Source organism: Xyrauchen texanus, chromosome 2 (assembly GCF_025860055.1).
Source record: "Xyrauchen texanus isolate HMW12.3.18 chromosome 2, RBS_HiC_50CHRs, whole genome shotgun sequence".
NCBI lineage: Eukaryota > Metazoa > Chordata > Actinopteri > Cypriniformes > Catostomidae > Xyrauchen > Xyrauchen texanus.
The window spans coordinates 48,153,328-48,225,416 of NC_068277.1; the positions used below are offsets into that span (position 1 = coordinate 48,153,328).

Consider the following 72,089-nt stretch of genomic DNA (forward strand, 5'->3'; position numbering starts at 1 on the left):
TTTCAGTCCTTTCCAAATCCCTTTTAAAATATAAAGAGTTTAATTTGATTGCTTTTATGGATAAATCATTTTAAATACCCTTTCTAAGTGCCAACTTTAGCATGTGTAGTGGTTAAACAGAGAACTCAAGGCCATGTGACATTATCCATTTTTCAATCAATGCCAAACATGAATGGACACTACAAGTTAGCCGAAGATCAACGGTGGAACTCAAGAACTGTAACTGTAATAATGTTGCCAAGCTCATAAATAACAATTCATATCACCGGTTTAATTAGCTTTTAATCCACAGAATAAACACTATTGTAATTATTTGTGATATGGTACACCTTTTCTGTGTTCTCAATACTGTTTCTAAATGTTCACAGGTGTTTAGGTTCTCAATGCTTAGCCTGAAATCTGACCATAGTTGTTGATATAACTACGAAGAAGTCACCTGTAATTGGCAGATTCTGTGGGGACGAAAGCCCTTCACCAGTAAGACGCTCTGGGAACTCTCTGCATATATTTGTTTTATGTCAAATGGCTACAATAACTAAGTTGGATTTTTTTTCTACATTCCAGGAAGTCTCGAGTACAAAATCTAGCAGTGGTCGGCTGAAAATTATACATACTGTGGTGTTAAAGAAACAGCACACAATCGAGACTGCCGTTGTTTTGAAATTCAAACTGTTAACACGAGACCGCATCAAATCTGTGCTGATATTCAGGGCAGCTGATCCACAGCACGTCTGCCAGTGTGATATTGCTTTTATACAACAAATCAATAATGAAGTAAATAATAATGAGGTTTCAGGAAAAAATGGCTAATTAGTTTCCTTCATTTCTGCTCTGCCAGCAAAAAAGTTCCAGAAGAAGCATCAAGTAGGACTCCACTCTCTGGTTCTGTGTTGGGAAGACGTAATCTGGCAGAGTTTGGATTGCTCAGACACACTTCTTTTGAACGGCTGATTTCAGTGGTGGATAAGGGAAGCACTGCAGTTTTAAAAATCTTTTAAGCATTATTTAAAGTAAAGTTAGTTGATGATAATAACATTTATTATAAAGGGATTTCTATAGTTTACAGTGAAGAAATTGCGTAGGTTCTTTCTGAATTATCATTAAAAATAGTCCTGTATGACTACAATCTGGAAGGACATTTAAAGAAGCCAAAATCTCCAATAGTCTGTAGAAAACTGGGTGTTTCAACCCCCATCTTTTGGGCATTTCAGCTTAATTGCAAAGCACCCATTGAATGCAGAACATTTTTGGGGCTGCCAATAGAACCCGGAAGTAACAGTAACTTCATCTGTGATTAGCAACCTCAAAATAGTTCAGAATTGTAACTATTTCTTATTGATTTTATGTTATAGCGTGAAGCATACAGTATGTTCCCTCAGAAAACCTTTCTGGATCTGGTTAAGAATTTGTATTATTTTTGCTGGGTGACCTTCATGTGCTCACTCTTTGAGAGAGATTACTTTAGACTCCACCTCAGGATAATTGTCATGGTTTAATGCTTAATGCTTACATATTACATTATAATATTGTACTGCTTTGCACAAGGACAAAGCAGACATCATCAGCTCAGTGCAGTACCTTTGCTATAAACCTTACTAGCTCAAGAGAGCATCTCAGTAGGCATGGCACTTGGAGTGTAACTGCTCCTTTATGCATAAAGGGTGCACTGACTCTGTCCCATAACTTTGTACTGTAATGACAATTGCTTTTGACATAACACTCTTTCATACTGAACCTTTCATCAGGTGTGTCACACTTCTTTGAACTTGAGATCACAGAATGTCAGCTATTTGTATGGCCATCCAGCACTTTTAATGTATGCAAAATGTACATATGTTAAATGTATGCAATACTCTAAAAACATCTGACCCGATTTGTTAGTGCCTATTCTATACTACAGTATTGCCAGTTGAGACTCTGTTTTGGATACTCCATAGAGGTCGCGACTCTGATGGCAAAATCAAACATGTGAATTTTTTTCTGCAACAATACTTCTAATGGATATTCTTAGTGGGGATTCCAAAAGAACATGCCAGAAGAATGGGACCTGGAGTTTAATCAGCCCCTGTGTGTCCCTTCCTCACAAACAAGTTATAAACTCAGTATAAAATACTATTTACTATCACACTGGTAACAACACTTTTACAGCCTGTAGAGAGCCTAAACTTTAAAAACTGGTGAGGCAGATTTTAAAATAAAAAATCCACTTTGTTTTTGTCAAGAAAAGCCTGGTCCACAAGATATACTCTGCATTCAGACAGGGTGGGACGGAAGCAGACTCGCTCGAGAAAGTTTTACCTGTTTTGACACCAACCTTTCACCATCTGTATACCAGCATAGAATATGAGTGTGTGTTAATGCTTTACAAGCATTCTGGCAGTGTAGGTCGCACATGTCTGAAGACTGGCAAATGGAGTGTTAGTCATTTTTCTTGTTGACCAGGTGAGGGCAGCACTAACATATTTATGGCTCAGCATGAGGAACACATTCTCCTATTCACTAACATTTTTGAAATACAAACGATAACTGCAACAGCTGCAGATGGACAAACCTGAATCCTTAAACGCATACCTCTGGTCTTAAGGTACCTCATTCTACCCCCTGTACCTCATCCATTTTTTGGAGTTGTGACCAAACCTCCTCCTCTCTATTATAAATAGTTTAACTCACACAAACAAAACAACAACAACCGCCATTCACCAGTAAGTGGTGGTGACGTCACCACGATGCTTGTGCCAGGCTATGTGCACGTTTAGGCCATGTGAAGTGTCGTATGCCCGCTGACAGGAGGTCACGGGACAGATCCAACAGGTGACATGGGTCGACTAACTGAGATGACTGGCTGATGCACCACCTGTGCCCCCTACTGTGCCAACTTGCTGTGCTTTATCCACCCGGCGCTCTGCTCGTTGTTGTGTGTGTCGCTACTCTGCCCTCCTTTGTTGTTGGAAGGTGACTGCCTCCAACTGGCCAGTAGCGTCCTTCACAAGCCTCCTCCAAAGAGGCCGATCTTGACACCGCTGGTACCAGTCATCGGCAAGTCCACTCAGCTCCACATCCTCCAGTACCACATCGCTCCATCTCTTCTCCAGCCCATGCCGTGCCCGCTTAGCCCCCTCTATCCGGCCAAACAAAAGCTGTTTAGGCATGCGGTGGTCGGGCATGCGGGCTACATGACCCAGCCAACGCAACCTTGCCTGCCGGAGGAGCTTAATAATGGGACTTTGTCCACATCATTCGAGGATTTGTGAGCTCCTCACACAATCCAGCCTGGTTAACCCAGGATAGCCAATATAGACTGTTCCCTCCCCGCTTTTGTTTTGTCATGGCGCTTTGTAGCCACCACAGCGGCCAAATGGGGGCTCTGGATGGGTGCGAGGGGCTGGTAACCCCTTCACCTTCAACTGATTATCACTAAACCAACACACACACACAAACAAACCAAATTTGCACGATGTACACTGGTGGCCAAAAGTTTGGAATAATGTACAGATTTAGCTGTTTCGGAAGGAAATTGGTACTTTCATTCACCAAAGTGGCATTCAACTGATCAAAGTATAGTCAGGACATTACTGATGTAAAAAAACAGCACCATCACTATTTAAAAAAAATAAATACATTTTGATCAAATCTAGACATGCCCCATTTCCAGCAGCCAACACCTTATCCTTGAGTAATCATGCTAAATGTATAATTTGGTACTAGAAAATCACTTGCCATTATATTAAACACAGCTGAAAGCTATTTGGTTTGTTAAATGAAGCTTATCATTGTCTTTGTGTTTGTTTTTGAGTTGCGACAGTATGCAATAGACTGGCAAGTCTTAAGGTCAATATTAGGTCACAAATGGCAAAAAAAGAAACAGCTTTCTCTAGAAACTCATCAGTCAATCATTGTTTTGAAGAATGAAGGATATACAATGCTTGAAACTTCCAAAAAATAAATAAATTAAGATTTCATACAAAGGTGTGCACTACAGTCTTCAAAGACAAAGGACAACTGGCTCTAACAAGGACAGGAAGAGATGTGGAAGGCCAGATGTACAACTAAACAAGAGGATAAGTAGCAAAGCATGTGAGCGGAGCAGTGATAATTCCACCTGAGCGGAGAGCAGCTTTTTGAAGATTCCGCTCTGTCAGGCCTCTCAGTGTCGCTCCCTCAACCCAGAATGCGCTTCGTGATATGCTAAATAAGCAATAAGACTGAGGCTATGGAGCTCAAACATTGGTTTAGTAAAGTTAGTCTAAATAAATTCAAAGTATAAATCAAAGTTAAGAACGAGGAAATCGAAAGTGCGAGGAGAGACCGTGAGAATTAGCGAATATTACTTTTGGAATCGTATGCATCAAAATGCTAGAGAGCACGAGTATGTGCTGCAAACATGGTAGTGCAGCAGAAGGTGAGCTAGTAGGCTACACTACTATTCGATAATAAAATAATAGAGAAGTAGATAGTAATGTATCTTGTAGTTTTGTAATCATGTCAGTGCAGCTGCCAGCTAGATGCAGGCCCGGTTCTGCAGGGTTGCGAACGTTAGAGCACCCTCAATTGAATATGTAAGCTTAATAAAACTGTGTATTGGCAAAGCATATTTCCTTGAATCCCGGCGAACGTGCAAAGAAAATCCCTGCATCAAATCCAGTAAACATGTATGAACTTGCAGATCAGTGTGTCCTAATTTGCAGGTGCAGCATGCTGCTTTCATACCTCCATTGTACAATTGAGCATTTGATTAGTAAAGATTTCCACTCTCGTAAAGAGAATTTCATAGCAGAATTATCTCACTCAATCGACCACCTGTTGCTTTCGATTTCTGTTTTGGGATAAAGTTGCACATAACTGCTGGTCAATTTCCCAAAGCCAAATCCACACCTTAACGATAAGTGAAACGTAAAACAAAACTGACTAGATTAGTGGTTGCGGATAACATCTTCCGACATCGCTTGCTGCATTCTTGCGCAGAGAAAAAAGCTATAAATGATTGTACATTACAAAAAAAAACTTTTCTTAATTGAAGGCTGTGTAATTTGTGAATTAAATGATTTGTATTTGTTTTGGGATCATTAAACATGATTTTATCATAATATATATATATATTGGACAAAATCTCAATTTCTGCAGGACAAATATGTTTTATTTGTTATATCCATGGTTAAAACTTGGTGTACATATAAAGAGTGCATGCACAAGACACATACATTACAGATTCACTTTATAATGCTTTAAAAATATCAAAGAAATACAAAGGGGGCACATGGTATCTACTTATATAATAATAAATAAATAACCACAGTCCTGTAGACTGGAAATGATTCGTTCATATAAAATTGTAAGGAATATTAATAAAGCAACAATACTGAAAAGGAGAATAACATTAACTGCTCTTTTTTTGAATATTTTAATACACCCTTTGAAACTGAACACAAAATTAGGATGAGAAATTGCTCATTTTAATTTACAGACCTAAAGTCTGATAGCAATATATCAGATACATATTTATGCATAAAATGTATAGTATAACCATTCATGGAGACAACTGAAAAACAATTATGATTTTTACTTTTACCTGTCTTCAAGGTAATGACTCAAATAAACCTTAAAGTTGAAAAGTTGTTGTATCACATGTGCTCAGCTGACAGCTTCATTGAATTCTACCCGCTCAACACCAGTTTCATGTACAACAGTAAAGAGAAGACTCAGGGGTGCAGGCCTTATTGGAAGAATTGTAAAGAAAAAGCCACTTTTGAAACAGAAAAACAAAAAGAAAAGGTTAGAATGGGCAAAGAAACACAGACATTGGACAACAAATATTTGGAAAAGAGTGTTGTGTATCAGTTACACTGTGTGGTGTGTGACAAGACAGCCACATCTATGGCAAGTGCTACAGGATGAGTGGGGTGAAATGAACAGCTAGAATGTCAAGGATTTTTTGATGAGAACTCTTTGAAGCAGTTTGAAGTTCTGATTTTTTTTTTTCAAATTGTAAAAGTAATTTTTCATTCTATTAAAGTCCTGATTATACATTGCGATCAGTTGAATGCCACTTTGGTGAATAAAAGTAAAAATGTATTACCAAAAATTTGTAATTTATTCCAAACTTTTGGCCGCCTGTGTGTGTGTGTGTGTATAAATATATATATATATATATATATATATATATATATATACAGTATATACAACTGTTAGTTCCAGTCCTCGAATCTGATTGTACAAGAGATATTACATGACCACTGATGGTCAGACACCATCAGCACTCGGACGCTTCACTGTGTTTGTATCACTCCGCTTGTGTTCGTGCCGTTCTAAACTACAAGTGTAAGAGCAGTGCAGATGTGTTAAGAGCTTCAGTTTTTCTTTTTTTTTTTTTTTTTACATTACATATGTTAGCCAGCAGGTGGTGGCAAAAGATAATTTTTGTGTGTAATATGAGCCAGTTAGGTGATGTGAAGTGAATCCACATCAGCTAGTGTTTACATAAAACAGTTCACTTAAAAATACAACGTTGCTTGTACTAGGAAAACTAGGAAATAGCTTTAAACTGCTCATCACAGCTGAGAGACACTGATTAATTACACAATGGGTGCAGTTTAAAATGGCGGGGGACATTGCGGTTTCTACAGTGATTGACCCTTGCATACCGGCTACTGCAAAATAGGGAGAAATATCCCCGCTTGGGCACTAATTTTCCACTGACAAATCTGATCTTCAGAAAGCTGACAGCATCTCTGCTTGGGAGTGGCAACAGGTGATCACACATGGTCTATCTCTCTCTCTCTCACACACACACACATACATCCTTGTTTATCCGATAACTTGGTAGAAACAGCACAAGCTGTTATGATATTATTTCTGAATTGACATTTTTGAATTACTAATGAAAGCTTGGATGCATCATTTGATTTAAAAACAGCAATGTCAGATTCTGATCTGTCATGTAAGAAAGCAGTTCTATGCACATAGAATTTATGACCGTACTCAGTTTTTCCTATTTTTTTTTTTTTTATTTACTTGTTCAATATCACACTCGCAATTGTGCTATATGACTCTAAATCAGCACTGCTATGATTACCTACGGCACTTGGCCTGCGGCCAAATCACAGCAGTGCTGATGTAGGGCCATATCACACTCTTGCTTGTATGATATTGCTTATATATATATATATATAATAAGTACAAAAATTATAGGGTAATTAGAGACCCTAGGTATGTAAGTGTTTTTTATTCTCACTTCTAATTATTTGTTTATTACAAGACAATTGAGTACTATATTCATAAAAATTTATACTTATCAACTGTGGTAAATTATCATTATTCTATATGAATGTACATATTAAACATATTACTTCTTAATCAGTGTGGCTTTGTTGTTTCAGTGATTGGCTTGGTTTACATTTGACATTGCTATTTGATGAAGAAACAACATGGAAGGAAACTATAGCAAGTACAACACATGAACAGTATGATATGACTAATTGTCATTTGGGTGTACTACTGAAATGATGTAAAGTGTGCATCTATTTAGACTAAACAATTATATTAGAAAATACTTATGTGTAACGTATGTGTAGCTTATGTGTATCATATCTGTTATGTGTAGTTCATTATGTTTTTGACAGCCAGTTGTGTCATGAAATTTCAGTGTGAATATAATAAATACTGTTCTAGATTTGTCCTGATTTGTTGCATAATCTGTTTGATATATGAAAAAGAAAACATCAAAATATATATTTTTATTCTATTATATTCTAATTGTCTTGATTATATTTAGAAAATTTGACACTATCTGGGCATTTTGTAGATCCATTTGTGATAGATATATGTGCCAGGTCTCTAAAGACACTAATACTGTATGTAAGATTTTTGGGGGAAATTCCCATGCATATAAGGGTTAAAAATAGATTATTAAAATAGATTTAATAAATTTTACCAAAGCTGGCTAAAAATTGGATATAACTCAGAAATCATTCAGAAATCTCACTCTGGAAATCACTGTCGCTGTTCCAGTATGCGGTAAGCTACCACCAGCCATTCCCCAAATCTTAACAGAAACGGGCCATGGCATGCTGCCATATAAACCCATCTCCACAACATTAGACCTCTTATGGGAAGGACGAAAGATGGGGGGACTCATTTGCCACAGATGAAGATAAGAAGAAGGAGAAGGAGGAGGAGGAATGGATAAAGGAGGACCAGAGATGGCAGCTTGTCTGGGGCTTTGGTGAAACAGCTCTGGGTCGTGGTGGCTGTACATTGTGTAGCGGCGCCTGGAGGGTCTGAACCTCTCAGTGGAGATGATCTGAATGTAGTGATGAGAAAATATTACCTCATTGACCTCAGAGAGGACAAGAGATGCATGTACAGGTAAGAGCTTTCAGATTACACTCTCATCCTGGCTGAAAAAGCACTCAGGCTTGTAATTCCTGTAGAAGCACTAACAGTGTCAGACAAGTACGTTCAATGACTAATGCAATTCAAGCATTGACACATGTTGTTTTTGTTAATTTATCTGTTCATTTGAGGTTTGCAAGTAATTATCTTTGCATTTTAATGAAGGCAGATGCTACTTGCACTCACTGCAAAAACAGATAGATACTATTTACACCCTGGTTCAAAATAGTGACAGATAATATTGGCACACCTAATTCAATACTAAAAAACAGTATAGTTTCTCCCCACAGACACCATACACAGTATAGGGGAGTCCCACACAGGGCCATCCTTTGGGTGGACGGCGAGGCGTTAGACCTCGCTATGGGCCCCGCACTTTGCTTGGGATGGCCCTGGTCCCACAGACACCCTATGCTAACCCCTACCCCTAAGCATACCCTAAACTTTTCTCACAAAAATGAACCATGATTTAACTACAGTAACCATAGTATCGTAGTATAATGGTTACTATGTTAACATCATATTACTGTAATAACGCAATTGTTAATTGCATTAAACTATGTTTTCCACCAAAACAATTCATGATTCATACAATATTTCTATAGGAAAACCATGGTTAATTTTCATACTGGTTAATCTCCTGAGACTTTCGCAAAAGGAGCGATACAATCTACACTCAACCGATGCAGGGCTGCGGGACAGAGCCATCGCCCCTCTCACATGGACGATGAAGGACTCGTGCAATCGACAAACCCCGTCTCCTTGCCGAATCAACCATTCTCTTAACACCCTGACCTTCACCATGACTAAATCACTTCTATGAAATAAACCTTTATATAAATTTTTTCATTATTATTTTTATTAGTAGTAAAGAAAATATTAAGAGTGGAGACAGGAAACAGGATGGGAAAAAAAGACATTCAAACCCAGGTCGAAAAAACACCTTCTCACTGCCATAACACCCCGCACCACTGCAGCTACAGTTTATCTATAAGCTATGATTAGGCTTTGCCATGACTTGGTTTTGCCTGTAGGATTATTTACTTATTAAAGGTGCAGTAAGTTTTTGGCCGTTCTAACTTCCACAAGACTGAGCCGTTGATTTAGCCACACCCCCTGTTTCCAAAACAGTGCACCGATAAGGTTGAAAATGTCACAAAGCCTGTTCCCACAGTTATCAAACACATCAGTATCAAAATAGAGTCCTCAACTGACAAATAATAAATCAGAATATGGCATTAAACCTTCATTCACTGCAACGACAACACCCGATGAGAAACCGCAAAATTATTGACAGGCAGAAAGCACCATTGTCTTTGGTCCGCGAACGCATTTTTGTTTGCTGTTTACAAAGTCTAGCGTTGTCACAGAGACTGGTGAGATATCTCATAACTCTTATTTCAGTGATATCATTCAGGGAGTAGGAACATTTTTTGCATACCTTTCCATGAAAAAATCCCTTACAGCAACTTTAACTCACCAAACATTTTCAGTTCTGGTCTTTTACCTACTGTGTCTGTATTTTACCTGTTTCCACACATATCTCTCAGATCTTGATCCATCCACACCATTATCCACACCTCTTGGACTCTGACCTTGCCTTACTGAAGTTGGTGGCCAAAGCTTGAATCAGTGAATATGTGTCCCCTGTTTGCCTGACACTTGTGCAGGGTGGGGAGATCACTGCAAAGCAGGCCCTCCTCACTGGCTGGCCCATAATAGACCAACACAGAGGAATTAGATGCTGTGGTAAAGTGTGAAATGCAATACAGCATACAAGTGGTCCCAATCTGTATGACTGATAAGATGCTATGTGGATGGCAACATCCACTCAGCCCATCCATTCGTCCTTGCACCCTCCACTGACTGTAGGGCTGCAGCCTTTTTATCCCACAGTAGTGGAAAACCATGATTCTCAACATGCTTGGGAACTGCTGGGGCTGGTGAGCTTCGGCTATGATCCCCAGGCCTGTAATACAAATTTCTACACCATTTACTCATGAGTAGCACTTTAAAAACTGTATTGAAAAGAACATTACATAGAGCTCTATATTGAATAGAGATTTTCTGTACATATTGTTTCATTTATTTAGGTCATGAAGAGTAGACATGATACATGTTGCATTTTACTTTTGATATTTCTTATTCCTTTGACAGGACTGTTTTATGATTTGGCAATACGAGGCAAAAATTATTTTAATCAAAATACAGTGATGACAGATAGTGTGTAACTGTGATTTCACAACTAGATTATGCCATTGTGTGTGCGTGAAGATTTGTTTGTGCATGGTAAAATGCAGTGGAAACATCCCACTTGAATTCCGTCACTGGGCTTGCAGGTCTTAACTTGTCATTGGTCTCATATCAAGCCTGCTTTTCACAACCCAGTGCTCATACTGTTTACACAATCAATATACTTATAGGATTATAGTGTAGCCCTTGCCAACTAAAACTGGAATAATGTATTTATCAAAACAATGTTTTGAAACAGTGTTTTAATTTGTTTCTTTTTGTCATTTTAGAAAATGCTTCTCTTTTTTTGTTTTTTATTGCAAGTGTTTTACAACCACAGTTTTAGCATGATAGCATGGGAAGTTGGAATGTTGGGTCTGAATGTTCCAGTACTCTGACATTAGCCCCATTATGCAAAGTTACTGAGAAGCGGCATCTCCCATCAGACATTTATGCGTGCTGCCATCGGAAGCGCTTTGATACTGCTGCGTGGGAGACCTGGGGTGTGTCTCATCTTGTCCTAGTTCCCTATGTCAAGAATCAGTATATCTTGAACACGAATGGTTTTACAACCATGATATTTGCATGATAGCACGGGAAGTCGGAATGTTGGTTCTGAATGTTCCAGTACTCTGACATCAGCCCCATTATGCAAAGTTACTGAGGAGCGGCATCTCCCATCAGACATTTGTACGTGCTGCCATCTCAAGCACTTTGCATTTGCTGCATGGGAGACCTGGGGTGTGTCTCATCTTGTCCTAGCTCCCTATGTCAAGAATCAGTATATCTTGGCAAACATGTTGATCCGCTGAGCATTGGGACACTCATGACTCAATTACCTGCAACAACATTGTAAGGTTCCGCTTTTAAAAGCAGCTGCAGCATCAGCAACATCGCTGTATAAATGAAACTTGTGTGTTTTCATTGTAGATTTTAAAACATACATTGTTATAATGAAAGATCAATGACATAAATGAAGAAATAAACATACAAGCGAGTGTATTTTTCATCTCTTTCTATAAACTTGTATATTAAAAAGATTGTTTCCCTTTCATGAAAATTATGGATGAAAGATTCTCTTTTAAAGAGAAAATAAGGTTTTGACCTCTTATATTTACACTGGTGCTCGTCCTCTTTGACTTAGACTTCAGAAGAAATAATGATGTTTTCGCCAAGGGAATATAGAGAGCAATGATGCACCCTGGTTTTTATGGTGCATTATGGGAATTTTTAGGAAGCAAACGTTTCAGTGCACTGGAATGATTTTGCAATTGAGACAGCCCTAGAAATGTCAGACTCACTGATCGGTGGCCTGAATACAAAACTAGAGAGCTGATTGAGATGCACTCTCAGGTTCTCGTCCCACGTTGAAACCAAGAAGTAATCGCTTACAAATAATCTGTGACAAGCACAATTCGGGGGTTCCATTTTCCCTCTAAGGATACATTTTTACTCCACTGAGGGTTAGGTTCAGGGTTGGGATGGGGTTTAGGGGGTAGATTTAATAAAATATGTATTCCTCTTCACTGTAATACATCCTTTAAAGCTAAAAACAACTAGCTTTACAACCTGCTTTGGCGCCTCCTTGGCAGGCACTTCACCCAGAAACTGGAGCTCACATGTGCCCTTACAATCAAAAACACTTCATGCTTCGGCCACTTGGAGCAATGCTTCAAATTTCTGTAATTACAGACTAAGTGTAGCATAGGGGTGTCCGATTTAGAGTTTTTTGGAGTCGACTCCGATTCCCTACTCCAGCCGTTGAAGTCTCTACTCCATATATTTTTAAGCAGGATTGTGTCAAAATTGAGGGCCGTAACAAGGGGGTGGCCATTAGCGGGCAGTACCTTCCCAAGTGACATATTTTCACCAATGGACACCTGCAGGATTTCTTCTGAGGGTACTCACAGAAATCTGCCCAATACAACCTTATTTCTGGGGGGTCCAGGGGCATGCTCCCCTGTCAGATTTGTTTTGCAAAAACAACACCAAAGCATTCAATTCTGGTGACTTTGAGAGAAGCATTTTATTTCTCTCAAGTATGAATAGCATTCATGTAAATATTGGCTAAAAGCCTTTCTTCCAGTAACTGTTCAGAACAAATGTGTTCTCGCTCCAAAAAAAGCAAAACACACAACAGCAAATAGAGAAGAACGCAGGTGTCTCAAGACGCTCCTTCTGTTTCCCAGGTCAGTCAGAGTGCTCATGTTAAGCACAGTGTGTACGGCTGTACAGCTGCAGGCACCACAGTTTTCACCCACCAAAATGGCTTTTCAAGCATGAGAGGAAAATAAATGTAATTATAAAAATCATATTCACTCGTATAGCTCATTCAATCAATCTACTGCTTACTGCGGCTGATTGGTGCTCCGTGATTTGAAGTTTTTGTGTAACACCTGGTTGGTTTCTTCTACCCAAATCATAACCCTACCTGAAGTGGGATGGGAGAAGCTGACTCTACATGGCTTCCATGCTGATGGAAAAACAAATTGTGCATATATTCTTGTTCAATTCACTTCAATAATTATCAATAAGCATAGTATGGAGACATCATCAAATAAGAAAATAATTAATTTGGATAGTTGTTTTTAATGAAACATATGGCATGTGAAATAGCTTTTTATGGAATGTGGTAAAAATTTAAAAACAGCTTTTTAAATGGATTAAATAACAGTGGGTTTAATTAAGATATTATGGTGTGGTCATTGCTTTGAAAAATATCACTAGCTTACCCATACATTTAAGATAATAGTGTTTCCTATTACATATGTTCTGGCAATGGCCTTGTGAAGATTGCAGTCTTTATCGCACACTAAATGTAGTTTTTATTTTCTCATATGAGCTTTTTAAAATGTGTGACATGAAGACAAACTCCTGCTATTCTAACAGCGCACTTAGTACTGTTCAAATTAGTCCAATTTAAAGACATTGCGTAACTTTACCTTAAAATGATCGGTAATAATGTCATTCCTTATTGCTACTCACATCCAATATTAAGAAGGAAAATAAATAAAAACAGGCTGGGTGGGAAATAAGTTATTTCATTGTCAAATAGAAACTAGACAAATTGGAAGAATTCCCTTCTTCAACCACTGCCCCATGCATTGATGTAATAATACACAGAACCAAAAGTTAGAAAATCTGTCACTCACCCTCTCTCTTATCTAGGGCAAGAACTAGATAAGATGCATGGAGTGACGGTCTTAGACTTAGAGGCAACTGAGGTTCGTCCTCCGCCAGGCCGGATTGAGGCAAGTCACTAGGCCACAATGAGGATCTAGAGTGCATTGGCAATGGGCATTCGAATTTGGGTAGAAAAAGGGAAGAAACAAATCTAACTTAATAAGTACTCAAATGCTATTAAGGGGGTCTTTTACCTTGACACGAGGAATAAAAATGTCCTTGATCTTTTGACATATACAAAGTGATTGCACTATAAATACATACTGTAAGTTTCAGAACTCAAAACTTCCTCCTCACAGCAAAAAGAGCATTTGTTGAAACCAAGCTGCCAAAACAACTCCCTCTTTACTTCCTCCACATTGTGATGTCACACTGTGGTAGACATTTGCATCTGACCGCTTCCACAACTATATATCAGTGCATACTTTACTGTTAATTATTTCCGTAACCTTCCCAGTTAGTGGTGAGCAGTGAGATGGCATGGAGAGAGAAAGTCAGTCAAGAGCAGGGAGCCAATCATAGCAGTGGGCGTTTACTGCCAAGTCTTAAAGGAGAAGCAGCACCAAAACCATGTTTTACAAATATAGGACTGTTTTATGTGCAAAAACTTTACTATTATTATGAGTGATCATTAAGGAACATTTTAAAATAAACATTTTAAGACATGTCATGACCCCTTTAAGAAAAGTCAGCCTAATGTTTCTCAATTTACTGTAAGATTATTGACAGTTTTACAGGTAACATACTGTAACAAACCATTTTGTGGTTTGTGTGTTTCTTCAAAGAGTTTTAAAGGGTATCAGTCCAGTGTTCTTGGGAGGTGGGTCATGTGAAAGTTGCTCTCTTTTCTTCCTGGGACTGGGTGAGTGGGTGAGTTCACACAGTTTGTCTGGGCACAGATTCTTTTGTGGACACATCGTTCCCGAGAATTGTATGCCATGGGCATCTGCCTTAAAGTTGCCTAAATAATAAACTTTTAAAACGTTCCTGAGACTCTTGTGTGCTTCTGTCAGGATCCTGACATTTCAGGTCACTACAATATTTATAGTTCTTTTGTGACACCCATGTCTTGTCTCCTTGTGTTATTTCAACACATGACTTCTGTATTAGTTCTCTGGCCATGTGCTCTCCAGCCAGTTTGTTTTTTTTTTTTTTAAATGAATCCCTGCCCCCTCGTTTGTCTTGTTATCAGTTCAGCATTGCCACCGGTCTCTCCTGTTACATCCTCATTTCGCCCTCTATTTAACCTCCCTGTGTGCTCTGTCATGTGCCAGTTTGTTTCCCTGTCTATGTGTCCTGTCAGTCAGTTATTGTTTCTGAACCTCATATGGCCCAGCCAGCCAGCCAGTCTGCTCGTCTCCCTTTTCTGGCACTGAGTTTTCTTGTCCTTCATGGGAACTTTGAGTTTGTTGTTTTTGCTTTATAAAGAAACCTTTGTTGATCTCTGTGATTGAACCCTTACCCATTCTCTAATACAGATAGCTTCTTTGAAATGCTACATACAAACACACGTGGACCAACACCCTGTGAACACAGATTTTTTTGCTGTTGTAATCTAGGCTTTTATTATAATTGTGCATTTACATTCATACAAAATCCCTTTAATGGGATAGTTCACTCCCAGATGTATATGACTTTCTTTCTTCTGCTGAACTCAAACAAAGATTTTTAGAATAATATTTCAGCTCTGTAGTCCATCCAATGCCAATGGTTACCAAAATGTTGAAGCTCCAAAATGACCTGACAGGTATGGGTGAGAAACGGATAATTATTTAAGTCCTTTTTTACTATAAATCTTTACTTTCACTTTCACATACTTCATTATTTGTTTTTGGCAATTCACATTCTTTGTGCATATTGCCTCCTATTGGGCAGAGAATTTTATAGTAAAGAGAAGAGAATTTATAGTAAAAAATTACTTAAATATTGATCTGTTTCTCACCCACACCGATCATATCACTTCTGAAGACATAGATTAAACCACTGAAGTTGTGTGGATTGCCTTTAAGCTGCTTTTATATACTTTTTGGACCTCAACTTTTTGGAGTCAATTCTGACAAAATTTTTAGCCACTATGCCACACCAAGGGCAAACTGGCACCTGGTGTTTTCCTGGTGGGCCGCTGGGTAATTTTGGCCAGCCCGCTGCTACGCAAGTACCGGCCCGTCCTACAGGCGATATAGGTGGCCAGCATGGGCTCCAACATGCCCACACGAAATCCATAACAAAGCGAAAATTCAATGAACTCTGCAAGGTAAAGCCAAGACAATGGCTTTTATTATGAAATATTGTAATGGTTTTTATTTTGAAATTATTTACATATTTTTTACACATTTACAAGCACACATCCATAAGAGTGCTAGGAATGGGCGGATCGATCCTAAAAGTATGGATACTTCCGATACTGATGTTGTATCAAAAATATCGATCCTCACACAAAAATATAGATTCTAATTTATTTATTTTTTAACCAGGGATATTATTCAAAGTCAAATAAAAAGGATTAGGCTATATTAGCAAATACTTATGCAGGATATATATATATATATATATATATATATATATATATATATATATATATATATATATATATATAAGCCCTCCTGAAATATGTGATGATACGTGTGGCCGCCAGAACACCGAGCTTTTGACCCGGAACTTGTTCAGTTTAATAACGCAATGCCACAGCACCGTTGAGTGAAATGTGTTTTATTATTATTATTTTTTTTAAATGTACAGAGATTCTCTCTAAACGCGCTCGGAGATGTACTGACTGGGGAGCACTGGCAAGACAGACTGAGCTTATCTACCAATCAGAACGTTCATTTCAGACTCGATTTGGATATTTTCCATATGTTTCGTTTCAGTAAGGGGCGGGATATTTCCAGCGTCTGACACAAGCTTCCCTGGAGAAACTAAAATTTGTCATTCTACACAGAAACCATATTTGTTTTACTACAGTAATATTTTAGTAGTAACCATGGTTAATTGTGTGGTAAGGAACTATGGTTTAACTATAGTTACTGAAGTGAAATTGTACATTTTTGAAAAGGTAAACAAAACTGAAGTCTACTAATTTTCTGTTCAGGCTAAAAAAATTTAAACTTGAATAATATCTAAAAATATATAATTTTAAATTAACCATTTTATTCCAAGTAATTGTAAAAAAAATATACAATTTAACAGAAGTATTGGTATCATATCGAAAAGAAAAAATGTGGTATCGTCCATTTGTAAATAGCGCATTAACTCTCAGGTGGATCCAGAGGTGTAGTGGTAAAAAAAGAGGTGGGTAAACTATAAATTCTGGTGGACCACGACGTGGTCACCCGGTAAGGTGGGCCAATGCCTACCGGTGTATGTGTATGCTGATGACATCGCTATAGGCTGTCATTTGATGGTACTACCAAGGGTATCACTGGTTGTTCCCTCATCATAGGTCACACAATCACTATTCAATTCATACATTAATCTAAGTTCTTGTTAAAGAGACCCAAGAAGGAATAATATGGTTGAAATCTATAAAGTTTACTAAATGACAAAACAGAGAGAACAAAAATATTTAAGAGAGATAGAGAGGGAGGCTTATATCCAGGGCTTCCAATGCAATGCACTTGTACATAATGATTAGGGATTTGGGATTATTTTCATAGTCGATTAATCTGTTGAATATTTTCTTGATTAATCAATTAGTTGTTTGGTCTATAATATGTCAGAACAATGTGGATCAGTGTTTCCCAAAAGCCCAGGAGGATGACGTCCTCAAATGTCTCATTTTGTCCACAACTCAAAGATATTCAGTTTACTGTCACAGAGGAGAGAAGACACTAGAACATATTCACATTTAACAAGCTGGAATCAAAGAATTTTTACTTTTGTCTTAAAAAATGACTCAACCCGACTAATTGATTATCAAAATAGTTTAGATAGTAAAATAGTGCAGATTAACAACAGAAGAATGAATCTGGTGCCACATATTTTAATTTTAAGAAAACTCAGTTTCTGTAATTAACAGAAGAAAGACAATATAAGTTCCATTTTGAACACAAAATAATATACAGTGGTTCTAAACACATAAATTTAACAGATTATATTCAGATGTCCATTTCAAACATCTGGCATTGAATTACAAAAAAGAAACCTAATCACAACCAGCTGCCTGTAATGAATTAATATCACAACAATGCCCAGAGTGCCTCTTTGTCCACTTGAGGTGATGGCTTGCAGGGGCGTGTCCATGTGTCTGTAGCTCCTCTGTGCTTTACCAGCCAAGATTTCACATACGCCATTGGGTTCCACTTTGACAATGGAGGACCATTCAGGTTCACAAACATCAACGCTGAGATGCTTTCGATCAGGAGTCTACATCTCAGTGGGCACATGATGATATTCATTAAGCTGAATCCTCGCTCACATTCTGCACTGCTCACAGGGATCAGGCTGAGAATGTTTGTGAGTGGGGACAAGTCTTCAGGTATCACACTAGAGTCGTCTTTGTAATCCCTGAAGCCCTAAAGCACTTTCCTTTGGTCAAGCCTGAACCTTAGTGTGAGCTGTTTGATGCAAGCTTCCCCATACTGCTCATGTAAGGGAACAGGCCAGTTTTCTGGATTGAGAACTTTAAAGTGATCAAGCAAATCTGTATACTGACTGGTGTTCTCAGCTGATACGCCAGGGTGTCTGCTTGAACCAGTGCTGAACAACCTGTCCTCCAGGTTCCCAACGAGTGACTGAAAGAACACTGAGGAGTCTATCTGTCTTGAAAAACATGCAAAAATTATGTCAATTTCGGTCTTGGTGAGTATCCTCTAAACACAGTCGGTTATGTCTTAAATAAGCATAAATCACACGTGACCGTATAATGAAAACAGGATCCGTGCACTAGCTCTTACAGTGACAGCAGCCATATGTGTCTGTCATTAATTTGGTTGTCAAAACAACAAAACATAGCTTTCATTTTAAGGAATCGGGATTAATAGCCTATGTATTTAATTTAGTCAGGACTAAAATACTACCCAGAGTTATTTTACATTTGTTTACTTTATTCAGTCTCTGTAGTATTTCTGAATACTAGTGTTAGACCTAAGCAAAAACTTTTCTCTTTATTGGTATCTTTATTCTATTGTATTTATTTGTGCTACTTTTATTCAATTTAATTCAAAGATTGAAAACAAGCTTCCTTGTGTTGTGTAAATTCTTAAGAACAAAATTACCCCATTGTAAAAATGCAATGAGTGAGCATACATTTAGGTGAGATAAATGTAATTAAAAAAAAGAAAAGTCTAAACCCCCCTCAAATTAAAAATTCCCCCGATAAGAATAACCTAAGAGGGGATTCCCCCCTCTGAATGAAATTCAGGCCCTGCATCTGAGGTAGACTGACCACGAGCTATGTGTTTGTGAAACGAAAGTTTCTGCTTCTGTAGAAGCTATAGTTCTGTATGAAATCAACATTGTTACAAGAAAAACATGTTTTTATCATAGACTGTAAAAAAATAGTTTTTTATCCGAGCAATCTTATGGAAAAAAACTACACTACCCACAGTCCTAAGCTTAACAGCGACGCCTCTGATTGGTCCAACTTGCTGTTACCATAGAAACGTTTACCGTACCCACGAACGGCTATAGCGATAACATTAACTAGCTATCTGACTAACGTTACCAAAGGGAGCTTGTTGTCACAAACTTTCAGTGGTTTAAATGCCAGAGAATGCATATATAATTACATCCAGTTATTTATCTGATAATGTATCCTGAATTTTACTTGTAACATTGGATAATGGGAAAAGGTAGAGGTGACTTGTTGAGTCAGTGACATGAATCTAATTATCTATTAATCTAACCAAATTAACCTCAAAAACATGAAGTTTAGTACTGTTTTCCGAGCTCACTCACTTTGGGATTGTAGCCGAGGCCGTTTGCTGGCCTCAGGAGGTGGAGGACTGCTGTTTTGACGGCGCTTAAAAAATTGCCGGATATCCATTTTTACATGAGACGTTTGGGCTAGTGAGTGACGGATGAATATTGATGTAGTCTGCTGCTTCCTGCTGATTGGTCAACACTGACAGTAATGCAGCCAGGGTTTCCCATACGTTCATTTATTTGTGGCGGCCCGCCACAATATCAACGCTGACCACCACACATTGATTTTCGATTTATTTTTTTATTTTTTACTAAGCCTATTTAAAATCGTATTTGATTGCAGAGAGCCGTAGCGCATTCGCGCAGCACTAGGCTACCTCTCGCTCGTCTCTCTCTCTCTCTCTCTCTCTCTCTCTCTCTCTCTCTCTCTCTCTCTCTCTCTCTCTCCCGTAGCTACCTCTCGCGCTCTCTCTCCGTCATGGAACACCGCTGCATAAATCTGTCCAACACAGCACTGTCAGTTATTACTTATTAGCCAGTATGCAAGGAGCCTAGCTAATAAGGAGAGCTAAGTTATTGTTAGAATACAGCTGGATTTTTGAGGTCAGCACGCTGTATATAGCTGGTAGTAGTCAATATCGATGCACGCGCATGGGAAACACTGGCAGCAGCGCATTATGAAAGACTCCGTCTTAGGTTTAACAACCTATGAAACTAATAATGAACAATATGAAACTAAAATGACATAAGCTTAACTTAAAATGGCTTAGGAACTATCTATTTAGAGGTGTATAAACGCAATTTAGAGGTGGATAAACCCACTTCGGAGGTGGGTTTGGGTACAAGCTATTTCCAAATTTTGAGAGGTTCGTAAACAGCGTTTACGTGCGTTTAGCCTCTACTACATCCCTCGTAGTGATGTGTCGTTCATGAACGATTCGTTCATTTTGAACGAATCTTTAATATGACTCGGGACTACCGAGTTGTCTCAGAGAGTGATTCGTTCATTTTGTGTTGACCGCGCATGCGCGCAACATCGCATAAGGTACATGAAGTCATAAATGATTAGTTCATCTTTCGCGAGTCTTCGGGTTCGGCCGGGTCCGAGTCTTTCGTTCTTCCTGTCAGTCCCATAGAGACTATGCTGCTGTCAGTACCGGAAAGAGAAATGATTAGTTCGTCTGGTTCGGTTTCGGCCGGGTGCGAGTCTTTCGTTCTTCCTGTCAGTCCCATAGAGACTATGCTGTCAGTACCGGAAAGAGAAATGATTAGTTCGTCTGGTTCGGTTTCGGCCGGGTGCGAGTCTTTCGTTCTTCCTGTCAGTCCCATAGAGACTATGCTGTCAGTACCGGAAAGAGAAATGATTAGTTCGTCTGGTTCGGTTTCGGCCGGGTGCGAGTCTTTCATTCTTCCTGTCAGTCCCATAGAGACTATGCTGTCAGTACCGGAAAGAGAAATGATTAGTTCGTCTGGTTCGGTTTCGGCCGGGTCCGAGTCTTTCGTTCTTCCTGTCAGTCCCATAGAGACTATGCTGTCAGTACCGGAAAGAGAAATGATTAGTTCCTCTCTTCGGTTTCGAGTCGTTCGTTCTTCAAGTCAGACTCACAAACCCATAGCACTATGCATTTTGCATATTGTGATTTAAGTTATATGGTTATGCTCTGTGGCTTTATAGTGTCCTTTTCATTCTTATTTATTTTTTATTTATTTTTATTTAATTCCTTTTTGGATAGTTATCCAATTTTTTTTAAAGCATTGTTGGCAAAAAATAAACAAACAATAAACATCCAGTCAATATAGTGTGTACAGTGTTGTAATAAGCTATGTTACAAAGGTGTAGGTTTCATAGGTTTATTAAATAACTGCATATTTAAGTTATATACTGTGACTTTTCACAAAACAACTCGTAGACTTTTTAGGTGATTTTTTGTGGACTAAAAAACATAGTGAATGGAAAAATGCATGAATACTACATTCTACATTACTACATTCAATGTTATAGAAAAGAATCTTCATGACAGAAATTCACAAATACATATGAAAAAAGATACAATTTGAGACCAGAAACGTAACATGTAACTGTAAAAGTAAAAATCAAATAAAAAAACTAACTACAACATGTTTGTAAGAATGATGTGAATTATGAACTAGGTTAAGTATTTAATAGGGCTGTCACGTGACAAAAGAACGAAGGACTCAGACTCGAAAGATGAACTAATCATTTCTGTCTCTGGTGGATCTGATTATTTGACATACAAATCGCAATAATGGTGACAAACAAAAAACAACATATTAATATAAAATGAGCTCTGAATAATCACCAAATTACAAATATCTGCAAGTTACAACAAATACAATAACAGCAGTGTTAATAAAATCAGCAAACAATAAAGCTGTGAGCAGTACATGTTCATTTGCATAATTTATTCATAACGCAAAGCATTTTTGGGAGCAGAAGTGCAGCTTGCTGAATAATGCTCACACCTGATAAAAATGCAGAAATAAGTAATGAAAAATATATTTTTTTCATTGTGGCTATTTGAGTCTATATATTTCAACAGTCTATTACAAATAAAGACAACTGTATACTGTGACTTCACAGTGAACAGAACCAATAAATGACTGTAATTTAGCAGTGCTGTGTTGTGGAATCACAATAATCATCTCTATTTTTTATGTTATTTTATGTAATCAAATAATTTGGAATGTACTGTACAACAATTCATTCATAACGTATTGAAGAAGCAGGATTTTGACAAAACTAAATCAACAATACATTTATTTGTATTGATAAATGATGAAATGAGCTTGTTTGTATGTAGTTTACTTTGGAATTTATGCCCACTTGATACATCAGCACTTTGCAATCCAACATGTCTGAGCCTGTTTCACATCTCCAACATCTGATCTTAAGTATACGTTTACTCTTTCACATAAGTGATCCACCATCAGGTCCTCAATGGTGGATCACTTATGTGAAAAGTGGCAGTAAAGGAAGAATTTGGATTCAAACTTAAATGACCTTCATAATCTGACTATGAGACTATTTGAATGATATGTGTTGTTACATTAGTACAAATATCCACATCAGGTGGACAACACACAGGCATTACTCATGTAAACCACCACTTGCATGTGTAACTTAAGATACAAGAGCCTTAGGAGTTGTAGTTCCTTTGCACCCACACACACACACACACACACACACCAGAACCTTTGTAATCTTTGGTGTTTATGTAATTTGATCGCATCTGAGACATTCTGAGGAAAACACTTTCAGGCAGTATTTTGATAATTTGTTAACTTCTTTCAATGACAATTCTAGCATTTAAAATTGCATGAACACAAGGTCACATAATGTGATTTTAAAGCCATAGATTTCCTATGCAATGCTATGTACATTATAGGAATGTATATTTTGTCTGTATATATACACATGCAAGACTTTGAAAGGAAAGTGAGTGTACAGAAAGTACCCTCACATGAGTGTGTGTGTGTGTGTGTGTGTGTGTGTGTGTGTGTGTGTGTGTGTGTGTGTGTGTGTGTGTGTGTGTGTGTGTGTGTGTGTATGTGTGAGCGTGTATTTATCACTTTGTGGGGACCCTGCGGGTTTTACTATCCCCATAAGGATAGTAAAACCCGAAATTTTTGACCTTGTGGGGACATTTTGTCGGTCCCCATGAGGAAAACAGCTTATAAATCATACTAAATTATGTTTTTTGAAAATGTAAAAATGCAGAATGTTTTCTGTGAGGGTTAGGTTTAGGGGTTGGGTTAGGTTTAGGGGATAGAATATAAAGTTTGTACAGTATAAAAACCATTATGTCTATGGAAAGTCCCCATAAAACATGGAAACACAACATGTGTGTGTGTGTGTGTGTGTGTGTGTGTGTGTGAGAGAGCATGTATTTATCACTTTGTGGGGACCAAATGTCCCCATAGGATAGTAAAACCCGAAATATTTGACCTTGTGGGGACATTTTGTAGGTCTTCATGAGGAAAACAGCTTTAATCATACTAAATTATGTTTTCTGAAAATGTAAAAATGCAGAAAGTTTTCTGTGAGGGTTAGGTTTAGGGGTAGGGTTAGGTTTAGGGGATAGAATATAAAGTTTGTACAGTATCAAAACCATTATGTCTATGGAAAGTCCCCATAAAACATGGAAACACTACGTGTGTGTGTGTGTGTGTGTGTATGTGTTAACCATGTCTATGTATGTGAGATTAGTGAGGCTCAGAACAGATTAGTTAATTATAGACACCTGCCTGCTAAGCATGGAGACTGGAGTCAGGTGGATGAGCTTGAAGAGTGTGCTGGACAGCAACTGGCATGGTGCTGCACAGGGGGCAGCCAACAGATGTGACACCATGTGTCTATGCACATTCCCTGCATGTGGCCATGCACTACTGTCTTCACTTCCACAAAACAAGGGTTTAGTGCTTTGGTAGGTAACCAGCAGATACACTACAGATAGATTTAAACCAAGGATGCAGTGTTAGTATCTTGTCAGATCGGATACACCTGCAAATAGTCATTGTTTTGTCATTTCGGATTTGGCAGACCCAGTATTGTAAATTTGTAAAAGTAAATTTATTTGGGTTTTATGTCAGTAGATTGTGTGATTAGTCATAAACATGAAATATCACTGAGAAGGCCTCGGTTCTCAATGTGCTGTTAGATCTATGTTTTGATTGGATGGATCTCACAGATCAAGGAAAGCTTAAAGTGTCAATGCTTAGAGGTCATGAGAAGTCCCTGCCTATTTCTGTAATGTTGGACTTGTGTGCATGCAACTGGAAGGTCATAACAAGGCAAGATTGTGTTTCCATCATGTGTAGGCCATTATGACTATATGAAAGAAAATTCAAGGAAAAGATGTTCTTAGGCTAAATTAATTACAACAGTTTAACAGGTCATATACACTCACGGAACACTTTATTAGGAACACCTGTACACCTACATATTAATGTGATTATCTCATCAGCCAATCATGTTGCAGCAGTGCAATACATGACATTATGCAGATACGGGTCAGGAGCTTCAGTTAATGTTCACATCAACCATCAGAATGGGGAACATTTTTGATCTCAGTGATTTTGACCGTGGCATGATTGTTGATGTCAAACAGGATTGTTTGATTATTTTTGTAAATGTTGATCTTTTGGGATTTTCACACACAGCAGTCTCTAGAGTTTACTCCGATTAGTGCTAAAAACCAAAAACATCCAATGAGCGGCAGTTCTGTGGTTGGAAACACCTTGTTGATAAGAGAGTTTAATGGAGAATGGCCAGACTGGGTCGAGATGACAGAAAGGCTACGGTAACTCAGATAAGCACTTACTTGTAGTGAGCAAAATAACATCTCAGAATGCACAACTCTTCCAACCTTGAGGTAGATGAGCTACAACAGCAGAAGACCATATTGGGTACTTTATTAGGACCATCCTAAGTGCTCAGAGCATTTTTACACACAATGAATGCACATGGGTTGAAAAAACTAATGGACTGTTTTCCTTAGTTTATTAAGAATTTTTTTTGAATATCTACCATCCTCAGCTTTGTAAACCCAACTTCTTTGAATGAAAGGTAATGCTAAACAGCATCCCATATTATGTATTTATGCCATGTATCACTCTTTGATTTAATTTATTCATTCTAGAGCTCATTAAAGAAGATCAGACCAGGAGAGAAAGATGGATGGGGGTGAAACACTGAGACAGAGAGAGGACAAGGAGTCTCAAGCATTTAAGCTACTACTTACACATAATCTGGGTGCTAGACTCCTCCCCTCTGTTGCCCCGGGGAGCCCTTAGCAGCATCTCTTCGTCCATTTCACTAGTACTAATGGTGGGATAAGACCAATTTAGAGAGAGGATTGAGATTTGAATGTTTCTTTTTTCAATCATTGTGACTGAATACATCTTGCAAGGAAGTTTTGGCGATTACATTAGAGCCATCACTTATTGTTCTGCTGTCCATCTGGCACTTGAATTTTAATTTAAATTTCTAATGACCTGCACCGGGTTCCCTGATGGATAATTTATAGATTGACTTTTTAATTCAAAGCCATTTGTACCACCCATGGCTGTATAGAAAACTATTGTGAAGCCATTCCCTTTCAACTGCTCTACAACAGGTAAAATGGACTGATGAAAAGCCTCTCAGGATTTTTTTCTTTCAGGATCTTATTGGTTGCCCTTGCAATGTTGCTGTTTTTGTTTTGAAAATTTGTAATAGCTTTTACGGATTTGAGCATCATGATTATGTTTAATTGGCAATGCTATGCAACTTTTGTGTGTGTGCATGTGTGTGTGAGAGAGAGAGAGAGAGAGAGAGAATAATATGAATAATTCTTTAAATATATTGCTTCAGTTAATTAAACGCCTTAAATTAACTGATTTCTATAGATATCCAAGCACCAAGCACTTAATCTATAGATAACTTACAATCTAATTTTGTCACTTACCTTAGACTTCAAGTCAACATTATTTTCATTGTGATAGATACAAAGGACATTGGTGATAGATTTAATGTAGCCCCTAATGAGAATGGAATCAAGTAACCTGTTTATTCTATGCATTGCCATTTTACTACCTGTAAGGTACCTGCAGCTTTTTTACACAATAATAGAATGTTTGGTCTTAGCAATACATTTGTTGTGAACTGTCATCAGAACTAAGCAATCACCAATCAAATCTTCTTGGATTTGTTTTAAACCAGTCGAATATGTAATTTTTTACCATATGTAATCCAAAACGTGTTGACACCTTGACTTTTCCTACATACTCGCTGTTGTTGTGCAATGCAATTACCGCTGCTTGAATGGCTAACATGCATTACGTATATACAGTCCTACAAACAGTATATACTGTACATACACTCTGTATATTAGTGGTCATCCTTTTGCACCATTGCTAGACAAGACATGCAACTTTGTTAATTAATACTCACTAGGACATCATAAAAAACTTTCTGCAGGACTGTTGCATGCCTGTGCTTAATTAATGCAAGTATATAGGTTATGTAACCAAACAAGGTTAACTCTGTTGGGGAGGGAAGGCTGACTTCTAAGAATCTTTTAATCCAGAGCGCACACAGTAAAGCTAAACGACTGTAATGTCATTTGACATGACATGAATGCCTGTAGTAGTTGGTGGACAGGTGGTAGAAGACAGTGAAGGTAATGACAGAATGCCAGGGGTGTTAAAAGCAACTGTATTCCTGGATTCCGTGTACTGCTGATGTTGTATACTCAAATTTTCACATGATCAATTAAATTGATCTTAAAGCCATTACATGGAAGTTGATGTTTGATATTAGAATTCAATCTCTAAACTAATGATTACACTCAATTCTTCTTACCCACACAAAAAAAGTGGTAACATGATTACCATATTCATGTACATGTTATTTTCATGGTACTCTAAGGTTCTTAAATATCATGGTACGGCCATGCAGCTAAATGTCCAAAACCTATGGTAGTACCATAGTGCTATTTAGTGCTTTCTGTTGGTGTATTGACTATTTTAGGGCTCTATGAATTCCATAATCATGGAATCCAGTCATAAAAACGTTAACAATTAATTAATAAAATGTGGAAAGTCATGGAATTTAACAGATTTGGGATTAAATTAATGCATAAATGCACAATTAATCAAATAAAAAATGTTATTTGTCCAATTATTAAACCACAAAAAGCTTATATTTACGGTCTGAATGAGCTGCATCCTTCAACGGTAAGTGAATTTGAGAAACAAGTGCTTTTACACTAACCGCTTCATTACTATCATGTGTGCTCTGTGTGAGAATCAATGACTAAGAGCAGAGCACTTTATTCACTGTGAAGCGTGAATAACATGCAGACTATTAATGTAATTACACCATAGCCTTTTTTGTGGTATAATAAGCTTTCCTGGAGGTCAGAAGTGAAGACATGTGAAATAAATATGACAGAAATATACTTAACTGAAATAAAATGTAATACTCAATAATACAAATAATACAATAATACAAAAATGTAATACTTAATGATGATAATAATATATCAATAATAATGACATCATATATACGCAATTTCTCAAGCAAGAGTTTCATCAATGCTTTTATTAAAACTGTAATGCTCTACTGCGCAGCACTGTATTTGACCAAATAATAATAATAAAAATAATAATAATAATAATAATGAAAAATTAAAAAAAAAAAAACTCTAATTTTGGGTTTTGGATTGTGTAAGGATCAGTATAGACGCTCTTCATTTAATAAAGCACAATGCAATGGTATGTTGAAAAGTAATTGTTCTGCTTTTATTTGATTAAAATTATATTAATTCGTTTGATTAAAAATAATTATATTTAATTAAACTTTAAAACCCTGAATTCCGAGAAAATTACACAGAAAACAGTCAAATGAATTTCATAGGGCCCAACTATTCTATTTAACCCATATTACTACATATCTAAACAAGAACTCAGAAACTCAACCAGAAATGCCTTTCCGTATTGTTTAGTTAAATGTGTGCATTAGCTTTCTACATTGATTGCCTCTGTAAAATCAATGTAGATAAAAACTAGGCTTGAGATCGATGCCTATTTTGCCCATCAGATATAGGGCAGTTTCATAATAGTCTTTGTCTCTTCAGACATATTTCTCAACACAGCTTTGGTAAAGTGTGAGCAGCAGGGTAAATTAGAGGGAACAGCACACCGGACGCATCTGGCGGACGACATGGCGTGTTCTAAAATTCAAAACAATTATTTATTTTCTACAAAGGCACGAATGCACTGCCAACGCTCAGCGACAAAATTCTGAAGTGCCACGGAGCGCACCTATATATATATATATATATATATATATATATATATATATATATATATATATATATATTATAACTAGTATAACTGGATGATATATTGTGTATAAATATCTTTCATAGAACCTACATAATGTATTTTCAGTAATAAGAATGTCTTTTTGTGGTTTGACAGCTTGAATGAAAGACCTATTCATGGCTTCATACAGAGAAATTGCATAATAAATGTTGCCATTTCTAATCGTTCAGTTTGCGCAGTTACACCAGCTTCACTAACCTGTAAACTCATCAATGTCACATTGTTGATTTCTGAAGAAGTACAAAAACATTTGTAACTTTGGACTGCCATCTGCGATGCTTCAGCTCATCCTTTGTGTGTGTGTGTGTGTGTGTGTGTGATCGTGACCACGACCGGCTACAGTAAATGGGATATTACCCTCTTGTGGTCTCCCAACGTCATTACAGCCAACTGAGTGAATTGGAAAGCACGCAAATTGGGCTTCTAATTTAAATGTCAGCTAATTTTAATATATCAAAATCATATCAATAAAATAATGTACCGGTAATATCAGTACCATATACTGTATTGTGTACAGATATTTTATATTTACACAACTCATGCTCCACTATATTTCTCTTCCAGTGGCAACAAAATGCAGAGGCAAGTGGAGGTCAAAATGCATGAGAATCATTTGGATCCCCTTCCATCACCCGAGGAACCCATGTGTGGAGGCATTTGTGACAAACTCATGAAAAACATGCTACTAACAGTGACAATTCTTGGCAAGTTACCTTAGTGTGTGTGTGTGTGTGTGTGTGTGTGTGTGTGTATGTGTGAGCATGTATTTATCACTTTGTGGGGACCAAATGTCCCCATAAGGATAGTAAAACCCAAAATTTTTGACCTTGTGGGGACATTTTGTCGGTCCCCATGAGGAAAACAGCTTATAAATCATACTAAATTATGTTTTTTGAAAATCTAAAAATGCAGAAAGTTTTCTGTGAGGGTTAGGTTTAGGGGTAGGGTTAGGTTTAGGGGATAGAATATAAAGTTTGTACAGTATAAAATCCATTATATCTATGGAAAGTCCCCATAAAACATGGAAACACAACATGTGTGTGTGTGTGTGTGTGTGTGTGTGTGTGTGTGTGTGTGTGTGTGTGTGTGTGTGTGTGTGTGTGTGTGTGTGTGTGACAGAAATCTACACCTTTAAACATGTTACAGTTGGTGCTACACTAGGAGAATATTACTCCTAGGAGAAAATTTGCTAATGAAAAAGTATTAATTAGTGGCTATGGTAAAATATGCATGGATATCATTAATTTAATTACACAAAAACGTTTACATGTTACATTTCTCAGCAATATAGGAATGAAATATGCTAACAGCATGCATCTTTTTCAATCAGATGCTTATTGCAGTATTAATCCATGTTTGCAAAATGAACTGAGTGTTCTGCAGTATTGATTAATGTCTTATGTGATAAATATTTGTTTGGAGACTTACCATAAGATAGTGGCACTAAAGAACATGCAACAAAACGTATTCGTCAATTTGTTGCTCTCTTTTATTGTATTAAAGCATTTATATTTGCATGGTTTTCCATGTAATTCACATTTAACTCTCAGCAGGCAATATTTGTAGTAGACGAAATAGAGCAACATACTGTATCATACTGTTAATCAAGGATCTATTTGCTTCTGCTATTGGCTATGTGAGCATAAAGACCTTAAATTGTATATGTAATAGTAGTAAAAGATATTGTTGATTTATTTATTTTACATTGACTTTTATTCAGCTGGTGGTTGATCTTTTCTAACTCAAGCATCATGACCTAAAATCAGATGTCTTCATTGTGCGTATTAAGTAGATCTTTGCCATTGTTTGTTTATAGTAACTTACTGTAGTTATTTGCAGTGGTTATGGACCCCTAAATAATGAGTCCATACATAACTCAAAATATGAAAAGGCTTGTTGTCATCATTTCTAAGCTATATACACTCAAATATATTGGTAATTAGTTATTTCCCGTGTTCTCTATCCAAAGCAAATCAAAATATACAAATACTTGCATAGACCCATTGAACAACCTGAAAATGCATCGCTAGAGCACAATGGTGATATGGGCTCTCTGTAGATTTTTAAGGCTTAGAGCATTATCCACCAACCAACCACCATTCACCAATTAAACCACAGCTGTCATTCATTATTACAGCAGAAGCAACACATCACTGCCATTCATGTCAAAGTTCACAACATTTTACATTTTGTTTCTTGTGGCAACGATATATTTCTGTACCAAGATGTTATTTGCTATTCTTTGTCTCTACTTCAGGTGTCATCATAGGTTCAGTAACTGGTATTCTACTGCGGTATGCATCCCCACTCCCCCCCGATGTCATTATGGTCATTGCCTTCCCTGGTGACATTCTCATGAGGATGTTAAAAATGGTGATTTTGCCTCTGATCATCTCAAGTTTGATCACAGGTACTGTTATACATTTTGCTAAATACCTCCAACAATAAGAGCAACACAGTACAATAATACTACTTCTTTTCCTGCTTAAGTACATTATATATACGGGTAAACCTTTAAAATAAATATAGATGCAAACAGCAATACGAAAAAGCAGAAAATAAAACACAGTTAAATACATTTAGCTACATAAATAACCTGCATCTAAAGTTTGATTTTTTTCTCAGTGGGATAGAAATATGGAAGAAAACCAACAACTGTAATTTTCCAATGACTCGCAAAATTTTGACTACATTTATTATGGGAATAGTTCACCCAAATATGAAAATGCTCTCATCATTTACTCACCCTTATGCCATCCCAGATGTGTATGACTTTCTTTGTTCTGCTGAACACAAACAAATGTAGATCTATACAATGCAAGTGAATTCTAAATTTTAAAGCTCCAAAAGCACAAAAAGTCTCGATAAAAGTAATCCATAAGTCTCAGGTGGTTAAATCCATGTCTTCAGAAGTTATATGATAGGTGTGGGTAAGAAACAGATCAATATTTAAGTCTTTTTGTCCTATCAATCTCCACTTTCACTTTCAAATTCTTCTTTTGTTTTTTGGTGATTCACATTTGTGCATATCTTTACTTACTGGGCAGAGAGGAGAATTTATGGTAAAAAAAGTACTTAAATATTGATCTGTTTCTCACCCACACCTATAATATCCCTTCTGAGGATATAGATTTAACCACTAGAGTCATGTGGATTCCTTTTATGGTGCCTTTATGTGCTTTTTGGAGCTTCAAATTTTTTATACCATTCACTTGCATTGTATAGATCTACAGAGCTGAGATATTTTTCAAAAAATCTTCTTTTGTGTTCAGCAGAAGAAAGAAAGTCACACACATCTGGAATGCCAAGAGGGTGAGCAAATGATAAGAGAATTTTCATTTTTGAGTGAACTATCCCTTTAAAGTTGTTCATAAGAAGATTTTAGTAACACTTTCTAAGAAGCTCATATTTATAATGCATTATAAATGCATATAAATGCATTATAATAGATCTATAATAACTCATAATACACCTAATATGTCACAAATCTATTTAATAATTGTACAGTTATAATACATGATAATACTATACCTATACATATTCAAATATATCCTTTAAAGGGTATAATGCATTATGACTCAGTTGACATGCAATTTTAACCACATAAATTGTAATGTAATATATATGAGGTATTGAATTAGTGCTAAAAGTGATATTGGCCAGCTTTAAATAAGAGTTAAAACCGCTATGGCTTATAAACAGCCTAACATAAATTTGTGACATACAATACAAGACAAGCTTATCATTTATATACAAAAAGCACAGAATGCAATATATTTTGAGACATTAAAACATTTCTCATGTTTCCCAACTGGGTGTATATTAAGTAAAACATAGACATTAGACCTGATGAAAATGTATAAGACTTGCAAATATATGAAAGTATACAACAAGTATTTTACAAGCTTGGCTTGTAATATATTATTACCTCTTAAAAATATCTAATGGATGTTTATAAGACATTGCTTATGTCATTTTACATAAAGCAAACTTAATATATATATATATATATATATATATATATATATATATATATATATATATATATATATATATATACACACAAATATGTATAATACATTAGAACTTCTGCAGATACAAGTTTTTGTTAGTCATGTTTTAATGCATTATACACTAAGAATTGGTATGTATTATAATGTAATATGATAGCGGTTAAAACTATTTATGAGAAGTTATGATAGTATAAGGTGTATTATTAGACATTACAAATGCATTATCATGCATTTATAATGCCTTTGCAAAGCATTATAAATATTGGCTTCTAAAAGCACAAAGATTTGTAAAGATTCACGTAAAAAACAAGCAAATGAAACCTGAAATACCTAAAACACACGTCATGGAACTTAGATGCAAAATTATTATTTTAATCCCATACTTTCAAAGAAGAAGTAAAAAAAGAACAGAAATAACTTGCATGCAAATTGTGGTAATTTTTCATCATACAGTTATATGCTTTTTATAGTGTACAGTGTAAAATGCAGTGGAATTTTTTTTCTGTGTTTGTAGGGTTAGCGGGGTTGGATGCAAAGTCCAGTGGCCGTCTGGGCACAAGAGCCATGGTGTATTACATGTCTACCACTATCATCGCAGCTGTGCTTGGTGTAATCTTGGTGCTTCTAATTCACCCTGGCAACCCAAAATTGAAGGCAAACCTTGGCGAAGGCAAAAAGAATGATGAAGTGTCCAGTTTAGATGCCTTCTTTGATCTCATACGAAATCTGTTTCCAGAGAATCTCGTCCAGGCTTGCTTTCAACAGGTTTGTACGTTAGTGTTCTTTTGATTTCATGTGTTTGAATCCTCACATGATTCAGTTCCATACCTGAGGTAATGAAAATAATTTTAACCACTACAACCATTACCTGTATTTGTAAAGCACTCATTAGTCTTTCATTAATATTAAACAGAATTGTTAATAACAGGTCGTCTTTCTCTCTTTATATAGATCCAAACTGTTACTAACAAGGTAGAAATAGCTCCTCCACCTCCAACTCGATTTGGACGAAATGCCACCAAGGTTGCAGCAAAATATGTGGTCAAAAAATCTCTTCAATTCAAGAGTGGCATGAATGTGTTAGGTACCGTACTAGATGTATAACTACATCGAAAATCCTAATATATATCTATATATATAGTTCTGAACTGAATGTTAACTTGTTGACTATGTGTGTTTTTATAGGTATCATTGGATTCTTTGTGGCATTTGGGATTTGCATGGGAAAGATGGGCGAAAAGGCCAAGCTGATGGTTGACTTCTTCAACGTTCTAAACGAGATTGTAATGAAGCTTGTCGGCACGATCATGTGGTCAGCTTTCATCATTATTAATGACAAGAGTAAAGTTTACATGAGTTCCATTTTCCACTTTAATAATGTATTTGTAAGTTGGCAATCCAACTTTCTCGTCTGTCTCGTTTTATTGTCATTCAATTAATTATTATCACCAAATGTTAGTTCCCCTTAACCTGTAAGTCTCTGTTCTGTAACAGGTATTCCCCCATTGGAATTGCCTGTCTGATCTGTGGGAAAATTATTTCAATTAATGATCTGGAGGTGGTGGCCAGGCAGCTTGGAATGTACATGGTCACTGTCATTGTTGGACTTGTCATTCATGGAGCCATTTTCCTTCCGTTAATATATTTTATATTCGTTCGGAAAAACCCATTCACTTTCTTTATGGGAATGTTCCAGGCTTGGGTCACTGCTTTAGGAACAGCCTCTAGGTAAATGGTATAATTTTTTTACTTAATCATTGCACATTGTGTTTTGACCTTTGGATATTTTTTTTTTTTTAATCGTTATGTGGGTGTCATAAAATTGAATCATACATTTCATAGAAAATACCATAGAAATTGGGTTATTAATAATAACCAGACCTCTGATGTCTTTACATCCGTCATTTGCAGTGCTGGAACATTACCTGTTACTTTTCGCTGTCTGGAAGAAAACCTGGGCATCGACAAGAGAGTGACCCGATTTGTACTACCTGTTGGAGCAACAATCAACATGGATGGTACAGCACTTTACGAGGCCGTAGCAGCAATCTTTATTGCACAGATGAATGGAATAGAACTTGATCCTGGTCAAATTGCAACAGTTAGGTAAGCTCAAATATCCAGATACTTAGAATACATGCATATGAATTTGAAATACAAAAAAAATCAATTCTGTTGGCATATATTTGCTTATTCACTTACCACCTGACAGAGACTAACACAAAGCAGGCAGTTGCCAAGTGGCTATATAAACCATGCTGAAAAAATAGCTCAAAGGGATAGTTCGCTCAGAAATGAAAAATGCCATATCAGATGTGTATGTGTAACAGATGTTCGTACTTGGGTCAAAAGTAGGAAGTTGGATACGGCTTCAGCAAACCGTGTGAGTTTATTTACACACTCTGAATGCAAAAATGCAACAAAAATAATGATTTTCAGAGGCCAACGTAAAACTGCTGCTTTTCAGCCTGACAGTGAAGCTTCCATAACACGCGATCTGTGCTCAGGTTCAGCTCTCCCTATATCAGAGGACTGGGCCATCTTTTATCTCCCCTGACTAACACTGTGAACATAGAAATGGTAGTTAGTCACAATTCATCTCAGGTGGATGCCCTTACCTCCCCCCCCACACCCATTTTCTGGAGAGGAAGTCCACAATAGCCATCTGTGCCCCCGGTCTGTGGATCACCTCTAAATTAAATGGCTGGACTGCCAGATTCCATGCTCCACCTCCTCCACCACTTGGGACAGTACAGCACCCAGACCCCTGTCCATTGCATCCATCTGTAAAAACAAAGGGGAGAGAGAAATCAGGGGAATGCAGAAGCGGCCCACCACAAAGTGCAGCTTTTACCTGTGTGAAAGCCTTTTGGCAGGGCTCCATCCACTGGACCATGTCTGGTGCTCCATTTTTAGTGTGAAGAGTCAGCTGGCTGGTGACATCCGAATAATTAGCCAAAAACCTCCTTTTTCCAAAAAGTCTCACCTCCTTTTTGGTTTTAGGTCTCAGGTATGTCGCAGTCGCTGCAGTTTATATCATTCAAATAAGCAGCAGCATATGCAGCAGGTCTGAGGACTCTGTGCATCAGACACTGAAACGTAGCTGGAGCCCCAAACAAACTGAACAGAAGGATCACAAATTGGTGTAATCCAAATGGTGTGGAGCAGGTAATTTTCTCACAGGACATCGGCATTGAGGGGTTCTGCCAATAACACTTTGTTTAAGTCCAGTGTCGAGTAAAACCGAGCCGTGCCCAACCTATCAACAGTTCGTCATTGCTATTCATTGGATACATGTCGAATTTCAACCGCGTTGACTTTTCTTTAATCAAAAGTTTAATTGCGGTTCTAGTAGGTTGAGGTGGTCAATTTGATGAGCCCTGCCCCTATCCGTACACACTACGGAACTTCCCCAACATGCCGTGTGACCTCAAGGGGTCTGTGTCACTTTGCGAGTAATTCAGAGCTCAATGTGGGCAGCAATACAAGTACTTTATCTCGCTGGGCAAACTCCCGTAGCCAAGCTCCCCTGTTATTCAGCCGGGACTGACGTTCTTGAGCCTGCAGCAAATTCTCCTTCGATAGATGCCCCAGTGTGTGGAGTTTTGCTCTCAGGTCAAGAATGTATTGAATTTAATTTTTGCTTTGTGAAGGTCCCTCATCCCAATTTTCCTTCATGATGTCTAACACACCACAGGACTTACAACCATATAACAATTCATATGGGGTAAACCCTGTGGAGGCTTGTGGGACTTCTCGCACTGCAAATAACAGGGGTTCGAGCCACTTATACCAATTCCGAGCATCTTCCTGCACAAACGTATTAAACATATTTTTAAGGCCTTACTAGATCGTTCAAACAAGCCGTACGTTTTGTGGATGGTACACACTTGTCGGAATCGACTTAATACCTAATAATTTGTACAGCTCACATAGTGTTCATGACATGAATGTAGTGCCCTGATCAGTGAGGTTTACTTTCGGAATCACCACTCGGGAGATAATTTTGAAGAGTGCCTCCGCAGCACTATGTGCTTAGATGTTTCGAAGAGGCGCTGGTTCCAGGTATCGCGTTGTGTAGTCCACCAGAACAATACAAAGCGATGCCCACGTGCTGACTGTTCTAATGGCCCGACGAGGTTCATGCCAACTCTGTCAAAGGGAACCTCAATTAACGAAAGAGGGCGCAATGAAGCTTTTGGAGTGGCTGGTGGATTCTCCAGCTGGACCCACACCGTCCCTCTGTATTACAGGACCCATCCACACAGAATCCTTTTAACAACTCAGGAAAAGTCCAATTAGAACTCAAAATTAGTGGATGGGTGAGGCGGAAACTAACCACAGCCTCGATGTTATGATTTTGACCCTGAAAAAGAATAGTGACAGTCACTGCAGGACAAATCGTAACGATCGTAATCGTAACCCGTGCACACACCTCACATTCACCCAGTTATTTGTATCCCATGCTCCATTTTGAACCAAGCATTGATGAATAGAGTTTTGGTTACAACCTAAATCCACCAAGGCATGGTGTGTACCCACCCTAATACTCATGAGTATTTGGTACGTCCCAGTTTGATCGGGGGCAGCCTGTGAAGTGTCGGGGACAGCATCCCCACCTCCATCATCGGGCACTGTTCATGGATGTGACTCAGCTCACTCCAACCAACCTGTCCAAACCTCACACCCACACTAGTGGCAGCAGCTTCCCCCACCTGAGAGGAAGAATGGGTAGAGCCGGGGGAGAGAGAACAGGAGGGTTAATACACCCCCAAGGCCAGGGTACAGGAGCACCATGATATCAGTGACATTCCAGACATTGCTGGGCTCCTCAGCCAGTACCCACCACAGCTGGCATCACAGAGCTGTTGAGGGAAGGCAAACGGGTGGCCGGATCATCTTGTGCCCTCATCTTCATGAGCAACACATGGGGGTTTGCTACTGCCAGGGTAGCAGCATGCACCCCCTCCTGCTCCTGCACCAAGCTCTGCAATGGCTGTCAGTCCTCCTCTTGGCCTCGGAGGAGTGCATCGAAGTGCTATTACTGCTCTGCCCGCAAATCCATGAGGGCCTGGTGTTGAGCCTGGTGGATGCTGGCGAGGAATCGGAACAATTCCTCCAGCGCTGAAGATGATGCAGTAGTAGCATACTCTTCCTCCTTGTCCCGGGTCTTGACACCAGTGTAACAGATGTTCATATTTGGATCAAAAGGAGGAAGTGGGAGATGGCTTCAGTGAACCATGTGAGTTTATTTACACAATCTGAATGCAATGTTAAAAAATAACGCTTTTAAGCGGCCAATGTAAAACTGCTGCTTTTCAGCCAGACAGTGTTGCTTCCAAAACACACACACTGTGCTCAGGTTCAGCTTGCCCTCATCTGGAGGACTGGACTGTCTTTTAACTCCCCCGACTCTCACTGTGAAGATAGAAATGGTAATTAGCCACAATTCATCTCAAGTGGATGTCCTTACCGCATTCTCTCTCCCCTGATGGGCGCTCGACCATGCCCTCACCTCCACTATATGGCTTTCTTTATTCTGCTGAACACAAACAATGATCTTTAGGTCCTCACAATGCAAGTGAATGGTTAGAAAACTTCCGAAGGTCCAAAAATCGCATAAAGGCAGCAAAAACGTAATCCATAAGACTCCAATGGTTAAAATATGATAGTTGTGGGTGAGAAAAAGATAAATAATTAAGTCCGTTTTTGCCATTAATCCCCACTATCACTTTCACATTCTTCTTTTGTTTTTGGTCATTTGCATGCTTCATACACTTGGCAGGGAGGAGAATTTATAGTAAAAAATATCGCTCCTGAAGATATGGATTTATCCACTGGAGTTTTATGGATTACTTTTACGCAGCCTTTGTGCTCTTTGGACCTTCAAAATGTTAGTACCCATTCACTTGCATTGCATGGATCTACAGAGTTCTTTTTCAAAAAACCTTCGTTACTGTTCTGCAGAAGAACATCATACACATCTGGGATGACATGAGGGTGAGTAAATGAGTTTAGAGGGTTTTTGAGCACTTTTCAGCTGGACAGGCTGGGAGATCTGCTTAAAGCAGCTAAAAACTATTTTAAGATGACAATTAAGGGTTAGCGCTACTACATTTTTGAAAAAAATTATAATAATATAATTGGATATTATCATTTTGAAATAAGAATGGGAATTTTATGTTATCAAATCAAATGATCATGCTGCCTTCTTCCATAGTCTTACAGCTACCCTTGCAAGTGTAGGAGCAGCCAGTATTCCCAGTGCTGGTCTGGTGACTATGCTTCTGATCCTGACTGCGGTGGGACTACCGACTTCAGACATCAGTTTACTGGTAGCAGTCGACTGGCTACTGTAAGTAAAGCCCACCTCTTTTTTAATGCTGTTTCAGTGGTGCAGAGTTTTTAGCTCAAGTAATAGTTGTCAATCAAGGGCATAAATGGTCGCTAGCTTACGTTTTACATCTGTAAAGTAAATTCCATGACATGTTTGTGCATTTGTTTACCATGATGTACAAGCCCTAATGGCATATATAGTATATTAAAGTTGAGAGATGTGGCACATGTCTTAGTTTCCTTTTACCTTTTCAAACAGGGATCGTTTCCGAACATCAGTCAATGTTATTGGTGATTCGTATGGGGCGGGCATAGTTTATCACCTCTCCAAAGATGAGCTTGACTTGTTTGATGCCCAGCAAGAGAGGCCCGAAGAAGACTTTGGAATGGTCAAGACACAATCCTTTTTTGAGAAAAACAGTAACCATGCTGTATATGGGTCTCACAACTCCTGTCAACCGATCCAAATAGATGACTGCAAGGTACATTTCACTCTCACAGACATAGAAACCTGTATGTAGCTGCTATCTTTTCATTCCCCAACATTGTATGTACCTTTAATGATTTTTATTTTGATTTTTTTTACCTTTTTTGTATTATGGTCATTCCTTTTGTGAATGCATAAGATATCACAGAGATGAATCCAAATGAAGGAATAAATAAATATGATTTATTTATTTATTTGTTCTGGTGCTAGGTGAAATAGCAGTTTTTGAGCAGGCTTTAAAAAGTGTATCCATATCCTCCTCAATATTTGGATATGGAAAAATGTGGCATTGTATACAGGGCTGTTCTAATGCTGCCTTCACATGCTATTGGAATTAGCATAAATCCACTCAGAATTTGCACATGAACGAACCCTCAAGTCCAGTAATTATAATTTTGATACCAGAGTTTCCTAGATGGGAGTAGTCGTAAAACTTTCAACATGGCTTTGGAGAGTACAGTTTCAGTAGTGAATTACAGGTTTTATTCATTTATCTAAACACAGCTAATTGTTAGCGCTTGCCATTTTGGTTATATTAATTTATGTATATCAGCAACAATATGATGCATGTTGCACATTTTTACACTGTAAAAATTGCTTGTATTTGAACCAAATTCTATTAATGTCTGCAAGCTAACAGAGTAATACGTATTATGGTGACAAAATAAAAGTTCCTCAAGAAATATGTATGACTAAACCTGCTGTTGTCCATGTTTCCAGTTCTTTCCGACAACAAAGCACTTGAACGCAATGTACTCGTAATTACCATTTCAGAAGTGGGAAGTAGGATAATTTCGATAGCACATGAAGGCGGCATATGTCTCAAGTTTTCACATTTTTGTATTAGTATAAAGACCAATCTGGCTTTGGCTGATCTCATTCAAAAATGATAAGTGAGACAAGTGAGACAACAGTACAGTGTACAAATTTTTGTTTGCTGTCTTTTACAATTGGGTGACAAAGTCTGCTATTTCTTTAAGCTTGACAGAAAAGTGATCATTTTTCCATCATTAAGAAATCAAATCTTTAACATTTTATCAGCAGCAATGGTTGTTGTGATGTTTTTCTTTCTTTTTTTTTTTTGTGTGAAATTTATACCTCTTTTTCACTGCAATTGAGTAGAATTTTTGACCCTGTGTTTTACAAATGCATAGGTCTGTGTGGTAGCAAGCATGGAACTTTTTCCACAACCCCTTTAGAAGATTAGCTTTTGAGCAGAGAAGTAGGACAATTACAAATGAAAATATACTTATATGTAAGAGAATATAATGGAAATTATTTTTTCTATTTGTATTCAGTCTTTCAGCATTCTGTAAGGAATCCCGCTGCAGCTAATTAGTTGATCTGTCTTGTGATCTGTGGTGGGTACATTTCTGTGAATTTGGATAGAAATTGTGCTGTTAAATGTCAAACTACCTGGATTCTCTGCTCCAAACCATAGACAGTTTAGTTAGCGTCGGTAAATGCATTTTTACTGTGCCTTGGTCCAACAGTTAGTTGTCCCTGATAATTGCTTTCAGGTAACCTTGGCCTCAAATGGCTCCCCTGCGGACTTCTCACTTGTTGAGGAGGAACCATGGATACGCGGGTAACACAGCACACAGATCCAGCTCCGCCGTATCCTGAGTCCCACAAGCTTATCCTTTCGGGTGAAAAGCAAAGCAAATTGTCCATTAGAAGTTACCATTAAACTTCTCACACGCACAAGCACTGATTGTTTTGGTATGATAATCTCAGTACACCTTATTCAAACAATTCTAAAAAAAAATTTTGTTTGTAGTAATTGGTGCTCTTTTGGTTAAACTGGGGTAAGGCTATAAACATTTCTGACCTTAAATAAATTTAAAGGACTGTAGAAGACAGGTGAGAATGGCACCATATGTGCAGGGCCTGAGTTACCACATTATCTTCTCAATTAAATGTATACATTGCTTTGCTAAAACTCATGAATTAAATTAGTCTTAATTCTAGTCCTTGGTTTTGATTATCAATCTGAGCCCTGTTGCCTTAAGGGTACTGTATAACACAAGGTAACGTGAAGTAACAAAGTGGCTCGGCAAGCCTGAACCTAGAGCACTACTAGTGGCAGGAGGAGACAAGTGCAGTTTGTTGGCTGAAGACATCTTTGACTGGCTTGTCTTAGATGGATTAATCCTTGGTGGCGGCACTCCAGATCAGCCTCTTATAAGAGCTTACCAATGTACTTAGAGGTTCTGAAATAGTGGTTTACCTCCAAATGCTGTCACTTATTTTTAGAGGCTGCTCAACATAAATGATACGTCAAGAATTACACGGAGCGATCCGACATGCTATATGACACTGAGTAGAGTGGTGTTGTCTATCTGCAATGACTTTTGGGTTATATAGAACATCTTGGGGCTAAACAGTCCTATTTAATGGACTGAATAAGGGGAAACATTTTTCATTCATTCATTTATAAGTGTCCATGCGTGTGGAGGTCATGTGTACTTGAATTTAATTGAAGGAAGTTATTGTGTTTGAGTGAGGGGACTTTCCTATGTGTCCGCTTGCTTAAGCATGTTTGTAGGTTATGTATGTATCCTGTGTGCTTTGTTGAGTTGTGGATTTATGTATTAATTTGTTATATTTCAATCTTGCCTTGAAGACAAACTGCACTCTGTGCAGACAGAAGACTATATGACATTAACATCAAATGCAATCACATTTTGTTTGTTTTTTTATCATAGATTGCTAGTCTTTGTTTCTCTGGGGAGCCTTCTTGGATACTCAGATATTAAGTCCAGTTGAATGGATTGTTAAGTATTTCTATTTTCATGCTGATAAGAGAGGCCCTCGCGTTTTTTGGTGCTGAGATTGTTAGCATGAAATTCTAACTAAAAAGAGATGCCTGCAACATGTATTTGGTAGTCTCTGATTACTTTTATTGCAGCATGATTAATATTCTTCTTTTGCACCAGTATCTTAACATTTTCTTATTAAAGTGCCTCCTTGCACTTTGTGTAAATAAATACACACACACACACACACATACATATATATATATATATATATATATATATATATATATATATATATATATATATATATATACTGTTTCATAATGTACAGATGGTTTTCATCCATTTTTTGCCAGTTGTTTTGTAAAACAGGCAAAACATGTATTTAACTCAGTTTATTGTTATTTTACATGGTGATATAGATTATAACAGGTTGAAGCTGTAACACTATAGTATACTGTACATATTACATGAAAATGTGAGAAACATAAGACAGATAAGTATATGTATATGAATCTAAACATATTTTTCACTTGCAATCCATGATGGTATTGTACTCGATTATTGTGTTTTGCTGAATATGTTTGTTAGGGATTATGACTCTATAGGGGAAAAAGTCAAATTACTAATAATTAGGAACCAGGCTTGCTACAGATTTACTGTAAAAGTCTTGTAGAGTGCAGAGAAAAGAAAGAGTAAGTAGTATCTTAAGAAATGTATGTAACATACAGTAGTTAACTATAATATGAATTTGTTAACTATTAGTGATATCATAACTGTTCAGGCAGAGCCTAACTCAACAACTTTTATGTTAGTTTTGAGTTTGATTTAGAAGTGTATGGGTGTATCTTTTTATTTGTGCAACCATGTTTGGTGTTAAAGACATTGTACAATTTGTATATACCAAACTTGAGTTTGTGTGAACTTTTTCTGACTGTCTTTTTCCTCTATTTTTCTATCAATATCTATAAATAGTTGTAAATAAAGGCAACGCTTCTTGTCTTAATAGCCTGTTTTTTTCTTGTTCTTCCAAAGTCTTTACGCAGTGAGTAAATATAAACATTTATATGTAATACACACATATACATTATATATATATATATATATACCCATATTTTCTTACACCAAGCTACACTTATATCTGTATAAAAGAGTAAATTGTGTAAATAATTTAAAACAAAATTATCTTTTGAAAATTTTTATTGAAAGGCTCATAACTCAAAATACATTAAGGGTACTTTAATAAATGCCTTTTGCAAAGATTCACAATTGCTTCAATGCAATATAGATTGTCAATTATTTCTGTATCCTTGAAGGCATTGCAGTTTCTTCTAACATTCAAAATATTTATCTTATCTCACACAGTACATAGTACTTACGAATGGATGTTGACAACCAGTACAAAAAATTACCTACTTAACCATAAGTCAATAAGAGATGAGCATTAATTATGTACTATTGAAAAAAATAATACTTTAGAAATGGGCCTCCCAGGAAAACAAATAAGAAATGTAAAAACAGGATGACAAAGACACTGTAGCAACATAACAGAAGCAAATTGCAGTAAAAATCCTAACAATATGAGTGCATTTAAACAGAGCAGCAGAGTTTACCAAAATCCCGAATACACCGTCTTAAGCTCTTTTAATGTATATTTGGTTTCGATACATTTTGAGTGCTTCAGTCAAAGCCGGGCATTTTATGTCCATAATAATTCCTCTATTTAGCCTCGCTTGTGCTACATCAAATATTCTGTCTCACACTTATCCACACAGGTAACTGTATTGTCCTCCTTTGTATCATTCTTCAGATTGCCAAAGCTCATCAATGTCACTATCTCCTGCTCTTTCTCTGACAGTCGCATAGTTACTGCTTTACTGTACTCTTCAGACATTGCGTTTTTGCTCTGTCTTGGTCCGTACCACCTAAGGAGGGAGTTACAATCAATAAACTGAAGCATGAGTGCAAAAAAGTGTAATGAAAAGTGTAAAAAAATTAACTTACATGTCTTTAGTGGCAATGGCAGCAAATAGACACAGTATGGCTCCAACAACCACACAGAATGCAAAGATTATCAGCCAAGCTGCAGAAGGAAGAGGGTGGTAAGAATAAGATAAATGAACCAATTTATAGTACATCAGTCGAAAAATAAAGAACAGAGAATGTGATCATCTGTAATGCTGTTATATGAACTTACCAGGTGTACCCTCCCCCTCTTGAGCAGATGGGTTTGTAGGTGAAACTGGAACATTCTTTCGGCTTTTAGATTCACCTGAAGCTGCATGAGATACATTTGTTGACATGATGATTGAAAATATCATGAGGTTGTAATGGCATAATTAAACAAATTCGAAAACATGCAATTTATGTGCCATGTGATGTTGTCAATAATTAAATGAACTATTATATTGATTACGTATTCACATGACTACTACGATTAAGAAAAAAAAACCTGGTTGTGGAATTAAATGGGCAAAGATCTGAATTTAGGCTCAACTCAATTTTCTCTCTGATATCATGTTGCCCTTTAATACCCCAACTCTGAAAAAAATCTAATGAAAATAATTATGTTGTGTCCTTCACCTTCAGGATTGGTGTTCTGTTTTAAAACCTCCTCAATGTTTTGGAAGGATTCTTCCTCAGCTGCCTCTGTAGTAAATGGGCTTGTAGTGTATTGAGTAGGCTCAGGAGCTTCTGACAGTATTCCAGTTTCTGTTCCTGATCCACTGCCCTCTGTCTCAGGGAACAAGATATTAGGGACGATCGATCTCTTCCCAATGTGGGGCTTGTTTGTAGGACCTTTGGTGTCTTCAGTGTCTTTTCCTTTATTGGGTTCCTCCAAGGAAGGAACAGTAGAAGGTTTCATGGTTTCATTGGCTGAATCAGGGACAGCTGAATGTGTGTCACTGTTTTCCCCCTGTGTTTTTGGGTGCTCCATATCAATTGGTTGCTCTTCTGATTTTGTAGTGGAGAAATCTTCATTGCCTATAGGGTCCATACTGACCAGTTCTGGATCTTTAGAGTCTGAAGTCTGAAGAGTTGATTCTACATTTTGCGGTGTGTTTGAACCATCTGGAGTGGGAATTACGTCATCATTCAGAGGTGAAGTTTCTCTTTTTCTCCTTTTTATCACCTTTTTTTCATCTACTAGAAAGCCTTCAATCTTGGCCTCCTCAAGAACGATGTCATGTGGTTTCAAGTCTTTCAGGGGTGGAAAAAAAATATCTAAAATTACTACAAGCTAGTGCCTTAAAAGTAATAGTTCACCCCTCAAATTAAAACTGTATCAACATTTACGCACCCTCATGTTGTTCCAAACATGTTTGACTTTCTTTCGTGGAACACAAAAGAACATGTTAGGCAGAAATTAGCCTCAGTCACCATTCACTTTCATTGCATCCTTTTGCTATACAATGAACGTAAATGATCATGCCCTACCATTCTGCCTAACATCTTTTATTTTCCTGTTTTAATTAAAGGGATAGTTTACCTAAAAATTTGAATGCTCTCATTGTTTACTCACCCTCATGCCATCCCAAATGTGTTTGACATTCTTTCTTCTGCTGAACACAAATTAAGATTTTTAGAAGAATATTTCAGCTTTGTTGGTCCATACAATGCAAATGCAGGGGTGCCAAAACTTTGAAGTTCAAAAAAAGCATATAAAGGCAGCATAAATGTTATATTTTTACTATTAATTCTCCTCCCTGCCATTAGTTGGCGATATGCATGAAGAATGCAACTCAAACAATGAAAAAATATAAAAAGTTAAAGTGGAGATTTATAGTAAAATATTGTTCTGTTTCTCAGCCACACCTATCAAATCGCTTCAGAAGACATGTATTTAATCACTGGAGTCACATGGATAACTTTTACGCTGCCTTAATGTGCATTTTGGACCTTCAAATTTTTGGTACCCATGCACTTGCATTGTGAGGACCTACAGAGCTGAGAAATTCTTCTAAACATCCTTGTTTGGGTTCTACAGAAGAAAGAAAGTCATACATATCTGGGATGTCATGAGGGTGCATTATTGTGCTGACACCAAAGCAAGAAAAGGAACATTTATTTTTAATGATAAGCTACACGCATGTTATAAGACACAGTATAGTAGTTATTATATTAGAGACTTCCTTAAAAAACGGAATATTTCAATCGAACCAGCAAATTCCTTTTTGTATCTGCTTCCTTGCGGGAGTTGAACATAAATGTGTGTAAAAAAAAAAAGAAAGAAAAAAAAAGAAGTGGGAGTGGGAGTGGGAGTGGGAGGAGGAGGAAAAAAGGGGGAGGTAGCATCAAAGATTCAGTATGACTAATCTTTTGGTTTAGGTGTGGTGGATACTGAACAATGAAGTGCATGTCTTCTGCATGTCTTGCTTCTTCAGAATACACACCCCTCAACTCATTATAAGTATTTACCCAGTGAAGATAAAACACAAAGCCTAAGTTACCATTTCCTTTTTAGTACATCAATATGTAAATTGAGGTTCTGGAGGAATTAAACTAGAAGGAATTTATTTGTGACTGTGTTTCCGTTGGTAAATATCTCAGGATTAGACTTAACAGAATCGTCACAGTTTTGATCAAATGAATCTATGCCAGAGGTAAATTAAATGTCAGTAAGTTACCTGAAACCTGCTTTGGAGCATGTTTGTTTTGTATTGTGTTTCTGATGTCTTTAATACTCTGCTTACCTGGTGGGTTAAAACAATAAGCGTCCGAAAGATATTCTGCCTCTTCAGCGTGGAAGGTTACCTCAGTGGAACTGGAGACACATTCCGGATCTTTGACGTGTGGGAGGAACGTGACATTTTGGCCATCAGTCCAGCCATATCTAAACAAAGGTGTAGAGTTAATAAAAAAACTAAACCAAATACTCCCTTGAGGCAATTTCAAATGCATTTTTTTCAGAACATGATAGTTCATTTGCTCTGGGGAAAGACAATCATTTAAAGCCTTATGTTCTTACCTGCATGTTCTCAAGCCATTTTTAAAAGCTTCAATAACCTGCTCCTTTGTTGCCAGTTTGTAGCCTAAATTCACACACAATTCCAAAGCCTGCTGGTAAGTCAGAGAATATTGGCTGGTTCCCTTCACATGGTGAACACAAGCAAAGCTGCATTTACCACTGTGTCCTATCAAGAGAGAAATTAATGTGAATATTCAAAGATAGAAATCATCATGTATATATCATATGTGGTAATAATAATGTTTAGTTTACAAATGAGGGCCAGTTGTAGGCTTTGTGTGTACTGAAGAGCAATTTATCAACTTAGTAAATGGTAATTAGATGAACCATAGATGAATAGGGTTAGTGATTCATTGTAACACATCTAGGACATCTGTAAGCTTCTAATTTTTTTTAATGACCTTCCACTTTTGTATCACTGTAGCATGCTTTGACTAGCGTACAAGTTTAGATATCTATTCTGCCCTTCAAAGGCAAAACACACGATAATGCACTGATTTGATATGTACAGTACCGTACATGAATCTGAGCACAGCTAAGCCAAACCAAACCTGTTTGTCACAGGACAGATCATAGTCTCAGAGACACAATTATTTGGGAAATGTCACAGTCTAAGAGAGGATGCATGTGAGATAATTGTCCAGAAGAACTGACTGAAGGTTTTATTTGAACTCTGATCTTAACAAGTCAGGACATCTGAAATGTATTTACAAAAAGGCTAAATGCGGATGCACTGAAAGTTTACAATAAAAGATCTCCCAAATAGCATTTTTAATGTTAATCAGTTGATGCTGTGGTGTTTGATTAAGGCAAATTTATGAGCACAGCCTTTAGCTATGTAAAGCAACTAATAAGGTTTGCAGTGTCACTACAACAGTCATTTGAATATGATGACATTGTGGACTTTACCTCATGGCTTGCAGTTGTAGAATGCCATTATCTTTACCAAGATTTTAATCTGTACAGCAGAGAATAGGTAATACATTAAGCATCACTCACCCTGAATCAACGCTGCTTGAAGTGGAGCTGGGACTCCAGTAGCAACCAGTACAAGTAAAAAAGTCCACATGGTCAGCGATGTTTAAGTGTGGGATGAATGCAGCTGTACCTGTTTGTTGCCTCTGAATCAGTGTAAAAATCCTTTGATAAACTGAGCCTCTGAACACTTTGATTCTGTCTGATCCTCTGAGTTTTTGTGAATCTCTGAGCACTTTAGCAAGAACCTCACCTCTTTTATGTACTCAGACTAAAGTACTTGGTGACACACTCTGGGTGTTACTATGAAGTACAATCCCTCTCCATTGTCTCCCTTACTTCCTCGCTCTCTGTAGTCTGTGAAGTCATTAACATTTCAGACACCTGTTCATAAATCACTTCAGATAACTCCACCTACCTGCTGACAAGACTCAGATCTACATTGCGAGCAATCCATTTGTGTATGCTGTGATTTCAGCATTGCCTGCACTGTAAGTTCAAGTTTGTGTTTCTAGCATAAAACAGAGACAGTTACTTAGAGAGGGCATTGTGTGTGTGATACAGTTTTGTGTTTTTCATTGCTTGTATGTTAAAATGTTTTAATTTTGTCATGTAAAGCTAAGAAAGGGGGAAAGAAGCCCATTTGTGGTGAGAAGAGTGGCCTCAAGGATAATGATGAGTCACTGACAAACTCTCAGTGGTGTGGATGACTCAGGTGAGTGAAAAGGTTCCTCCCTCTCCCATGTGTGTTCATACACGCTCACTTCCTGTTTTAAGTGGGGCAAGAAAGGGAAAACACGGGTGGCGAGATGCTGGTTATCACAGATAAGTTAGTGTTTTGGTAATCATGTCTGATCTTGCAGAAACAAAACAAGAAAATAAATTCATGAGAAAACTCTATAAAACAACAACAACAAATTAGATAATGAAGACTAAATAAATAAACGATTGAATACTTAAGCCAGTGGTTCCCAGACTTTTTACAGTGGCGTGGCCCCCCAAACATTCAACATAATTCCGTGTACTCCCTCTCTAACGCACATATTGCTTTTATAGAACATTTGGGTCATGATAAAAATGTTAAGGACACAAATGTTAATTCATTAAGTTTATTATTATTATTAAAATCATTAAATACTCTCCTTCCACTAGAGTCCCTGACAGTAACTAGTAAACAATGTTGCTAGGCAACAATAAAAACTGTCAGTTAAGGGTGCTTGTGGAGTGTGACCAAAGTGATCACATTTATGTGCTCCCTCGGGTGTTTGCTATTTAAAATGGACCACAAATCATGATTGTGTAGCTGAGAACATAAAATAACACCAAAGTATTCTCATTCCTCCCCTGTTTGTAGACTGAGGACTTGTTTGTGTGTGACATAGATGAGAGGGACATTAGCTGTCCACCTCCACAGAAAAAGTTGAAGAAAAGCCAGTGTACACCCCTCTTCTTGAACGCCTACACTATGAGAGGTAGGTGTGTGTCCTCTCACAAAGTGATTCACAAAAATGTATTAAGAATTTTTTTTAGAATGTTCTTTGGATAAATTAGAATTCATACTTGAAACATTCTTAAGAAGTTCTCAAATATTTTCTTAAGGACATAATTTTGTTTTCCGTAAGAATAAAATGACATGCTTTGACATTGTTTGAACATACTAGCCTGCTCATGCGGTTGCCTTTTGTGATTTATTGTGTAAATTTGTTTTGTTGTATTTCAGCAACCCTGAACTTGAATAGGGGAATTTACTTGCTGGCAACCATTTGACAACATTTAATTTGGCATGGAGGAAAAATAAAAACTTAAATAGGAAAGAGCTGGAGGTTCTGTTGAGGAAATTACTGCAAGGAAAAAGTTCTTCTTGGGTAGCTTGATAATTATATCATGTTGTCGGAAAGTAAGAGGCGAGCATGGGAAATGGTGGCAGAGGACAATCTCAGATTTCTAATGATTATTGTGTTTCTAAAATATCGCAGAGAGAGCGCGCTACGCTCATCCATTTGAATTTACTTGTATGATTGGTCACCACATTAAGAAGCTTCAAAACAGGGGCCCTGGGTATCTCAGTGAGGATTGACGATGACTACCACACCTGGAGTCGCGAGTTCGAATCCAGGGCATGATGAGTGACTCTAGTCTGGTCTCCTAAGCATCCAAATTGGCCCAGTTGCTAGGGAGGGTAGAGTCAAATGGGGTAACCTGCTGTGGTCGCTATAATGTTGTCATGTGGTGAGTTGTGCGTGGATGCCACGGAGAATAGCGTGAAGCTTCCACACTTGCAATGTCTCTGTGGAAACGCGCTCAACAAGCCACATGATTAGAGGTGCGGATTGACGGTCTCAGACGGTCTTAGTCCTCCTGGATTGAGGAGAGGTGCTATGCCACCACGAGTACCTAGAGTGCATTGGGAATTGGGCATTCCAAATTGGGGAGGGAAAAAAAAAGAAGCTTCAAAACAACATTTATTGCTTAAATTTTGTGATAACATTTACAAAAATGTACTAAAATCACATAAACAGCCATTGCAACTTTTGACTCAACACTATAAAACATGTCACATTTGAAACAACCCAGTCAATTCATTAAACATACCTTTTGGGATTTAAGACAACTGTTAGGATTTTTACAATTTTTAGTTTTCTCGAGAATTTGAATTCCTCTTAAGAAAAAAGATAAGAACTTAAGTTTTTTTTTTTTATTATTATTATATTCAAAATATTGTTCTTCTTAAGTTATAAATTAAGAAAATGGTAGTTAAGAATTTACGTCTTACAAACATTTTGTGAATCCGGCCCATGGGGTGTACTGTATTTGTTATACGTTGTCATTTTCACAGGAGCTCAGGCAGTTATCCATACGCACTCAAAGGCTGCTTTCATGGCTACTCTCATGTTTCCTGGGAAGGAATTTCACATAACACATCAAGAGATGATCAAGAGGATTTGAAAAGGAAACTCACGCACAAACTACAGGTTTGACTTCCTGCTGAGATGCTTCACATGTCAGTTATCCTACTCTTGCCATTTCACATTACAAAGACCTAGTGTGTTCTTGTCAAAAAATAATTTCACCCAAAAAAGCACAACTATCATGGTCCAAGACCGGAGTTTTCAAACTTTTTGCTGCCAAGAACCACCAAATACGATGATCCTCCTGCTAGGGACACCCTTCCTAAAATATAAAGCCAGCTATGCATTTTCATATGCATTTCCTATTGATGCTGTGCGAGGAAAAATAGTAAGCATGATGTAAAGACAAAGCGTTGTCTGCTAAATTAAATAATTGTCTTTTATATTGTTAATGTACTTAAACCAAAATAAATTAAAATATCTTGAATGTATGTACTACTTTTGTTAGATCAACAATCTTAAAGTAATGTTAAATGTATAAACCTGAAGGAAAAACATTTTCAATTCAATTCAAATGTATTTGCATCCTGATTTATTTTTTATTTTTTACAATAAATATTGTTCCAAAACAAGATAAGCAAGATAAAAGTGAGTATCAAATATAACCCCCCCCCCCTAAGATACAAGTACAAACTGTTTTCAAGAGTATGCATTTTGCTAGGAGAGATGAACACTTAAATTATACATCTTTTTTTCAGAAACTGACCAGTCTTTAGCCACCAGAATGAAAATGTAAACATGTTAAATGTTAACCTTTTAAATTGAGTTTTTTTACTTCTTTTTTTGGCACTTTTTTCCGCAAGATTTGTTACGGAGCCAGTAACATTGCCGCCCCCATGGTCCTCGGACCCTAGTTTGAAAACCCCTGGTCAAAGAAATTAGTGTGTCTGCTTCTAGAATAAAGCAATATGTCACAAAAGGCTGTGCGTGGCAGTATAGTTCAGTAACAGTTGTCTGTGTCCAAGCATCTTTATGCATTAAAGGAATAGTTCACCCAAAAACAAAGTGAATAGTGACCAAAATTTTGCACATAAAGGCAGGCTAAAAGTAATCCATCAGACTCCAGTGTTCAAATCCATGTCTTCTGAAGTGATCCAATTGATTTTGGGTGAGAACAGACCAACATTTTTCACTATAAATCTTGACATCAGCAGCCTCCTTATTGATCATGATTTCAAGCTTGATTACACGTCCTAATTATTGACGAATGTGCAGAGCGCTGGATGGCGCTAGGAAGTGTAATCAAGCTTGAAATCATGATCGCCAAGGCCTCTGCTAACCGGATCACTTAAGAAGATGTGGATTTAAACACTGGCTTACAATTACTTTTATGCTGCCTTTGGAGCTTCAAAGTTTTGATCACCATTCACTTGCATTGCGTGGACCTACAGAGTTTAAATATTCTTCTAAACATCTTCATTTATGTTTTGCCACTGCTTTGAATGTAGCTCATCTAATCAGAATGATCCATTATATAAGACTGCTTTTACATTTACTGTCTGTATGTGTTTTGATACAGGTATGATGACACTCTAGTTGTTTCCCCAGAAGGGAAACACCTGAAAGAGCACATGGCCTGAGCCATGGATATGTACCCCGACTCCTGTGCTGTTCTGATCCGCAGACATGGGGTCTACGTTTGGGGAGAGACCTGGTAGAAAACAAAAACCATGCGAGTTAGGAAGTGAAATGCACAAATCATGGCTGCGTTTTGTGTATGTTCTGTATACATTATGTCTTCAATCTGTATTATTTTTCAGTTCTTAGTGTTCGGATTACTTATTTGACATCACTGTTCAGATGAAACAATGTGGCCTGGATACCTTGGCTGCTCCAACTGAATCTAAAGGCATTGATTGACTTAAATCTCTACAGTCAACAACTGTAATCTTTATTTTTATAATGCTAAATGCTCATTGCGCATTCTTTTGGAAAAATTACAGTTCAGTATTTTTAATTTATTATAAAACAGATTTTTGAAGTCATTGCAGTGTACATTTTTAGTGGCTTGTTTGTAACATGAAATTATTATTATTTGCCTAAATAGCCAGCTAATTGTGTAATAGTATACATTGCAATTTTGTGTACCAAATAAACTATTAAAGTGTAGGCATGTTATTTTTAAACAGATTGTTTTACTTAATTTACAGTGCATCTGGAAAGTATTCACAGAGCTTCACTTTTTCCACATTTTGTTATGTTACAGCCTTATTCCAAAATTGATTAAATTCATTATTTTCCTCAAAATTCTACAAACAATACCCCATAATGACAACATGAAAGTTTGTTTGAAATCTTTGCAAATTTATAAAAAAATAAATTAATTAAATAAAAAACACATGCATTCACAGCCTTTGCTCAATACTTTGTTGAAGCACCTTTGGCACCAATTACAGCCTCAAGTCTTTTTGTGTATGATGCTACAAGCTTGGCATACCTATTTTTGGGCTGTTTCTCCCATTCTTCTTTGCAGGACCTCTCAAGCTCCATCAGGTTGGATGGGGAGCGTCGGTGCACAGCCATTTTCAGATCTCTCCAGAGATGTTCAATCGGGTTCAAATCTGGGCTCTGGCTGGGCCACTCAAGGACACTCACAGAGTTGTCCCGTAGCCACTCCTTTGTTATCTTGGCTGTGTGTTTAGGGTCGTTGTCCTGTTGGAAGATGAACCTTCACCCCAATCTGAGGTCCAGAGCGCTCTGGATCAGGTTTTCATCAAAGATGTCTCTGTACATTGCTGCATTCATCTTTCCCTCGATCCTGACTAGTCTCCCAGTTCCTGCCGCTGAAAAACATCTCCACAACATGATGCTGCCACCACCATGCTTCCCTTTAGCGAATATTGGCCAGGTGATGAGCAGTGCCTGGTTTACTCCAGACATGACGCTTCCCATTCAGGCCAAAGGTTTCATCAGACCAGAGAATTAAGTTTCTCATGGTCTAAGAGTCCTTCAGGTACCTTTTGGCAAACACCAGGTCAGGCTGTCAAGTGCCTTTTACTGAGGAGTGGCTTCCTTCTGGCCACTCTAACATACAGGCCTGATTGGTGGAGTGCTGCAGAGATGTTTGTTCTTCTGGAAGTTTCTCCTCTCTGCAGAGAAACACTGGAGCTATTTCAGAGTGACCATGATGGAGGCCACTGTGCTCAATGGGACCTTCAATGCTGCAGAATTTTTTCTGTACCCTTCCCCAGATCTGTGCCTCGATACAATCCGGTCTCGGAGGACTACAGACCATTTCTTGGACTTCATGGCTTGGTTTGTGCTCTGACATGCACTGTTAACTGTGGGACCTTATATAGACAGGTGTGTGCCTTTCCAAATCAACTGAACATGTCCAGTCAACTGAATTTACCACAGGTGGACTCCAAACAAGTTGTAGAAACATCTCAAGGACGATCAGTGGAAACAGGATGCACCTGAGCTCAATTTTGAGTGTCTTGGCAAAGGCTGTGAATACTTATGTACATGTGATTTTTATTTTTTATTTTTTTTAATTCAAACAAACTTCTTTCATGATGCCATTATGGGGTATTGTTTGTAGAGTTTTGAGGAAAATAATTAATTTAATCCATTTTGGAATAAGGCTGTAACATAACAAAATGTGGAAAAAGTGAAGTGCTGAGAATACTTTCCGGATGTACTGTAATTGCTTTCCACTCTGATTTGCAAAAATAAAAGCTACCAAGAACCAAATAATATTCATTCAGTCTTCATGTCCACGTAAATACTTATTTAATGCTATTTTTTTTTTTTCTTCACTAGACACTAGACGTTTTTGAGATTCAAACTGAAGGCAGTGTTATGTAAAAACAGATTTTATAGCCAGGAGGTGGCAGCGTTGGCTCAGAAACCATGTTTTACTTTGCAAAAATTCTTGCAGATATGCCCTCAGCAAGTCAAATGTTTGTTTTACCCATTTAATTCAATTTGCCTTTAACTATTTGAGTGTCATTGGAACATGAGAACACGTGTGCTTTGGCAGAGTAGGAACACAAGAACGCTCTTTTAAAAGATAGTATGAGGTATTTCATGCATGCAGGCATGTTTTATTGCCTTTCATTTTAACCACCCACCCATTTGAATGAACATTATCCTCGTAGTTCCTGTAACTCGCAAGCTGCCTGTGCCTACTAGGAGCTGGTCTGAACTGAGCTTGGGTTGTTCAGTTAAAATCTCTGTAGGAATGCCTCTTGTTGTTGAGCAGACGTGATCAGTCACATATGAGCTTTGTCACTGCAGTGAAAATATGATAAAAAGTTTATGCACTCTCTAAAAACTGAAGTAGACCATCGCTGGTGTGGTGAATTGGTCTGATTTTTTTCCATTGCTCCTTGAAAATATTAAAATGGCTCTAGATTGAGATTTAACAAGTACAATTTAAACAAACACACAAATTATCAGCAGAATCTGTATTATGTCTGTACATTTTGAAGGAATAAAAATCAAAGGCTTTATACAGCGTCTATGATTAAAGTGAGCTAACATATATAAGAGCATTTTGCAAATCTCTCTGATCATATGGTAGCACTCTTTGCCCAATGTTCACATTCTGTTGTTTGTGTAACACGAAGACAGGCGTCTTATTCCATTCAGTACATTTCTATACTGTATATGGATATAGGCTAAAAATAAATTTTGATGCTGCATAATGGGTCCAAACTGTAGACATGAAGGAAAATGTTGTGCACTTGTTGAAAACAACAGGGCCATAAATTGCAAGCAATCAGGGGTCAAGCATAATTTGCTGTCTTTGTGTGAAGCTCCCACTGTGCACCATCTATCAAGATAGACGGCTAATTTTCTCTTTCTTTCTTTATGGGAAAATTGCACTGTTGAATTATTCCACAAGAGAGGAATGTGGCTAATGACCTGAATTCTGGCTAGGAGGTTATGAGAACACCAAGCCTGTTTATGGTAAGGCTGAAAATGTCTGCTGTGGGCTGAAATGAAACAGTGAAATCTCTTGGTGGTGCAGGGGCGCATTGACTCAAAGCCATTTAAAATTCCTCTATTATTTTGAACCTGAATATGTGTGTATGTAGGTACTTTGGATATAAGTTGCTATTGATTTCAAGCACATAACCTTCTCTGGCAGTTTTTTGAGGATTTAGAGTGGGTGCTCTATGGAGAGTGAGATAACTAATCTTATAAAAACAGCCATGAAGCTCTGTACGCCTGCACTAAACAGCTGTTCAATCAACTGTTGGTGTTCAATTGAATGTTTAAAAAAGATGTGTAGTATGCAGAGACAAATATGTGAACCATTCGTAAATTGATCAGAAAAAATCTGAACATTGCTCTGTTTGTTTTGAGCATCCTGACCAGCTAGACTCAATAACACTGACTCAACCAATAGCATGAGTTTAGGGCAAAACTATCTGTTTTTTGACAAATGCAAGGCAGTTTTTAAACAATGTTTATTTTTAAAATGCCATTTTGGTGATACTTGTGGTGCAGAACTTTCACATTTCAGCTTTAAAGATTCTTTAAAACACCATTAAATGAGTCTGTGAAACACAGTGTTGGGTGCAATCGGATTACAAAGTAGTTAGTTACTGTAATTTAATTACATCTAAATGATCAAATAAATTTGTGTTACACATAACATTTTAAATTCTATTAATCAGATTACATTTACTGGCTTTAATGATGTTATTTAAGCTAAACATTAAACATTTATGTAGAATTTAAAACATGACTTATGTTCATAAGCAGTGTTAGGTAGATTACTTTTGAATTGTAATCTGATACTGATTTCAAATTGCATAATTAAAATTGTAGTCAGTAATGTAATATCTTAGATTACATTTTAATGTAATCTAATCTGATTGCTTTTGGATTACTTCTGACCTAATTCTTGTTTATTTGATGTTGCATACATTTGAGTAAACTTGTACTATTTCGACATAATGTTGCTTTCCAAGAAATACATTAAATTAAAGGGTACATAATGGATCAAAATATGACAATTGATATGATTTTTTTGTGTACTCACTAATTTGTGTTTCTGTTTCTGAGTGAAATAGAAAAGGCACTTAAAATGTTCCTCCTCTGACAATTTTGGCATTACAAACACCATCCATTTGTGTTAACAGATTAGACCAGTTATATTTTACTATTTTATTATTTAAGTCATAAAAAACAAAAGATTTCAATTTTTTTTGCAAAAGGACATTAATGGTCATTTGTCCATGCTGAGAACAAAAGCAAAAATGTGTTTACCGCACTAATGCAATCGGTTTTGCATTTATGTTTGGATAACCCCACCATCTTCAGTGTAATTATGGATTATGGCTAATATCAGGTATCTGTGTGCAATTTCACCCCAATTCAAAAACACCCGAAGACTTACCAAACATGAAACAGCTGTGGGCTGATTTAGAATTAAGAATTAGAGGGAAGGATTAATTCATATTTTATCACATAATCCATAAAAAATAACTGTAATCTGATTGAATATTTTTTATTTAATTTAATTACAATCTGGTTACATAATACAGATTACATGTAGTCCATTACTACCCAGCACTGTTCATATGTACTGCACATCTGTTTGTTCTGTGACAGCTGAAAGGCGTATTCCCTGTAAAGTGTCATTGTAAAGTAGGAGTATATGATTATCAATGTGACAATGAACAAGGTAATATCAGACTTTATTTAGAATTTTTCCGTGAAAAGTATTTTAGAAAGTAACTTTAAAGTAATGTCATTACATTTTTGATTAATTAATCAGTAAATCAATCTGATTACAAATTTTGAAAAGTAATAAGTAATTTTAAGTGGATTACTTTTTGAGGATTCAATACCATTGAAACATTTAAAATAGTTTTTAAGTTTCTCTGTACAACGTTTTATTAACTACACATTCGAACTGCTTATTACTCTTGTAATATTCTCATTTGTAAGTCGCTTTGGAAAAAAGTGTCTGTTAAATTAATAAATGCAAAGCATTTGAATTATCAATTAATGAAGCATTATATTATCAATTTATTCATGTGAAAATAAAAATGTGAACAAATAAACCAATTTATAAATGTACAAATAAATAGACACATTTAAATGAATTTAAAATGTAATTACATTCAACATCAAAATTCAGCTTAAATAGATCATGTATTTAATTCATAAATATTGTTAAATGTTAACAATTAAATGTTTAAAATGCAATTAAATGTAACAATAAAATAGCACATTGAGGAGTAATTTTTAAATGCACATTTTAAATTGCATTTAAAAAAAGAATTTGGCAGTTGCTTTTCTTCATTCATTTGTCAATGGATATTCTTTTTGTTTTACTTTGTCTTTTCTTTATCCATTCGACAATCCAGTTTAAAAATGCCATTGGACAGTTGACATGTGGGAGCAACCAATGAATTTTCGACTCAGTTTTAAGACACCCCCCCACACAAGTTACTTATCGATGAAGAAATAAAAATCGCACATCCTAACGTGTTTTCTATAGGATGACCAGATTTTGAAAGTCTCTAACTGGGACACCTGTGGGGTACGTGAAGCATATATATATATATATATATATATATATATATATATATATATATATATATACATTACATACTAAAGATGTTATATTGAATTTAGCTACATATTTTAATACAATGTACATTGTATTAAAATATGTAGCTAAATTCAATATAACATCTTTTAGTATGTGAGGTGGTACTTTATTTGATTATATATTGTTTATAAGATTTTAACCACATTTTAGATATTTGTAAAATGTTCAAATTCCATATAGCCTATTCTATCCATATGATGTCATATAGCATGTGTAATAATGATATGACTTGTCAGTGCTTGGAATTTCTTGTCAATGTTTTTACAACATTGGAACTTAAAAGTTACAATACAATTCAACATTTCCAAATTTAAGTAATTGTATTATGTAATAAAAAATACATCTGTACGAATATGACCTACATTCTCTTATTCAACACTGTGGCTATGGGAAAGTAAACATTTACAGTGACAGCAAAACATTTAAATTCCATTTTCATGTGTTGTGCAAGAAATAGATCGGTTTCTTGCATTTTGTTGAACATGCATTTTCATTTGGACATTTCTAATTTGCATTGGATGATTACAGAGAGCAGCAGAGAGCACCAAGAGCATGAGTCATTGTCATGGTAACCAGATAGATTCTAATAAAGTGGATTGCTGTACCACTAGAATGAAATTATCATCAAATTACAATAAAATATATTGCATCCCTGCAATCGATACCAAACACCATACCAAGAAGGACGTTGAGGATATTTAATAAAAAAATATATAATTTATTCAGTGAGCCTATGAGCTGAAACCAGGACATTATAAAACACAGCTCGTAAAACCCGAACCGACTTCTGGTCACCCTTCTACCTGCTTTGCTTCTCTCCATTTAGTGGAGTGACTCACTGTAGTGATTCCCTCCTGCTCTGTCTTTGCTTGTGTTATGATGGCAATAGGCCATCTGCTAGTGCCATCACTGCCTAGTGGCATCTTCATGTTAAGGTCATAGTGGGTTTTAAAGGTATAAAGCCATGAAAATGTATTTTAGTTTAGTTTCAGTTTTTCTTATTATATTGATTTTTATTTCAGTCTATGAAAATGTTTTTTTTTTACATTTAGTTTTAGTTTACAAAAATAACCTTGATGCCAATGTATAGTGTGTTTAATGTGGGTATATCTAATGATAGTCAATAAACATCTTTATGAAGAGGTGCACAACACAAGATTAGCACAGACTTTATTTGCAACATTATAAATAGTCATGTACAAAGCAGGAAGTTATTATGCAGTGTTTTTAAATTAGCGACAATTTTTAAATGCTTGACAACAAGTAAAACACAACATCGGTTTAAGCTCCACCATTTTCAACAAAGTGTGCTCACCTTCTGTGTATCTGCTGGTCAACCTATTCCCAATCATACTTAGGGAAAAAAATGACTTAAAATATTAAAAAGATGGACATAAAGTGCCTTTAGTGGAATGTGACATCACTGAAAGTGGACGTGGTGTCACCACTTGTTAGGAGCAGATGAGGGAAGGTCAGTCCGTACAGAGAAGCTCTTGCTTCAGGTAGGATCTAGCGGTCATTGCAGCCTGGAGGTTTGGCGTCTTTCTCCAGCTGTTCGGTACCTCATGCCAGTGGAGATGCTTTCAGTCAGAGGTGGGGATCGGTTCTGATTATGGCGTCACGGTTACCGGCTCCCTGCCTGGACACATACTACTGTGCACGTTCGAGGAGGGCCATGCTCACCATTTAACTGAGGCAGCTACATGTGATCTTTAACTTCTGATATGCCTTGCATCCGTTTGTTTTGCGTGGGCTTCAGGTAATCCTCTATCATTAGCCGTCCAATGACAGACCGTCTTACATCTCCTTCCAGTGGGACGTGGGAGAGGGTGTGTGTCATAAAACTGAGTCGAAAGTTCATCGAGCGCTCCCACGTGCCAACTGTCCAATGGCATTTTTAAACTCGATTGTCAAATGGATAAAGAAAATCCATTGGCAAATAGATTAAGAAAAGGATATACAATTTCTTTTTTTTTTTTGTAATAAAGGTCTAATGAGGTAATCTCCTACTTACCTGAAAAAGAATGGGAATCTTGTGGAATGGGCAAGGGCACTGGGATACATTAAGGTGGTAATCACTGTGCTTTTTGGCTACACTCCGTCAATGCCTAGCAGTGGAAAATGGGCGTATTTAGCTCTCTCTGAGCTGCGCCTCTAGAGACATTGATCATCCCAGGTCGTTTCCACAGGCTTTTCTTGTTTTGCACACACAAGCTAATGAACTGATGATTAAAGGTGTTGAAATGAGTATGTGTGAATTAACAGTCTGAAATTATCTGTGTTATTTTGATGTTTATTTCCATAGGCAGATATGCTAGTAGAGGTGTGTGCAAATAAAATCTATATTTCACAGAGGCTTCAATTCCAAAAGTTAGGTATGTCTCAGAGTAGGCAAATTACAAGTAAAAATGCTCACATTGTTTTATAGAGGCAGCCATAGCAAAAAAGTACTGTAGATTAAGTGGTCTGGTCTTAGGGATAGCCAAGTAAGTGAAAGACATTTTTGTAGTTTAAATGTTTCATAGTTACAGGAGACATCTGAATAATTTTAAATGAATGGCTCTATTTTCGCAATGACCATGCGCAATGTACTGTATCTAATTTTCGTGAGAGCACTATTTCTAAGTGAAATTTTTGTGCCAGCTTAAAGTATAAATGGCCGTTAGCTAGGAGTGTTTGTGCTATCGGTGGGTTGTGTCCCCTTAATCCTCAACCTTATCTGGCATACAATCACTGTTTATAATGACCATGATTTGTGTGTCCGTTGATCAACATGATCAATAATACTTACATTCTCTATAATTTAACAGAGCCTACATCCAATTAGTCCTGAGGAGCACCACATTTTCCATGCCTAAAAAAAAAAGAAGCATGTCACTGTCATAGAAATATGGCTGAATTTCAACAGGTATGCAGTTAATGCACAAAAGAACATAAGTCTATATTTCTATTCTTCTACTTCATTGTATACAGCTCTTTTACACTGCCAACATCTTATGAATGTGCTGTCTATGTTTATATCAATAGTGCTTAACAGTAGCTATATATTAAGATGCAGATGGTGCTGGAGAAAAATCTCAGAATAAAATTGCACTTGGCCCAGCCCTTTAGTTCTTTGCGGGTGCAATTTTGCTAAACCCACTTGCGCCTAGACTTAGTACATTCTTGCACAAAAATACCAAAACTTCATGTATATAAATTACATCAAATGTAATTTTTTGGCATGATGACACAACACTGGTAAACCACTGATTTTATCACATTAAAATCATGCTACTATACACCGATCAGCCACCACATTAAAGCCTAATATTATGTAGGTGTGCTGCCAAAACAGCGCCAAACCGCATCTCATAACAGCATTCACAGATGATATTCTTCTCACCACAATTATACAGATTGGTTATATGAGTTACAGTAGACTTTGTCAGTTCGAACCAGTCTTGCCATTCTCTGTTGACCTCTTTCATCAACAAGGCATTTCCGTCCACAGAACTGCCTCTCACTGGATTGTTTTGGCAATATTCTGAGTAAATTCTAGAGACTGTTGTGTGTGAAAATCCCAGGAGATCAGCAGTTACAGAAATACACAAACCAGCCTCTCTGGCACCAACAATAAGTTATGCAATTATCTAATCAGCCAATCATGTTGCAGCAGTGCAGTGCATAAAATCATACAGATACAGGTCAGGAGCTTCAGTTAATGTTCACATCAACCATCAGAATGGGGGAAAGAAATGTGATCTCAGTGATTTTGACCATGGCATGATTGTTGGTGCCAGACGGGCTGGTTTGAGTATTTCTGTAACTGTTGATCTCCTGGGATTGTCACTCACAATTGTCTCTACAATTTGCTATTGTGAGTCATTGTATGAAACAATCATAACCATGCAACATGTGAAACTTTTCTAGTCAAGGTGGTCCAAATTGGTTAACAAAATTTCTCAGGTGTTGTGCACACTAAAATCATACCAAGAATTAATGATAATAATCCTACTATACATCATTTGATAACTCTCTCTCTCTCTCTCTCTCTCTCTCTCTCTTCTCTCTCCTCAGCCCCCCTTTTTTTCTTTTGCCTGCCCACTGCTCCTCTCTCTGTTCCCTTTGTATTTCTTTGAAATTGCTGGCCATTGCTGGGAGATTCCTATCAGAACAGGTTTTTTGAACTGAAGGGAGACACAGAGCACTGCTCGAATAACAATGAGGGCCTGGCTCTAGCTCAAAAATTAAGTTGTTGAAAGAGTCCACAGGAATTGCCTTGCCATTGCTTTCTTTTGTGTAGCATGAATATTATTCTTTTGATTTTGAACCTATTAATGAAGGGCATCTAGAAAGGTTAGTTCATCAGAGAAAAGAAAATTTATAACATTCAGGAGTCTCTGATGTTTAAATCCCTAATATATGTGCGAGGGAGATAATGTCTTATACCAAACTCTGCATTTGATGTATTTTTTATTCTTCACAGAACTCAGTATTGCACAAATTCATTGAAGGTATTTTATTATCCTTTGTGTTATTCAATAAATTGCCATTGCCATATCATATGCTACAGAGCTGCTGGGAAACATAGTTTGTGTTCATATTTTGTTCTGTGCTCTGGTGCTTAGATACACCATTGTCATTGTGCAGAGACTTTTTCCAGACATGAAAATAAACCAGGACTGAAATAAACCCACTGTTACATAACATCAGACAAATAACTCTTGCAGTCTCTGAGTCTGTGCATGCCTTCCAATTTGTTGCTCATGATGTTCTGTTAGTTTTGCTATTCAGTTTTTAACAAGGACGCAGGTGCCCTGACGGAAATTCAATTTGATGCCATTAATGAGAAGATTCCTTCTGTATGAAAAACGCAGAAGTGCTAAGGGGTACTTTTTTAATGTAGGTTTTTGTGCTACGATCTATTAATGAAACATTATGCACACCACAGTGTTTTACTTCCATGATAAACTAGAGTCCAAGGAGAAAACACAAATCCATGGACAACCATTTGGTGAGCGTCTCTTTGAATCCTTGAAATGAGGGACTACATAGTTGGGCAAGCCAACAGTGAGTACTCGAGCATAAATCACACTCTTAGATTCTAACACTCTGTCAACACCAGATGCAATGGTTTTTACTACATCCAACAAATGACAGATCAGAAGTCAGTCATTTCAAACGGAGTGTCATACGGTGGCTGTGTGGAGTTCCGATCATCTGCAGAGGCAGAATTTCAGATCTGATTTGAGCTTTGGATACATTGAAATATTTGTGAGACTAGACCATATGTGACCGCCTGACTAAATGTGATGTATTAATTTAAAACTATGCGCATGAAGTGAGAAACACGGATGTGAACTATCATTCATGTTGCATATACATATATATACATATATATACACACATATATATATATATATATATATATATATATATATATATATATATATATATATAAACAGGGCTGGAGTTGAGGCGGGATGCGTGGGGCCACCCCCCTTGTTGTAAGAAACACCAAAAACCATCCCTTTTGTAAAACCACCCCCCTTACCATCCACATTAGAGCAATTGTGTCATTTATTACTTAGAATTAATCATGCAAGTAACATTTTTATATAAATATTGGCAGAATTAGATTTCAACATGTTTGGGCTTGCCGGATTTCAATACTCTGCCAGTGTGATGCTTTAGTTGTGCAATCTGGCAACTATGAGTGTGTAAGCTCTCTATCCACTGCGAAAAGGCATTGTGTTTTTCTGAATACACTGGCAACTAGTCAGAGATTTGTGATGGGTTGACTTGTTCTTCTTACTGTTCACGTGAAACTTATACCACTGAAAGTAATGCAAGTTTTCAAAAGTTTCACCAACTTTCAGAAATGGCCAATAGAACAGTACAAGGATGTCTATGTCTTTCTTTAAAAAGAAAAGAACAGAATGTAAGATATTGCTGTGAAGAGTGTACAGTTACAGCATGTACATGTTATTAACTCAAAGATTTTCAGGGTTTCGCCCATAAAACGCTTTTGTGTGTAGAACAACTTTTTGCACCATTGTTTAAGCATCCTCCGAAACAGCCAAAAACTTCTGTTACACTACTTTATTGCTAATTATGGGATTCTGACAACATCCCACAAAGTGAAATCATTATAGAACTACTGGATTACTGAGAACTCTGTAGTGACAGAGATGAAGGCATTGTGACTTTGCTCATAGTGACAATGTTTGCCAAGTATAGTCATTGCCTGCGGCACACTGCACCAGCAGGTTGTGAAGATGGAGAGCTCATTGAGTGATAAGAGGGTGACGTCAATTTGTTATTCTTTTGGGAGTAATCCTCCAGAGCTCCTTATTTTGAACAAAATTCCATATAGTGCTATAATTCTTTCGATGGGTTTGTTCTTGTTTCGAGAGCTGTAGCTATCATGTGTGGGGAGTCAGGAAATAGAAAGATCAATTCCCTTTGCAAAGCAGATACAGCATGATGTCACCGGTCCCTTTTATCTGCTGTACAAGACTTTCTCCCTTATGCTATCTTTTGCAGTAAAACAGGAGGATAGATTGTCCTACTAAGTCTTAATCAGACTAAACAGAGATGCCTTGGGAAGTCGTTACCCTTCTATCATTTGAGAGGGCATAAAGGATTGGCTACATGTGCAAAGTTATAGAGAGCTCTTACATTTAGCCTTGTAAATAAGAAAATTCATTTGAAGTGCCACTGTAGCAGTGAATCTCTGACTGTGATTAACCGTTGACCACATCACCACATCTGGGCCATTATGTTACACAACTCTTCAAATTACTCTTACTTCTTCATTGCAAGATGATGCTTAGATTGATGTACAAATGTAGTCTGCATCCTTACACTGACAGAAACATGGAGACATCCAGTGGATACAGCAACACCTGCTGGACTTTTTCACCACACTCTTCCCTATGTAGCAATACTTATTTTTAATTACTTGCTATTAATACAATGCAACCCACAAAAATACATGTTGTTGTCATCTATCGCCCTCCATGTCAGCTGACAAACTTTCTCGAGGAGTTGGATGTCCTGCTGTCCTTCACAAGTGATAGGCCACATGTGGTTCTTGGTGATTTCAACATACACCAAGACAAGCCTCAGGCCACTGAACTGAATAATCTTCTGGCCTCATTTGACTTGGAAAGACTAAGCACAACAGCAACTCAAAGATCGGCCAACCAACTGAACCTAAAAGTAACTGTACCAACTAAAATATAATTTTTTACATGTCTCTGATCACTAAATTGTTCAATTCAACATAACTCTCCCATCTACATTCAAACAGACTGCACATTTGGTTTCCTTTCACAGAAACCTCCGTTCTCGTTCACCCTGTCGCCTTTCCACTGCTGTCTCTACCTCTCTTCCTACACAAAATGTATTTTCCACCCTTCATGTACACACTGCCACATACACACTAAGCTCTACTTTAAAAACCTGTCTAGACAACATCTCTACTCTAGTCCAGCACATACTACACCACCCAGCCCCTTGCTCTCTGATGTCCTTCATGAACATTGGACTGACCTAAGGAGGAGATGGCAGATATCTAAAGATCCAGCAGATCTAGATAAGTATCGGTCTCTGCTTGCAACTTTTTCAGATAATGTTAAATCTACAAAAACTTCCTATTACCAGTACAAGAACAACAGCACCAGACACTTGCAGCTTATTAAGAACATTCAACACACTTCTCTGCCCTCCCCCTCCACCACCTGACACATCACTGACAGCAGATGTTTTCACCACATTTTTTACTAATAAGATTACAACCATGATCCATTCTCAGCACTACACCCAGTCAAACCCTAGTCTCCTGTATTCAACTCTTCTGTCTCTATGTTCTCTCCTCTAACTGACACTAAAGTCTCTAAAATCATCTTTTCCAACAACCCCACCACCTGTTCCCTTGACCCCATTCCTTCTCACCTTCTCCAGGCCATCTCTCCTTCCCTACTACCTGCACTCACACACATAATTAACACATATCTACTTACAGGCACTTTCCCCACTACATTTAAGCAGGTTTGAGTAATCCCGCTGCTGAAGAAACCCGCTCTTAACCCCAAACAAATAGAACACTACAGACCAGTCTCTCTCATCCCAAAAACACTTTAATGGGCAGTTTTCAATCAAACCTCTGCTTATCTCTCACAGGACAAGCTGCTGGATGACAATCAGTCAGGCTTCAAAAGTGGACACTTCCCCGAGACTGCCCTAATGTCTGTCACTGAGTTGTTGAGACAGTCGAAAGCTGAATCCAGATCATCCGTCCTGATTCTGCTGGACCTTTCTGCAGCACAGTCAACCATAAGATCTTACTCTCCACCCTCTCTTGGCAAGACATCACAAGAACTGTGCTTGACTCATTTAATTCCTATCTCTCAGGTAGGTCCTTCAAGAAAGCCTGGAGAGGTGAAGTGTCCAAGCCACATCAGCTTCTTACAGGGGTACCTCAGGGTTCAGTGCTTGGGCCACTTCTCTTCTCTGTATACATAACATCACTGGGACCCATCATTCAGGCACATGGTTTCTCTTAACACTGCTACGCTGATGACACGCAACTCTACTTGTCTTTCCAGCCCAATGACACCACAGTGACTACTCAAATCTCTGCCTGCCTGGCAGACATCTCAGCCTGGATGAAGGAACACTACCTGCAACTTAACCCAGCCAAGACCAAACTTCTTGTCTTTCCACCCAACCCTGCTGTTGAACACAACATCACCGTGCAGCTGGGTGCAACTACAGTAACGCCTTCCAAAACAGTCAGAAATCTAGGGGTAACCATTGATAACAAATTAAATTTCATAGACAACGTCTCAAAGACTTCAAGATCATGTAGATTTACACTCTACAATATCAGGAAGATAAGACCCTTCCTCTCTGAACATGCCACACAGCTGCTTGTTTAGTCACTTGTCATAACTAGACTGGACTACTGTAACTCTCTCATTGCAGGCCTCCCTGGATGTGCAATTAGACCCCTGCAAATGATCCAGAATGCAACAGCACGTCTGGTCTTTAATGAACCAAAGAGAGCACATGTTACACCACTCCTTGTCTCTCTTCACTGGCTGCTGGCTGATGCACATATCAAATTCAAGGCTCTGATGCTGGCATACAGAACAGTCACTAGGTCTGCACCAGCATACCTAAAATAATTTCTGCAGAGCTACGCGCCCACTAGAAGCCTGTGTTTGGCTAATTAACGCTGCCTTGCTGTACCAACACAAAGAGACACTAAAACACTTTCCCGGACTTTTGGCTTCATCATACCACGTTGGTGGAATGACCTGCCCAACTCCATGCGTGAAGCTGACTCAAAAACACATCTTTTCCATGAGCACTTAACCAGTCACAAAAAAAATACAAAATAATAAGAATTTCTTGTTGCACTTTAATCTGTTTTGAATACTGTTCTGAGGCTAGTGAAACTTTTTAGTATGGCACTTTTCATTCCACTGTCTCATACCACAAAAGTACCTCATACCACTGTCTCATACCACAAAAATACCAGTGTATTCATACCACAAAAGATGATTTGCATATGTTTTCATCTTTTGTAAGTTGTTTTGGATAAAAGCATCTGCCAAATGAATTCATGTAAATGTAATGTCTTAAAGGCATAGTTGACAAAATGACAATTTTGTCATCCCTCACTCATCCACATGAATTTCTTTCTTCCATGGAACACAAAAAGAGATGTTAGGCAGAATGATAGCTTTAGTCACCATTCACATTCATTGTATGAAAAATAGATGCAATGTAAGCATCAAGCAAAACGAGGCAGTAAGCAAACTCCATTTCATGGGAAGTCCAATTCAGTATGTTCGGACAGTTCATATAAATTAACCAATTCAAATAATCAATTCACCACTTCACTTAGATGCCAGTAATCAATCAGTTCTTTCAGAGGGTTCAACCAGTTCAAACAAATGATTCACTGATATACTTGAGCCCCTGCATAAAATCCTTTTTTGTAGTGGAATATTTAGGCAAAATATTTAGACAATTGCAGCTATTTATCACTGATTATGCACAGCATTTTATTAAGTATTATTATATTTATGTAAAAATAAATTTGTTTTTAAAATACATAGATTTGTTCAATTTAATGTCACCTTAATTGTGTAGTCACCTTTATTGAGAGCTTCATTGTTTTTGTGCCATTTAGAATTTATAGTAAGTTTATACACTAGTAGTGTAACAGATACTCAGACTCGATGGTAGTGTTAAACCCGGAGGTGTAGTTTATTGAGGGATATAGAGGAATGGGTAAACCTGGATGATGACTGCTGTGCGCTGGATTGCGGGTACACCTGGGTGATGACTGCAGTTCGCTGGATAGTGAAAAAACCTGGGTGATGACTGCAGTTTGCTGGATAGCGAGTTAACCTGGGTGATGACTGCAGTTCGCTGGATAGCGAGTAAACCTGGGTGATGACTGCAGTTCCCTGGATAGCGAGTAAACCTGGGTGATGACTGCAGTTCGCTGGATAGCGAGTAAACCGGAACTGGACGAAGGAGCAGTAGAGCTTGGAACTGGACTTCGTTGGAGAGGCGAGTTAGGGATGTAACGTAAAATCTCCAGGAGGAAGCAGGTAAGTGAGTCTGTGATAGTAGTTGAGACCAGACAAAGAGGGACGGGGGAGTGGAGCTTAAATACTGTGAGGTTGATGAATGTGGGAACAAGCTTCAGGTGCAGATGATTAGAATTCGGGAGAGGGAGATCGTGGGGTGTGTGCACTGGGAGTGTCAGGGGGAACTGTGACATTACCCCCCCCCCTCCAGGAGCAGCTCCAGAGGGGCGTGTGACCTGGCGGCGAGGGCGCCCACGGCCACGAAGGGCCGGACGATCTGGGTGGGTATCGTGGAAGTGGGAGAGGAGGGTGGGATCCAGGATGTCATCACGGGGAACCCAAGATCTCTCCTCTGGGCCATACCCCTCCCAATCGATAAGGTATTCCAGGCGACCTCTGCGGCGACGGGAGTCCAAAATGTCTCGGACTGCGTAGGCCGGGCCGTCCTCCAGGATTAACGGTTGGGGAGGGACCTCAGTAGGGTCCGGTTCCGAGGGACGGAGAGAGAGAGAGAGACGGGTGATGAGGCTTAAACAAAGAGACATGAAAAGCAGGGTGGATGCGGAATTCTGGTGGGAGTTTGAGTTGGAAGGTGACAGGGTTAATTTGTTTAGAGATTGTGAAAGGGCCAATAAAACAGGGACTTAACTTTTTGCAGGGAAGACGCAGTCTGATGTCTCTGGTGGATAGCCACACCTTTTGTCCTGGAAGGTAGGTCGGAGTGGGTGCTCTGCGGGTGTCAGCAGAACCCTTTTGGCGGCATACTGCTCGTTGCAGGTGGTGGTGAGCCAAATCCCAAACCCCTTCACTCTCTTTGAACCAGTGATCGACTGCTGGCAGCTCAGAAGGTTCACCGGACCATGGGAATAACGGAGGTTGGTAACCCAGAACACATTGAAAAGGGGTAAGTTTGGTGGAGGACTGACGAAGGGAATTCTGAGCGTATTCTGCCCAAGGTAGGAAACGGGCCCAGCGACCTTGGCGGTGGTGACAGAAGGTCCTGAGGAAACGACCGATCTCTTGGATCTTCCTTTCAGCCTGCCCATTACTCTGAGGATGATAACCTGAGGTGAGACTGATGGTTACCCCGAGGAGAGAGAAGAAGGCCTTCCAGACTCGGGAGATAAACTGGGGTCCGCGGTCGGAAACGATGTCTTCAGGAATTCCGTAGTTGCGGAAAACCTGATTGAAGAGGACCTCCGCAGTTTCTAGGGCGGTGGGGAGTCCTTTGAGAGGGAGAAGTTTGCAGGCCTTGGAGAAACGGTCCACTGCATCCAGGACGCAGGTATAACCCTCGGAAGAGGGTAGATCCGTAATTAAATCCACTCCCAGATGGGACCAGGGGCGACGAGGAACGGGCAAAGGAAGGAGTTTGCCAGCAGGAAGTCAACGCGGGGTACGGGAGATGGCACATTCAACGCATCCTTGTAGGAATCTTCGGACATCTTGTTCCATGCGTGGCCACCAGAATCGGTCCTGGAGAAGGGAGAGAGTTCGATTACTCCCCGGATGACCAGTGCCCAAGGAGGAGTGTACGGAATCGATGATGGTTAAACGTAGGGAAGAGGGCACATAGGTCTTATCTGCGGGACAATTTGGAGGAGCTGGGTCAGTGGTAGTCGCTACCATGATGTCCTCGTCCAGAGACCATTGAATGGGACTGATTACGATGTCGGGAGAGAGAATGGTGTCTGGAACCTCTTGGGCCTCCTCTGAAGCATAGAGACGGGAGAGACCGTCAGCTCTAACATTCTTGTCACCGGGGCGATAGGTGATGGAGAAGACAAAGCGGGAGAATAAGAGTGCCCATCGTGCTTGTCGAGGGTTTAGGCAGCGAGCCTCACGGAGGTACTCCTGGTTCTTATGGTCGGTTAGCACTAGGAAAGGGTGTTTTGCTCCTTCGAGCCAATGCCACCACTCCTCTAAGGCCAACTTAATAGCCAGAAGCTCACGGTTACCGATGTTATAATTGAGTTCCGCAGGGTTGAGTTTCTTGTAGAAGTAGGCGCATGGATGGAGTTTGGCTGGTTTTCCTTGCTGCTGGGAGAGGACAGCTCCCACGCCGGTGGTGGAGGCGTCTACTTCAACTAGGAACGGTTTGTCGGGATCAGGGTGATAGAGAAGGGGTATCATAGTGAAAGCTACCTTAAGTCGTTGGAATGCCAGGGAGGGGGACCAGGAAAGGCACTTGGGCTTGGACCTCAGGAGTGATGTCAATGGAGAAGAGAGGGAGCTGAAGTTCTCAATGAACCGGCGGTAGAAGTTGGAGAAACCCAGGAAGCGTTGGAGCTCCTTAACCGTAGTAGGAATGGGCCAGGTTTGCACCACTTCCACCTTGCCCTCATCCATCTGGATACCCTCTGGACTGATGTGGTACCCGAGGAATTGGAGGGTCCTCAGATGAAAGGAGCATTTCTCGGCTTTGAGGTAGAGATGGTGATCCCTCAGCTTACCCAACCCTAGCTTGACATGCTGACGATGGAAGGATTCATTGGCAGAAAACACAAGGATATCGTCAATGAAGATGATGATGAACTGGTTGAGGTACTCCCGGAAAACCTCGTTCATGAAGCCTTGGAATACTGATGGGGCATTGACCAGGCCATACGGCATCACCCGGTACTCGTAGTGGCCAGTTGGGGTAATGAATGCTGTTTTCCATTCGTCCCCCCTTTGGATGCTAATGAGATTATAGGCACTGCGTAGATTTAGTTTAGTGAAGCTTGTCGCACCCCTCAATAGTTCCAGGGCAGCAGGTACTAGGGGAAGTGGATACCGGTACTTTACTGTGATCTTGTTGAGGGAGCGATAATCAATGCAGGGGTGGAGGCCTCCATCCTTCTTAGCCACGAAGAAAAAGCTTGAGGCAGCAGGGGAAGTGGAAGGACAGATGTACCCTTGGGATAGAGCCTCCTT

The 72,089-nt window shown here is 38.1% G+C and overlaps 2 protein-coding genes and 2 pseudogenes across 2 annotated transcripts; 3 read left to right on the forward strand and 1 right to left on the reverse strand.

Annotated features, from left to right (window-relative positions):
- LOC127655420 (inactive serine protease PAMR1-like) overlaps positions 1–10,431 on the forward strand; it is a 10,487-nt pseudogene extending 56 nt beyond the window's left edge.
- A 15,082-nt stretch (positions 10,432–25,513) lies between these two features.
- On the forward strand, positions 25,514–42,398 carry LOC127660328 (excitatory amino acid transporter 2-like). Its single transcript, XM_052150456.1, has 11 exons — positions 25,514–25,802; positions 29,119–29,258; positions 30,812–30,964; positions 33,082–33,332; positions 33,519–33,651; positions 33,753–33,879; positions 34,062–34,295; positions 34,479–34,673; positions 38,788–38,922; positions 39,163–39,385; positions 40,911–42,398. Exons 2-11 carry the CDS (start codon positions 29,129–29,131, stop codon positions 40,980–40,982), a joined length of 1,653 nt encoding a protein of 550 aa, XP_052006416.1. The 5' UTR covers positions 25,514–25,802; positions 29,119–29,128; the 3' UTR covers positions 40,983–42,398.
- Positions 42,399–43,338: 940 nt separating this feature from the next.
- LOC127660337 (CD44 antigen-like) lies at positions 43,339–48,443 on the reverse strand. Its single transcript, XM_052150464.1, has 7 exons — positions 48,118–48,443; positions 47,119–47,284; positions 46,844–46,983; positions 44,733–45,350; positions 44,347–44,427; positions 44,154–44,232; positions 43,339–44,074 (listed from the first exon to the last, which is right to left on the reverse strand). The coding sequence occupies exons 1-7, from the start codon at positions 48,185–48,187 to the stop codon at positions 43,888–43,890; spliced, it is 1,341 nt and encodes a 446-aa protein (XP_052006424.1). The 5' UTR covers positions 48,188–48,443; the 3' UTR covers positions 43,339–43,887.
- Positions 48,444–48,732: 289 nt separating this feature from the next.
- Positions 48,733–53,174, forward strand: LOC127617215 (methylthioribulose-1-phosphate dehydratase-like; annotated as a pseudogene).
- The last annotated feature ends 18,915 nt before the right edge of the window (positions 53,175–72,089 follow it).

What these genes read in the sequence shown, in the direction of transcription:
- LOC127660328 (XM_052150456.1), top strand. Translation starts at nt 29,129, where the DNA reads ATGCAGAGGCAAGTGGAGGTCAAAATGCATGAGAATCATTTGGATCCC. An exon ending in ACTAACAGTGACAATTCTTG is followed by an intron (nt 29,259 to 30,811) that starts GCAAGTTACCTT and finishes TCTCTACTTCAG; the next exon opens with GTGTCATCATAGGTTCAGTA. An exon ending in TCCAGGCTTGCTTTCAACAG is followed by an intron (nt 33,333 to 33,518) that starts GTTTGTACGTTA and finishes CTCTTTATATAG; the next exon opens with ATCCAAACTGTTACTAACAA.
- LOC127660337 (XM_052150464.1), bottom strand. Translation starts at nt 48,187, where the DNA reads ATGTGGACTTTTTTACTTGTACTGGTTGCTACTGGAGTCCCAGCTCCA. An exon ending in AATGGCTTGAGAACATGCAG is followed by an intron (nt 46,984 to 47,118) that starts GTAAGAACATAA and finishes ACCTTTGTTTAG; the next exon opens with ATATGGCTGGACTGATGGCC. An exon ending in TTATTGTTTTAACCCACCAG is followed by an intron (nt 45,351 to 46,843) that starts GTAAGCAGAGTA and finishes CACCCCTGAAAG; the next exon opens with ACTTGAAACCACATGACATC.